Source organism: Monodon monoceros, unplaced genomic scaffold (assembly GCF_005190385.1).
Source record: "Monodon monoceros isolate NGI ecotype Baffin Bay Population unplaced genomic scaffold, NGI_Narwhal_1 Super_Scaffold_4, whole genome shotgun sequence".
Lineage (NCBI taxonomy): Eukaryota > Metazoa > Chordata > Mammalia > Artiodactyla > Monodontidae > Monodon > Monodon monoceros.
In genome coordinates this window covers 21,700,051-21,770,545 of record NW_021703781.1, presented here as the reverse complement: position 1 = coordinate 21,770,545, position 70,495 = coordinate 21,700,051, and the positions used below count along the sequence as shown (strand labels likewise).

Below are 70,495 nucleotides of genomic sequence, written 5' to 3'. Positions count from 1 at the left end.
ATCAGCCCCTGGATGTCCACACTCCAAATGTTGACCCTGCCTACAAGCACAGACCAGGGAGTTCCCAGAAGCCCTGGTTCCTGGAGCTGAGTTCCTGACCAAAGTCCAGCCAGTACATGGGGAGGGTCCCCCATCTCCTCCTAAGGCCACCTCTGGCTTCACAATGGGATTTACCTCTTGGTGATTCATTGCTGTCCTGGTGAATGGATGGTGAATGGATTCATTGCTGTCCTGGTGAATGGCATCCATCCCCTGGAGTTGCACAGTGTGTAGCCTTCAGGGCTTCGTGGCAGCCCTGAAGCTGAAACTGTCAGTAATTAAAAACAAGTGCACTTGGATGTCAATTATGTCTCAATTAAAAAAAGAAAAAGAGGGAAAAAACTTATCTAATGAAGACAACCAGAAAATTAAAAAAAACAAACAAGTGCACTGGGATACAGGCCGTACCAGGCACAGTGGGAGGAAGAAGCCATAGCAGGCAGAATCCCTGCAGCTTTAGAAAATCTTGGAAAGACCTGTAACTCCACCTAAGACAGAGGCCCAACTCTTCCTGAGGCCAATGCTTGGCACACTCTTCCTGAAAAAGCCAAACTGGCGTGGAATTAACCCCAGCTGTTAACACTTACAGACCCAGTGTTGATCTCCCTGAGCCTCAGTTTCTTCATCTGTAACATGTGGGTATGATCCTTGGCCTGCTTACCTTCTCTGGTTGTGTGATAAAGATCTTGAGTCCTCTAGAAACTATCCAGTCCTGTTCAGATGTGTTATTCACATCCCCACCTCACCAAATTCATTCACTTATTCATTACTAAGCACACAGCTAGGCAAAGGGCTGGGGATACAATGGTGAGTGCAACAGGCATCCTCCTTTGACTATACGCCTTAGGGAACAGAGGAGAAAAGATGTGATCCGTACCTGCCCAGGGGCACCGCAGCCTCCCTCTCCTTCCCCTGCCTCCACCTCCTTCTGGGAAGAGAAGTAACCACCAGCACTTATTTAGCATTTACTAGGTGCCCAGCACTCTGCCCAGTGCCTCACAGACACATATCATGTCTTTTCATCCTTTTTAGCAAACTCTGAAAGATTGGCACCATCATCCCCATTGTAAGGATGGGAAAATTGAGGCTCAGAAAATTTTCCCTTTAAGTGGCAAAAGCTGGATTCAAATCCAGATCTGTTTGGCTCTCCAGCGAGTTATTCCTTGAATTATGCTGGGAAATGATCATCATTCCTGAGTGCCTCTGATGTGTCAGGGAACAGGTACTTTATTTACTTCATTTTCCTTACTCCCCACACCAATGCCAGTTAGGTCCACTCATCCAATTTTACAGATGAGGAAACTGAGACTCCAAGAGAATAAAGGAAGCCCTGTGCTTCCTGTACCATCCTGGCTGATGCCTTGGGAGTCAGACAGATTACAGTAATCAGCTAATGCCTGAGTGGGGCTCTGAAGATGCAAAGCCCCTTAGTGAAAGCACTAAGGATGATAATTAAGTCAGAAGGTGGAATTAGCTGCACAGGGGGAGCGGGCTGCAGCCATGAGGAGAGGATTAGTGCCTTGCTGCCCGATTAAGCCGAAGGCAGGTTGAGAGGGAAAGAAACTGAGAGAGTTTTACGGTGTTGCTCACGTCAGAGAGAGTATGTGACTGTGGGCCTCCCAGGCAGCGATCACACCGCAGTGTTGAAGGGATGAAGCCGCATCCACAGAAAACAAGGTGGGTCCCCAGCGTCCTTTGCCTTTCTCCCGTCCATCCGTCCATCCATCCATCCATCCATCCGACAAATACTAAGAGTCTGCTAGCTCTCAGGCACTATGGATACAGCCAAGAACAAGAGAGAAAGCTCTCATGAAGCCCCCAGCCTGGTGGAGGGACACAAACATTTAACAATAATCACATAGCAAGAAATTGTTGCTCATCTTTTTAAGTGTAATAAGGCATTGTGGTTATATTTCATAAAAGAGCCCTAATCATTCAGAGATACCTACCAAAATATTTATGGATGAAATGATATGATGCCTCAAATGAATACAGGGAGGGGGAGTGAGTGCAGGTAGAGGTAAAAAAAAGACCGGCACCGAGTTGGCAATTGTTGAAGCCGGGTGATGGGTTCATGAGGGCTATGTACTATTCTCCTTTCATTCGTAATTGTTCACAATTTTCCATTTTAAAAAAAGTCTAGGGCTTCCCTGGTGGCGCAGTGGTTAAGAATCCGCCTGCCAACACAAGGGACACAGTTTCGAACCCTGGTCCAGGAAGATCCCACATGCCACAGAGCAACTAAGCCTGTGCGCCACAACTACTGAGCCTGTGCTCTAGAACCCACGAGCCACAACTACTGAGCCCGTGTGCCACAACTACTGAAGCCTGTGCACCTAGAGCCTGTGCTCTGCAACAAAAGAAGCCACAACAATGAGAAGCCCGCGCACTGCAATGAAGAGTATCTCTTGCTCACCGCACCTAGAGAAAGCCTGCACGCAGCAACGAAGACCCAACGCAGCCAAAAATAAAATTAAATAAATAAAATTGTTTTTTAAAGTCTAAAAATAGGCAGATAAATAATTATAATTCATGATAACTGCCACAAAGGAAAAACAAATATGTGGTGAGAAATTATTACAGAGGGACCTGATTTCAACTGGAGAGCCGGGTGTCTGTTTTTGGCAGGGTGAGGCATTGAGACATCCTCAAGCTAGTGATTGCCCAAGTAAGACTTTCTGTCTCTTCCACCCTGAAGGGAGGGCTGGCAGTGTCCTGGGGAGAGCTCTACCTTTTGGGCATCACCGGCAGCCTTCTGGCAGACCAGGGCCCTGGAGAACACAAGACCAGCCCCCAGGTCCCTCCTCGTTGTGCTGGAGGGAACAGGAGGCCCCAGGTGCAGACTGCACCCATCACTGCTCATGCCTGTGTCATATGTGTGCATTGCTATCTCCTGTGAGCGTCATTAGAACAACCTCGAGGGAGGGGAAGTGGGCTCCCCACTTTACAGATGAGAAAAACAAGGCTAAAAAAGGGAGTTAAAAAAAGACTCACCCGAAGTCAGCAGCAGAGCCAAAGACTCTGTGCTCTCACCAGCATCCCCCCTTCTGCCCCACACCTGTTAACACAGCCATCGTTCCTGGGCCACAGCTAGAGCGAGTGGAGAGAAATCGTTACTAAGGAAGACAGCTGGGACCTCAGGTGCTGTGGGCCTAGAGAAGGCAAGGCCATTCCTTTTGAGGGTACAAGCCTAGAGGGCTAGGGCAGGTGACGTGGGAGTGAGAGCTGTAGTTTCCTGGAAATGTGCAGAACCAAGCGGCCTAGGGCCTCTAACATCAGAGGATGCAGAGTTCAAGGGTCTGCACACACCCTTCCCCACCGCCCCCACAAGTAGGACCCTCAGCTGCAGAGCTGGCCAGATGTCAGTATCTGTGACAGAAAAGCCTCCAGCTCTGAGTTAAGGGCACATGCTTGGGCACAGCAGTGGGCTGGAGGGCATAGGGACCAGCCTTGGACCCAGGGGACCTCAGCACCAGAGTGAGGGAGCCTCTCCAGCTCTGCCCTCCGTGAGGCCAGTGCACGCATCATCTCAGCGTCCCACAGTGGGCACTCTGGCTGTGCCCAAAGGTCAGAGACTGTAGCAGGTCTAGTGACAAAATTGAACTCCTGACTGCCCTGAGAAAGCAGCAGTGACAGGTGAACATAACGTGGGCTGGCCCTCTACCCTTGTGGGTAAGGAGCTCACTGTTGGGACTCAAGCAGAATTGGGTTCAAATCCTTGGGTTCAAAGCCACTTAAATCCTCCGACCCCAATTTCCTCGTGGAGGGGTGGGGTGGGGAATGAGACAATGAAAGCAAAGCATTTAGCAGAACTTTCAGCCTCCATCCAGTGGGTGCCATCCTCCGCCTCACTGGGCAGTGACACCTCCTCCTGTTCTCACCTGTGCTGGTGTTCCTCTAGAAGCAGACCCGAGACAAGGGTTCAAGTGCAGGTAGTTTATTGGAGATGATCCTAGGAAGTCCCAGTTGAAGAGTGAGAAAATGAGACAAGCAAAGGAAGGAGACAAAAAAAAAGGTGTGTTATTGAGCAGGTTACCATTGTAGACACGGGAGCTCCAGGCCACAGGGAACTCTGGGAAACAATGTGGTAGAACAGTGGTTCTCAAACTTGAGCGTGCATCAGACTCTCTAGGAGGGCTTGTTAAAACACCAACTGCTGGGCCCCACCATCCAGAGTTTCTGATTCAGTAGGTGTAGGGTGCGATCCGAGAGTGTGCATTTCTAACAAGTTAAGCGCTGCAGGGCCACACCCTAAGAACCACTGGTATAAGATTTCTTAGCGTGATCCTACTTGACTGCCGACGGTTACCAGTTCTGGGTCCATCAGTGTTTGAAGGCTGCTTCCAACCAAGGGCGTTAACTCTCTAGCACTTCAGCTTGCTCACTGGGCAGGCCAAGCTTGCTGTCACAGCCAGAAAAGCCCTACTAAGCCCCATTGCCAGGGCCCAGCCAAGGGAGGGCCTGTGGCTGGGATGCAGGGTAGTCAGGGAAAGGGCAGAGAAGACTGCAAGGTAGTTTGACGTCTGAATAAAGGACTTCAGTGGGAGCTAAGGGCCAAGGATGCCTTTGTGTAGGGCCCTAGCAACACATTCACATGGTCAGGTGTTTTTGTAAAATTAGCCAGTGTTTTGTTGTGATTTGTTTACATTCTAAACAAGTTTCTTTTCTACCTGATTTTATATTTGTAATTTGTTATTCTTTTTCCTGAAGAGGGCCCCCCAATTGTCTAAGCTTCAGGACCCAGAAAGTCTGGATTGGCCCCTGCAGGTAGGCCTATAGCAGCTTCTGTTGCTGAATTGAAATGGGTGTCCACTGCTTGACTCGGTAAGAACACAGACCACCTGGGTTCAGGACCACCCGGTTCAAATTCCAGCTTTGCTACTCTCTAGCTGAGTTACTTTGGGCAAGGTGCCTCATCTGTCTAAACCTCCGGTTAATCATTTACAAAATGAGGCCAGTAATTGTACTTTCCCTGCAAGATCAAATGAGATAATCCCTGTAAAGAGCCAGGCCCACAGTACGTGATCCATCAATATGAATATCTTTTTATTATTATTAGTTCCCATGGTTTATTCTTGCTTCTTATCATTTGTCTTGATTAATCTCTTTCCTTCAAGTCCAGGTAGGAGGGAAGGAACTGGGGACTGGAAAAGCAGACTCCTCTGGGATCTGCAGGTCACCTACCTCTCCGGCTTCCACACTTGCTCGCCCAGCCTTACAGGCCTCGCACCCTCGCCTGGGCGCCCCCACCGTTGCCGGGCAACTGCCGCCTGCCTCGCGCGCGGGGATTGGCTGCGCGGACCGACTCCCGGTGTGCCCCGCGGCTCCCGGAAGGCGCGCTTGGGCCTGTGCTTCAAGGGCTGGCATGGGATCGGTTCCCAGCCGAGGTGAGAGCGGCTGGCCGTGGCTGGCCGGTCATCGCTACTTGTCGCTAGGAGAGACGGCCTCGCGGGGCTGAGGATCCGCCGCATCCCGCCTGGCAGGTAACAGCAGTGTGAGTCTCCAGCCAGTCCGAGCCTCAGAAAATGGGTCTGGGTCCTGGAGGCCGCTTGGAGCACCCACCGGGCGGCTTGGGCCCCTGTCCAGCCATGCCACCCCAGCTCTGGGCCCTGAAGCCCGGAGGCCCAAACACTCCTGGACTTGTCCCACCAATTTAGCCAACCTGGTTCAGCTCTGTGACCTTGGGTAGAATGGCTATCAGAAGCTTTGTCTTCCTGGTGCTAGTATCAATAGTGATTAATAATGTGACATTGTTAATAACTGCTTGCTTTCTACCCTTGATAAGCGTACTATTATAGAACCATTCTGATCCTGAGAGATAGGTATATTACTATGCCTATTTTAGAGAGATGAGGAAATTGAGGCTCAGAGAGAGATTTAATTTGCCTTAAGTCACACAGCTCCAAGAGGCCAGTTTTCCAACCCAGAGTGCTGCTCCAGAGGTCAAGGTTTTAACTTAAAGGCTTCTTGTGAGGATGGATGTCACATCTTAGCCAAGTGCCAGACACCTACTAAGTGCTCAAGCAAGGTTAGTGGTCCAATCATCACAGTCATGGTAACAAGTAATAACAGTCATATCGGCATGAAAGGGTGACTTTGGCCAGAGCTTTGTCAGAGACATATTGCTTTGTCCACTTAGGACAGGGACAGTCTGTGAGATGTAGCTGCCCCACTCCAGAGTTTCAGGTCCTTAAAAATGCTGAAGCTGCTGTGTCTTTTACTTTCTACTTAACACTTCTCTCCACTTCTATTTTTATCTCATTCCTCTCCTCCCTACCAGTCACTGCTAGCTACAGGGATGAAGCCCTTTGTCTCCGAAAATGGCCAGGTTTGTGCCCTGAGTTTAAAAGGGACAATCAGTAACTTCAGAAGTTCTCACTTTTATTGGCTAAAATGGAAGTAGTGAAAACACCAGCCATGAAAGGAGTTAATGCAAGCCTGAACTTAGAAGGGGGCCTTACCTAGCCTGTGACCTTCAAGCAGAACACAGTCTATGGTTTTCAGGGAAGATAGATGTCTGCGTCCTTCCTAAATGTTAGAGACACTTACCCATCCTGGGTTCTGGGGACTCCTGCCTGGGTCTCAGTTTCCCTGCCTTTAAAGTAATAAAATTGAATGATGTTTGCCATATCCAAATACTACCTGTATCTTTTAAATTTGATATTCGTTAACTCAGCTGCTTTACTTAAATTTACTTTAAAAAGCAAACTGTATATCGTTACTTCACTGGAAAACCAATAATCACCTGTCATAAATAGAAGGTACGAAGCTCTAAGTAGAAATACAAATAAAAACAAACCATTGTTCTCAATTCTAGCAGGCAAGACCTTGAACTGAGGCCTGATCTCATTTTGTTAAAAAGGAAGAAGAGGGCTTCCCTCGTGGCGCAGTGGTTGAGAGTCCGCCTGCCGATGCAGGGGACATGGGTTCGTGCCCCGGTCCGGGAAGATCCCACATGCCGTGGAGCGGCTGGGCCTGTGAGCCATGGCCGCTGAGCCTGCGCGTCCGGAGCCTGTGCTCTGCAACGGGAGAGGCCACAACAGTGAGAGGCCCGCGTACCGCAAAAAAAAAAAAGCAAGTTTTAGTGAGGTGTTGAAGATACTCACAAATTAAACTGAAAGTTCCTCCTATGGATAATTAGGATTGAAAGAACTGAAAAGGGAAGAACTTCCCCATGCTGAGATTCTGTGTTGTTTAATGCTCCGCTGGATGGCACCTAAATTCACCCAGCACAGTACCAATAGTTCACTCTCAACACTTGGAAAAACAGTGGAGTCCTTGGAGTTGTCTAATAGCCAACATTTGGGCTGATTCTCTCAGGGTCTGTGGGGCAGGTGGGGAGCGGGAGATAGCCCCTAGTGGGTCTGCTGCAAGCCTTGTCTCCCCTTGCCCTTCCTCCTCTACATATAGCCATCTCAGGCACAGGTGAGATAAACAGCCGTTCAGCAGAAGTTGATGTGCACCAAAGGCTGTCTAACTACTGTCTGCATCTTCCCAGGACCACAGAGGGCAAGGGGGAAAGAGCAACTCTTCCTGTCTTACTTTCTGGGTGGGGGAGACAACTCACAGAGGCAAGCAACCCTACTTCCGCATCAGAGTCTCTGCATTGCCAAAGGGTATCTGAATAGGAAAGGGGACATTGGGAAAGGGTTTTATATGGAGCAAAACGTGGATACTGACACCAGCAACAGCAAGCCAAGGAATAGGTAGGGGAACCTGATGGGGCCTCAACTCATGGCATGCAGTTGTCGGCTGCTACCTCTCAGCAACCAACTTTCGCCCCTTCTGTCACCTGAGGACCTGCACCCTTCCAGGATGGAGATGGAGGAGGACCAGGCAGGACCCCTCTTCCTATAGTTGCTCCTTGTACAAAATTCTAGGCTTCTTGGGCCTCCCCCACCCCCCAGGATGGAGCCCATGGCTTTTTTTAGAATCGTCTAGTCCCCATGGTTTAGGGGTTACCATAGTGGCAGCGGCATGGAGCTCTATCTTCATACCCTGAAGAGGTACAGACACCCACTGTCTAGACACTGCTTAGGAGACAAAAAGGAGGCCAGCCATCGACGAGGGGACTCATGTTCCTGCCCACGGTCTGTCCTGTGTGTCTCTAGGGGGTGAGAAGTGGTTTAAGGAAGAGAAGAAAGGGAGCCCCTGGAATCTCGACGAATTTCTACTAGTCCTGGCTACATTTCTAATAAGGCATGGCTTTGAATATTTAGAAAGACAGAGAAGAGGAAATAGGAGGATAGACTCAATGAGGAAAATAAGAGGATGACCTGGCTCAAAGGAAGTGGAATTCAAACTTCTAGTAATAAAAAGGAACATCTGTGGGCCCGGGGCAAGACTACCAATGGAGGCCCATATACCATGTGACTCAATACGTTAGTTATAAATCAGGTAGCAAACTTAAATACAATATATTCTCTCTCCGACCTTGACACATACACCGTTATAACAACCCAGAAGGTTTGAATCTGGAATTCTCTGACTCTGGAATGTGATGGCTCTGTCCCACACCTGGAGAAGTCTCCTATGCACAATGTGGCTACCCCAACCCATATGTCCCAACTCAGCACCACTTGCACACAGCCATCCCTTGAATCTAGAAGTTCCTCGAGCAGTCTGCCCTTGGGGGGATGGACCTAGGAAAGAGCCTGCCCAGGTCCTGGTTGCAGTTTGAGCCCATTTAGGCAAGGGATCCTGGGTACCCAGAGGATGGTCCAGAAGGGGGAAGAGGTGTGACCTCCAGGCTGTCGTGTCCCCTTAGATCTGCAGATTCCTTGCCCCATGGAATGGGGTTACAAATGGACCTACAGGTAGTTTAATAATAACAACAAGAGCTAATATCTTGTATACCTTTGCAGTTTACAGGGCGCTCTGCCCCGATCAGGATTTTGAGATATGCAAGATTAATATCCCCATTTTGCAGGTAAGCACAGTAAGACTCAGGGAGGTTAGTGACTTGCCCAAAGTCCTCTGATTGTGAGCTCTGCACACTGGCTCTCTATTTCAAGAATTGAGCTGGTTAGTCCTTACCCGTCAGGGCAGAGCCCAAAGGTCTGGAGCAGCAAAAAGCAAGGAAAGGGGAATTTCCTGACATCCTCACAATAGGCTATGGATCAGCCATTAAATACCAGCTGGTGTGGCACTAACAGGCTGGCACATTTTGGCATATGACCCTTCCCACCCCTTCTCACAGAACTGTGTGAGCAGAAGGCGAGCCAGAGACAACTACTTTTGAAAGACATCTTTGATAAAGCAAGGCCAGACTTCTGCGTTCTTAGATCACAAAATGTTATTAGAAAATGCAGTCAATTCAGTTTCTGTTTCAAAAAGGGCTGCTGTCTGGTAATGGCTCATTTCCCTTTTTGAGTCTCAGCAAAGACTCGGCAAAATGAAAAACAGTTAATACCACCTCAGCAGCTAATGGGTGCCCGAGAACAGGTAGGAGGCGTGACCGCACCCCTAGCAGGAGGCGGCCCTGCACCCCTGACTTGCAACTCCAAGCAGTGGGCTGGGGCTGACTCAGCCCTCAGGCCCTACCCTTTCTCGCTCCCTCCTCCCTCCTGAATACTGATGGTGAAGGGAGCAGGTGGGAAAGATGCAACCGAGGAGTAAAGCCACGGGGCGCCAACCTTGGGGGCTGGTGGAGAAGATGAGCTTGGCACTTAAACACAGTCTCTGCCCCGATCCGTGATCAGCTTAAGGAACGATGTGCGAGCATCCACAATGCGTTTGCTACTTTAAAGACCTTCCAGTCCTGAGCCCCCGACTGGAACGGGAGCAGACGGAGCCCTTGCTCTCTCTTTGCTCAGGCCAGGTCATCAGCTCCTGACAGCCCCTCATCCGTCTCTGGTGGCCCAGCACCTTTGGTTCTCCAAGTGGGGTTCCTAGACCGGCAGCATCAGCACCACCTGGGAACTTGTTAAAAAATGCGCATTCTCGTGCCCCACCCCAGACCTGTGAAATCGGAATCCCTGCAGGTGGGGGCAGCAGTCTGCAGTCTCTCAAGTGCTCTGGCGATTCTGATGCGAATTGCTGCTGTCAAAATCTTTAGGAGCTGGAGTCCTGGAGTCAGACAGACCTGGCTTTGAATCGCAGTTCTGCCACTTAGCAGCTATGTCTGAATCTTAGTTTTGGCACCGATAAATTGGGGATAATGCTACTTCCTCATAGTGGGATTGAATGGATTAAGATCACGTGTTAACATGCTCGGCTCGTAGTGCTGGATAAACGGTGGCTCTTCTGTTTCTCTGGAAATCAGATTAGACAGGGTGGCCTCAAGGAGGCCATCATGGAGATGCTCACAGGCCAGGGTGTCAGGCCCATTCAGCTGTGTGGCTTCTGACTCATACCTAAAGCCCCCTCCAGCCTCCTGTGTCCTGTGACTGAAACTGTTGGCAGATCCAGTTTATTTCCCAGCTTCCCTAAATGGAGCCCTCCCACCCCTGAGAGCGTCACAGGCCAACTTCCTCTCTGCAGTGACCTCACTGGCTAGCCGGCGGGACCTGCTGCATTTGCAGGCAGAGGCTCTGTTCCTCAGTTACAGTCTCCACTGTTCTTCATCAGAAGAGGGGTGAGGATCACCCTTGACTTGCCGACTTCACGGGGTGATGGGGAGAAGGAATACTTTTAGCACAGATGAAGAGTTTTATGTGGATTAACTCATTTAATCTTCACAACAACCCCATGAGGGCAGGTACCCTGTTTTATAGATAAGGAAACTGAGAGAGGTTACGAAACCTGCCCAAAATCACCAATAAGAGATAGAGTCATGATTCAAAGTCAGGCAGCCTGGCTCCAGAGTCCTGCCCTTTAGCACTGTGCCCAGTACAGGGACACCATAGGATGGGACAGGTCATTGTAGCCAGGCACCCAGGGGCTCTGAAGCCTTGGAACATGGCCCCTTTGACAATCTGATGGAAGCTATGGCTCCTTGGTCCACAGCAAGCACGCCACCTTCCGAATATGATCTCAGGGTTCCGTGAGCCTAGCATTCCATCCAGAGGTCTCCAGTCGAGACCTGGGTAAGAGTCTTAGAAGGAAGTAGGAAGGACTTAGAAGTCCAGGCGCATTAGACGTTCCGCCCTCATTAAACTCCAGAGAGCAGGACTGGGGCCAGAGCAGCAGGGATGGATGCTGTCGGGTGAGACTGCTGGGGAAAAGATCCCGTGTCCTTCTTCTGTCCAGAGTGAAGTGTGCGAGAGGTGTGCTGGGAACATGAGGCTGTTTCCAGAATAAGAGCAGGACTAAGGATGCTCAATCTCCTTGGGGCTCCGTGACTCCATCTGGAAGAATCTGCAGGACAGCACAGGCCTGGTGCCAGCCGGTCTAGAGCAACCCAAGTATCGCCCTGCCAAGAGGCAGGGTGTGGACTCGGTGACCGCAGGGCCCCTCCCAGCTCTGGGTGTGTGTTTAAGTCAGGGATAGGAGGTGTGGTGATCCCAGGACGTCACACTTTGCTCTGTGTCTGGGAAGATGGGCCCCCTGGTTCCTTGGTACCCTGGAGCGGATATACGCAAGGCGTCTGACATGTCAGGTCCACACAGTGAGGCTCCTGCCTCTATCACACCTCCGTAAACCTTGCCTTCAGCTTGGTGAGCTCGTGGTTCAAGTGCCCATGAAGACTGTAGCCTTGGTTACTGAAGACCAGTGACTCCGCACCAAATCCCAGAGAGGCACGGACCATTTAAATTGGCAGTGCCCTCTCAATCTTCTAAGGCAACGGAGTGGAGAGGAGAGAAGACAGGCTTCAGAGCCTCACAGCCCTGGTCTGAATTCCAATTCAGCCTCTCGCCGACTTAACCCCTCTGAGTCCCAGTTTCCCTCTCTGTGAAATGGGATGCCAGCCCCACCTGGCAGGGTTCTTATACATGGCACAGCCTAGCCATTGTAGGTGCTCAGTAATCAGCACCTCCTTTACTGTGATGCAGGCCGTGCCCTGCTCTGCTACAGAAGCCAGGCTTGCTCAGAGGCTCTCAGCCAGGCCAGTGCCTCACAGAGTCTCCCTTAGAGCCGTGGTCTGTGACATCGCCCAGCAGAGAAACACCTTATCCAACGAGTGCTCTTCCAAGGTTAAAGGCACCAAACCCCGCCTGGGGATAACAAAGCAGAGTGTCATCCCATGGGCCAGAAATGCCTTTCCAGCTGCCTCCACCAAAAAGGTGGGCAGGTGAAACAAGTAGGCGACGAGAAAAGGAAAAGAAAGCATCTGTACTTTCCAGACAGAGCCAGTGGACACAGCTGGAATCTTCCCAGAACTCTGCACTTAAGAGACTTAAATGATGCCCTCTTACTCTCATTCACAAACCTGCCTGCATCCTAGAACAGACCCCAGACTCCCAGCCCATCCTCATCTCCTCTTTTCTCTTCCTTCCTCCTCCCTTCCTCCCTTCCCTTCCTTTCTCTTCCTTTTCCCTTTTTAAAAACATCACTGGGTGAGCAGCACCATAAAGCCACATTCCTGGGGAAGCTCCTCCAAGCAGACTATTGGCCCCAACTATGGGCAGCACTCGGTGCAGGGGAGGGGCCAGGAGCTGGGATGCGGAGGCCAGCCCAGCATCCAGTGAGGAGGAGAAACGAGGGCAGTGGGTTAGTACTGACAGTGTGGCGTCAGGTGAACAGGAAGGTCTGAAGACGCAGCCTTCTGGGAGGAGGTGATTAGCACTCATTATGCACCAGGCTCAACTCTAAATGTTTTATGCGCATTCCTAGTTACCATCCAGTGTATACAACCACCAGAGGCGAGGCCGGGACTACAATCACCATGTAGTCGTTTGAGAGAACAGAGTCAGGTTGAACTTTCCCGTGGTCCTGCAGCTAGGAAGTGGTGCGGGCTCAAACCTAGACAGTCCTGACTCCAGGGCGCAGACTCTCGGAACCATTTTGGACACAACCAGATGGCCCTTTCTAAAGGGCATCTGGGTACCTGGCCATGTGTCCACGAGGAAGGCAGGGTAAGTGTTGGGGTGTCTATTTTTTCCAGCTGAGGCTTAGAAAAAAGTGAAGTGGCTTTTGCCCAGAGATCAGAGCAAGGGGCAGAGCTTGGTCTGGGGTCTTGGATTCCCAGCTTTCTGCCTCGTGCACACTGCCTGCCCCAGGTCAGGCATGACCCAGGCAGGGGCCTGGGCATCAAACAGCAGGCATCAGAATTGGAGGTGCTGGCCCAGACAAATGCTGGGCCTGGGGACCAGACAAAGGGTGGGCACTGAGCACGGGGTACAGGGTGCCCGCCACGGGGGAGGCGTTGGGCATCGCAACAGACTGTCCAGGCAGCAGCAAAGAGTGTGAAGAAAACACATTTGTTGAGGATCTGCTATATGCTAGGTACTCTGACCTACAATACTGGGGCATATTTAATCCTTCCAACAGCCTTGAGAGACTTTTCATTTTAGATGTGAGAAGGTGTCAGCGAGACTGGGCCAAAGTGACCCAGCTAGGAGGCGGCAGAACCAGAATCCCAGCCTCTGCCGGGCGTCAGAAGCTATGACTGACTCCCCCATCCCAAGCTGCAGACCCCGATCTCCCTTTAACTTGCAGTCAAGGGCAGGAACTGTTCTCAGTGGGGTGCACAGGGTCAGCTGACTGGACTCTTGTGGGGCACAGAGCACGGCCGTCATCATTGCTCTCCTTTGGAGTCAAGCCCACAGCAGCCTGACGTTGAGGTTGTCCTCTCAGGCTGATGCTGCCTTTCTAACTCCCGCATGGCCAGCTCCTGGGCGGGAGCAGAGGGTCTGCACTGTGCCCTCGAGTCACCTTGTTACAGATGCTGTGAGCTGATGCAGCTCTGCCTGGCCATGAGGTTTGCCTGGGGTAGCTCATTGGCACCGCGGGTAGTCACAACTCCTGGACTTATCACCCACTTTGCAGATGGGGAAACTGGCTCAGGGTGGCTTCGTAACTCACACAGCCAGTGTCTGGCGGGTCCATCCGCAGCAGTCACGCTGGGGTGACCTCAGCACCAGGGGCTGGCGTGGGGGAGATGGGGACATGGGACCAGGAGGGCAGGGGCTGGGGACTGAAATGGACTGGACAGAGCAGGCCTGGAAGCAGCCCAAGATGCCGTGCCTGACAAGGAGTGGTCAGAGTGGTGAGCCTGACGTGGCCCAGGGTCTGCATCCATGGGGGCCCAGTCCAGTACGGGGTCTGGCCAGCTGCAGTAGTCAGATCAACTAGGCCAGGGTTCTGGGCACTGTATCTACTCAGAAGAACACTCCAGCAATCCGTGAGTGAGTAAAAGGGGTGACAGAACCAAGGAGAAGGTGAAGGTTCAATATGGGAATATGAGGGCAGGGTGGGTGAGGACCTCTGAGTTCAGGAAGACCTAGGTTTCTTGTCTAGGGCACTTAGTAGCTGAGTGATCTTGGGTAAGTTACTTAACCTCTCTGAGCCTCACTGTGTTCATCTACAGATGGGGGAATAATGCAGATAAAGCATCTGGCACAGGGAGCATTGGGCCAGGAGTCTGAGCAGCTGATGGAAAGGTTGCCCAGTACCCTGGGTCTGTGGCCAGGTGGCTAGTCCCTGCCTCCGCCGGCTAGTGGGGCTGAAATTCCTTGTGAGATCCTGCCTGGGTCAAAGCTGGATTAGAAACTGGGCTGACCCCAGCCAACGGGTGGAGAGCAGCAGTGACTGAGACCGCAGGCGTAACCGGCACTGACAAAGCTGCCACCAAGGAAGTGATGCTGGTAAAGTAGAAACTAGATACTTTCATTCAGAAAGCACACAGGGTTAAGATGAGCTTGGGCTTAATAGGCACACGAAAAGATGCTCAACGTCGCTAATGATCAGAGAAATGCAAATCACAACTACAATGAGGTACCACTCACACCAGTCAGAATGGCCATCGTTAAAAAGTCGACAAGTCACAAATGCTGGAGAGGGTGTGGAGAAAAAGGAACCCTCTTACACTGTTGGTGGGAATGTAAGTTGGTGCAGCCACTGTGGGAAACAATATGGAGGTTCCGCAGAAAACTAAAAACAGAACTACCATATGATCCAGCAATCCCACTCCTGGGCATATATCCAGACAAAACTATAATCCAAAAAGATACGTGCACCACTATGTTCATAGCAGCACTATTCACAATAGCTAAGACACGGAAACAACCTAAACGTCCGTTGACAGATGAATGGATAAAGAAGATGTGGTACTGGACTTCCCTGGTGGCGCAGTGGTTAAGAATCCGCCTGCCAGTGCTAGGGGACACGGGTTTGAGCCCTGGTCCGGGAAGATCCCACATGCCGCGGAGCAACTAAGCCTGTGCGCCACAACTACTGAGCCTGCGCTCTAGAGCCCATGCGCCACAACTACTGAAGCCCACACGCCTAGAGCCCGTACTGCACAAGAGAGGCCACTGCAATGAGAAGCCCGTGCACCGCAACGAAGAGTAGCCCCCGCTCACCGCCAACTAGAGAAAGACTGCATGCAGCAACGAAGACCCAACTCAGCCAAAAATAAATAAATTTATAAAAAAGAAAAAAAGAGGATGTTGTACATATATACAATGGAATACTACTCAGCCATAAAACAGCACAAAATAATGCCATTTGTAGCAACATGGGTACAACTAGAGATTATCATACTAAGTGAAGTAAGTCAGAAAGAGAAAGACAAATACCATACGATATCACTTCTATGTGGAATCTAAAGTATGACACAAATGAACCTATCTATGGGCTTCCCTGGTGGCGCAGTGGTTGAGGGTCCGCCTTCCGATGCAGGGGACACGGGTTCGTGCCCCGGTCTGGGAGGATCCCACGTGCCGTGGAGCAGCTGGGCCCGTGAGCCATGGCCGCTGGGCCTGCGCATCCGGAGCCTGTGGTCCGCAACGGGAGAGGCCGCAATGGTGAGAGGCCCACGTACCGCAAAAAACAAAGACAAACAAACAAAAAAATGAACCTATCTATGAAACAGAAACAGAACCATGGACCTTGAGAATAGACTGGTGGTTGCCAAGGGGAAGCAGTTGGGGGAGGGATGGAGTGGGAGGTTGGGGTGAGCAGATGTAAGCTTTTATATCTAGAATGGATAAACAACAAGGTCCTACTGTCTAGCACAGAGAACTATATTCAATATTCTATGATAAACCATAATAGAAAAGAATAAAGAATATATATATCTATGTATAACTGAATCACTTTGCTATACAGCAGTAATTATAACATTGTAAATCAACTATAATTCAATTAAAAAAAAAAGGCTTTAAATTTAACCTCCAGTAGAATAAAATCTTTCAACTGACTTTTGGCTTTCTCTCTTCTATCTGAAGTTCTGTAGTAAAGCATGCCATGGTCTCAGAAGCCAGGATCCTGCAGTAACCCCCCTCTCACATCACGTCCAAGCTGATTAGAGGGTCCCGAATGTTCTCAGGAGCACTGGGCTGAAGACAGCAGAATGAATGGGCTTTGCTAATAATACCCACACCTGGCTCAAGCCTCCTCATGTCCCCATGCATGTAGGAACCCACTAGTTAAAGAGTCAATTGGCTGCCTCTAGCTTTCTTTGTTGAATGAAAGGAGGAAAATGAAGATGTGTATGGCATGGAAATACACAAGGGCATGCACTAAAAACTGCCACTTGGGATTAAATCAGAGTACTACCAGACAAAGGCAACCTCTCAGGGATTCTCCTCCACCTCTTTCACTGAAAAATCCCCTTCTCTTTAGCAAGTTTTGTTCACGCCCCAAAACACGTAAGCTAGTTCCACAAGCCTCCTGGGGTCACATGAGACTTGAGACCCAGAGCAGACAAGCCCCATGAGCTGCTATTACAATAAATGGGCGACAAGGGTGACTGAACTCCACTGTCTGTCCCTCTACTTGGAGATGTATTTTTATTTACCTTCCTCCCTGAGAAGGAATGATCCTTTGCAAAATGCCCACTAAAGTGAGCAACAAAGAAAAGTGGGCAAAAGCCCGGATAACCCTCCCACCAGCCAAGCAGCCGGCCCCTCTTCCGGCAGCGGCCGCAGCAGCACAGCTGGCACAGCGAGCCCGTCATCTCCTCAGCTCCCCTCAACACTGCATCATCACGCTGGCCGCCCTCTTCCCCATTCACTCCATGCTGATTCCAAATCAACTCACTAACGGGAAAGCTACCCCCCTTCAACAGAGCATGCGAGGCCCCCACCCCTCCTCCTCTGTTAGCTCCAGGGTGGTCCCTGCCCCTGAGCTCAGACTGCTGTTGTACCTTAAAACAGACATGCTCCCCATTGATAAGATACCTGAGGTTGAGATGCGTCACCTCACCTCCCAGACAGATGCCCCAAGTGATCAACAGCATTGAAGTCAGTGGAAAAAAACCAAGGGGGAGATTTCAACTTCCTGCAAGGGGAGGGGAGAATTTATTTTTAAAATAAAAAAAAAAATTTTTTCCAAGTATCAAGTTTCAGAAAACCTTTCAAGGGTGTCCTTTGCAATTCTCTGGCCAAAGAGAGGGAGCGTGTACCAGCCGAGTCGGTGGGGAACATCAACTGCTGACACTGGGTGGGTCACTGGCTGCTTCCGGCTCTGTCAGCTGTCCACAGGACACCTCGGACCCGGTGCGCTTCAGAGCAGGAGCGCTGATTCACGGCTTTCAGGGTTTTGCCACTTCTCGGGGCAAGCTCTGTGCTTCCTGCACAGCTCTTGAGAAAACTCCTGGTCTGATCTAGTTCCTTCCTCTCTCGGATTCCCATGTCAGCCTGCTCCCCCAAGGAACAGCCTTGCGGGAGCCTTCAAGGAACCTGAAAAAATATAGATTACTACTCATGTCAGGCAATCAGAAGTGTGTGCAGGCCTCAGAACCTGAGGGGTTGCCTTTTGAAACAACAGCTACGAAATATACGACTGTGTCCAGAAAAAACCAGGACAAAGCAACACCTAATTCTGTTGACTAAAGCTTCAGAGCTCAGCTGATGTTCATAATAAACCAAACTAGGAAGGTGAAGGGGCTACTGGCCCCCTCTGGACACCCTCTGCCCCTCCAGTCCAGCCTCCATCTTCCGCCTGCTCCTTGGCTGTGACTCAGTCCACAGGGGCACGGAGGAGATGGACGGGAGGAGGGGACACGCCTCCTGTGGGTCACAGCAGGCTGGACGTGTCCCTCCCTTCAGGCCTGGGGTAGAGCAGCCTTACTATTGGGTTGGCCAACGTCTTACGGAGAAACCCGAAAGCACTTTTTGGCCAGCCCAGTACTTCTGGGATATAATGCATAACCCCTTAGGGTTCCTACACCCACTCTTCAAATATCCTTAACTTACTCAATTTGAGTATGCTGTTTCCTGCCAAGACCCTAAAACAGCCACCAATAAGGCTTTCATTAAATACCCAGGTATTTATTAGGCCCTTGAACCAATGGCCTTGACATGCTGTAAACATGGACACTAAACCCTGCCCTGACCCAGGCCATAGACCACTTTAGGCATCCCTGTTTGAAATCCAGGCCTGACATGCTTGGTCCTGGGTACAGCAGGGAGGCCCTCTGGAGCCCATGTCCAGGGAAGGAAGGGCTCCTGGAAGGCCTGTCTTCCCGGGGTTCCCAGTCTGGTTGGTGGAAAGTGGAGGTCTGCACAGGCTTGGGTCTTAGGCCTGAGGACTGGGCACCCCAGGGGGACCTCCTCCGGGTAGGGAGGGCTAAGGAGTCTCGCATCTTGCCATCAGCTGGAAGGAGCGAGGCTGGGAGAAGGCAAAGGGCCTGTAGACGGTCTTGGCACTCACCCTGTAACAACTCAAGAGCCGAACACTGGCAACACCTTCTCCAAGAGGGAATAACAACAGGCAGAAAGTACCCATCGGCCAGGAGCTTTCTGTGTAACTTGTAACTGTGTCTTATTCAGGTGTCTTTGGTCCTCAAAACATCTCAGGACATCTGTCAAAGTATCTGGAATGTCTACCCGGTCCCGGCGACAGCACTGGTCCCAGCTCCCTGGCAGCAACGAGGCCCGGGTGTGATCTGTGCTCTGCAGAGCCCAACTCCAGCCCTTCCTGCTCGCCGCCTGGGCCCTCCTGGCACTTCCTGCCCATCTTGCTGAGGCTCGCAGGCATCGTACAGCACTGAGGTCTAGCCACCGTCCCTCCTAGATGAGGTGCACGAGCAGGGCAGAGCACGCTGAGCCAAGCACCAGGCCCAAGCACATGTAAAAGGACATCACCACCCCAGTGGCCTCGGCCAGCTCCCTGGGCACGATCTTGGGCCCATAGATGAGAGCCAGGGTGCTGAGGTAGCCGTTGCTGAGCCCCAGCAGAGAGGTGAAGAGCACCGGGTACATGTCAGACTGGAAGACCACCGTGTGCAGGTGGACACGGGGCTGGTAGTTGCAGAACACAAAGAGGGGGACGAGACAGGTCCGGAGGAGCACAAGCCCGGGGAGCACCTTGCTCCTGGGCCCTGGCACCTGGATCCAGGCTGTGATCTGCCGGCCGCACAGGTCAGCAAAGTTGTACAGGAGGAAGGTGGTGAGGGGGACAAAGAACTTGGTGCTCCACGGCGAGCCCGAGCCCTTGCTGAGGGACTCGATGTTGCTGAGGATGGCGGGGAAGACGAGGCTGGTGATGAAGAGGAGGTAGATGATGCAGAAGCCCAGGCCGGCAGTCTTCTTCAAGATGGGGCGGAGGGGTGGTGTCTGGGAGTCGCTGGATCCAGGGGCCACCAAAGGGGGATTGGGGAAGTCCTGGGGCAGCTGCTCTTCACCAGAAAACACAGCCGGCCAGACAGGCCTCATATAGTACCTGCAGGAGAGAGGCTAGTGGTAAGAGGGGCTGGAAAGCAGGGTCACTCGGGATTTTCAGAGACAAGGCCAGGGACGGTCTTTAGGCCCAGCATGTAAAGCCTAAGCCCCAGGATGCCCTCAGATGACACGTGTGCTGCGGGGTGGCCAGAGGGAGACCTGCACAATCCCCAGCCTTCCTGTCCGGAGCTGCCTGTAAGGCTGGACTCCAGTCCATCGTTCCGTGGTGCCGGCCGTGCCATGAGCAGGGAGAGAGGAAACCAGCACTGACCACTGCATGGTGAGCCTGGGATCCAGTCTTCACTCACTTATTTTTGTTTGGTTTTGGGGGTGGGGAGAGGTGGAGCTAAAGTAGCATTTATTCTTCAAATGTAAAAGTAATTTAAAATCTTAAATTATAAAAGTAACACATGCTTGATGCAATAAACCCAAATAATACATAAGAGGAATGACACAGTAGAACAAGAACTCTCACCTCCCACCTCTAGTCTCACTCCTTAGAGATACAGATCATTAAAAGTCTGGTGTATATTGTTCCATGCACATGCAAACACCACACACACACAGCTATGTTTCTTAAGCAAAAGTGGGATCAAACTATACATACTGTAAAACTTTTTGCAACAGTATAACTAACGTAATATAAATACATTATATAACTGTCTACATGCATAACTATTATACATAAATGTATACACACAATTGCCTAAAGAAGAGTATCTTGTGGCCATCCCTTCACACAGGGACAGACGGCTCTGTCTCTGTTGCTGCAGAGTATTTCACTGTATGGATAGACAATTTAACTGCTCCCCTAATGCTGGACATTTAGGTTAGCTCTAGTTTTTCTCTACTACAAATAATGGTGCAATGAATGTCACTATACATAAATCCTTGCACATATATACTAGTATTTCAGTAGAGCAAATTTCTAGAAGAAGAACTGCTGGATCACAAGGTTTGTATCTTTAAAATTTTGATAGATATTGATAAACTGCTCTCCAGATAGGGAGAACCAATTTATCTCTGCTTTGTACCACCTACCTACCCTAACTAAAGTAACCTAACACTTCAATCTCCATGAGAGCACCTGTTTCTCTAAAAAGAACTGACCACAATTTATAATCATTGTGTTGGTTTACTGGTTTATCATCTGTCTCCTTCAGTAGAAGACAGCTCTCTGGGGCAAAGACACATTTGGCTGTTCCCAGCTAAATCTCTGGGCACACAATAACCCTTCAAAACATAATTGTTGAAAGAACTGATAAGCCTATAAAAGTATCTTTTCCTGCATATACTCAACACTGAATATGATCAATTTTTTCAATTTCTGCTACTCTGACCAGAGTAGAAAAGGCTTGGGTCTCTTTGCATTGCGGTGTGACCTTTCCTGAGTCACTCAACCGCTCTGGGCCTTGGATGCCTAAAAACCAGGAGACATGGGCTGATTGTATTAATATATCTCAAACAGAAGAACTGGTGTGGTGCCGGGGAGAACAGCAGGTTGGTGATAGCGGGGTTCTGGTTTCAGCACTACTTCTGCCTCCCCACCGTGACCTTAGGCCAGGTACTCCCCTCTCGGGGCCTCAGTTTCCTCCTCTGTAAAATGGAGGGGCTCTGTAGCTGTAGTTTCTGAGATCCCTGCCAGCCTTCCCATCCTAAGAGCCTACATACTGTCCATAAGCGAGTCACTGGGAGGACTCCTCCCCAGAATCACTTTTCCATGTAATGCTGAGCTGAGCACTTTGGTCTTAAACCTTGTCTTGTTTCCCAATCACTATTTAGAGAAAGGACTATTCTTACTTCTGCTTCTACTCAGCATCAAGTCCTTGCCTTAGTCTGCTCTGAGGAAGCTGCCCACCAAGTTCTTCTGGTCAAAGCTCTTATTCATAAGTTCGTCCAAATCTAACTGCACCCTACCGCAGTCAGCAGCTCCCACCACTGCGTGAGGCTCAGTTCCTCCTGAGTGGGATGGGGCAGCCTAGCCCAGCCCTCCTGGGTGCAGCACCTATGGGCTCCCTTTTAAGTAAGATTTAGTTTGAGCAGCCCTGGGAGCACACCTCTAAAGCTCCATCCTCAGATGGGTTTCTGTAAACCCAGAAGCCTTGACCCAAGTGTTAATATGCAAAGAAATAGAAACTTCCATGGGCTGGCATAGCCCTGGGTTGTTCTCTTGTCTCACATGCTCAGCTGGAAAGGATTTTGGCTTGCTTAAGTGAGACTGAAAACTAGGGTGACCACCTGTCCTGGTTTGCCCGAGACTATCCTGGTTTTAGCACTGAAAGCTCCCAGTCCTGGGAACCCCTGGGACTTCAGTCCCAGGCAAACAAGGAAGGTTGGCCACCCCGGTGTAAACAGCCCACGCGAGGCTCCCTGAAACAGGACACAGGGAAACAGCAGGAGTAGTGGGAACCTCCTGCCTTCTGTTCATTGACTCAAAATAATTTAGTCAGCAGCAACAAGGTGTCAGGCAGTATATGAGGGGCTGGGGGACAGCGAGCCAGTCAGACCCCAGGAATCACAGGGGCATCATCGTGGAGCACAGCTGGATAACTTTTGATGACAGCCCTGAAGGGGCAGGCAGGGGGTGGACAGACTCAGGTCTGTAGCCACCTGGGGTACATGGTGTCATCACTCAGTCCCCTTTTATCCTCCTGAGGCCACGGAGGCCAGCTGAAGTTACAACAATCCTCTAACTGGGGACAGCAACCTGCCCCGGCAGATTCAGGATTCTGGTGAAGGCAGGGGGCTCTGGGGATTAACGAGGCGACTCTCACAGGGACAGGAGGAGTCAGTGGTGAGGAAGGACCTCGCCGTCACAAGCCAGGGGTGCAGCAGGATGCAGTGGTAATGGTGCAGCCGGGAAACGGCTCCAGGTTCCAATGCCCACCTACGGCTCACCAGGTAAGAAACCTGGGCATGTCTGTTAACTCTCCAAAGCCTCAGTTTCCTCATTGGTAAAATGGGAAAATACAGTAAAAACTGCACGAGGCTGTCATATATCCTAAGGGGAAAAAATGGACTGCTTAGCTCAGTGCCCCCCACACCAAATCGGTTCCCGTGGATCCGGCAGAGCCAGGACCTGCGCTCTTGCCCAGCTCTGCGGCTCACACGCTGTGGGACCACAGGCCAAGCACCTGGCCTTCTCTGTCTCCGTCTAGTCACCTGTATAATGGGGAATGTAATTCCTGCCATTCCTATATCAAATACGACAATGGTTATGAAAATGCATTGAAAAGAATAAAAAGCAAGAAAAAGTCACGGGTCATTTTTTAAAGAGCAGCAGGAAGCAAAAAAGGAAAAGGAGGAAGGAGAGAGAGAGCAAGAGAGACTAAGGCGAGGAAAGCGGTCCCGCAGGGTCGAGAGGCCCCGAGAGACGGGGGTTAGAATCAGAGGTTTGGAGTTGGGCTCCAATGCTGGTTTTGCTGCCGACGGGCTGTGGGACTCAGGCAAGTAATTCAGCCTCTCTGAGCCTGGTTTTCTCATGTGTGAACGGGCGCAATTACGATAAGTCACAGTGCTGCCCCCATGAGAAGCGGGTGTGTGAGCTTTAAGAAGCCCCGTGAGGCCGGGCTGAGCACAGAGCAGGAGCAGGGGAGGTGCGCAGCCCAAGGAGCTACTCTTCATCATTATCCTTGCTCAGGTCCCACTTCCGCCGCCTGCCCTCTCTGACGGAAAACACGCAGACTCCGGGGGTTGTCTACGCAAAGCCAACTTCTCACGTCCAACGGCCCAGCCAATTTACTGAGCAACGACTACGAGCCAGGCACAGCTCGAGGCATGGGATACAGCAGAGAGCAAAACCCACTCTATTTCTGCCCTCAGGGGAGGTCACACTCCAGCGGGGAGACAGGCAGTAAACCAGGAAACGAACATGGGCTCTAGCTAGAGGACAGAAGAACTCAAGCAGACAGGATAAAGGTATAAGCATATATGAGAGAAGGATGCCGCAGAGAGCTAGCGCGGGCCTCACCTGGCGTAGTCCAGCCGCGGCAGCAGCAGGTAGAGCCCGATGCAGAGCACCAGGAAGACGTCCGCCGTCAGGAAGAAGGCCAGGGTGCTGTCCGTCACGTCACTGGCCCCCGCCAGGTCCACCAGCGAGGCCACGGCACTGAGGGTGCCCCCCATGGCTCCTCCTGCAGAGAGCGTGGGACCCCCCATGGATGGTCAGGGCAGGCCCGTCCTCCCTGCCTCTCGGGCCGCCCGCGCTCCACTCCAGCTCCACGCTGTCCCTGCTGAGAAGAACGCTGCTGTTCTCACAGCACGGCGAGGCCTTGGCAGACCCGGAGGGTCCTGCAGCCGTGAGCTTTCTGACTCTGGGAGGGTATCCCCAGCCCAGCTCTTCTCCAAGGGGCATGGAAGAGGCTCCGGCCTGTCCGAGCACAGGCTCCCCGCTGCCTCGAGCGAGGCCAGCCGATCTGGGGAGTCCTTACCGGTTAGAAAGCCACCCAGGAGCTCATGGAGCTTACCTTGTACCCCACGGCAGCTGTGCACCATACATGTGTGAACACGCATGCACGCTCGCTAACACACACACAATCACATACACATACATAGGCTACCACAAGCTCTCACACACACACACACACCGACACACAGTCTCAAACCACACTGTCACACACACACACACTCAGTAACACACTCCTATATACTCACACACCATGCTACCCCAAACTCATACACACACTCGCATGCACGCAACTGCCCCACCACATGGAATGTGCTCTCCTGCCGAGGGCTTCGGCACGTGGCCCAGGTGACCACGTGGCACCACATCTTTCTCTGCTACCTAACAGAAGAGGCAGCACAACCTAGCCGAGGGGACTCATGGGTCCAGGAGCCAAACAGATGTACATCTGACCCTTGACTCTGCCACTTGCTCGCTGTGACCTGGGGGCAACATGACTTCTTGGGACCAGAGTTTGCTCATCTGTAAAATGGGGACAACGACACCTGCCTTGCAGAGCAAGGCCTGAATCAGATGATGTTTAGAAAGAGCCCAGCACACGGCAGGCTTTCTGCAAATGTCAGTCCCCTTCCTCACCACAATCACAGTCACTTCTGGGAGGCAGGCCATGTGTCTTTCTTCTCTGTTGAACCCTCACAACCGTGGGTGGTCAACTGGTGCTGGCCACGAGTCAGAGCTTATACATGGTCACAGCCTGTTTATTTGCCTGGAAGATGGGACTCACACTTGTCCTGTCCCCTCCCATGAGACTACAGTGGGATGGAAATGGAAACAGTGAATGGGAAAAACAATGAATACATGGGCGCGTCCAATAGGATCAACACAGTAAGTGCCTGTGAATACAGGACTGCCTGGCTGCACGGATGGATTTGCCTGCGTTAGAGGATCAGGATACTGAGTCTCAAGGAGGCAAGAGGGCCACTGACTGCAAACAGCCAGCTGGTCCGTGTGGGCACGAGCTGCTTTGTCATTACTCGGCAGGTCTGACCAGGCACCACTTCACTGCCCATTGTTGCACAGAGCAGAGGTGGGAGAGCGACAGCTGGGCCCTCGTCCACCACAATGCCCATCCTCGCTGCCTCACCCACACTCTGACTGACACCTCTGTGGCTCTTTTTCTCCCCAACCTTCTCAATATGAGTTCTATTAGCCTGGGTGGGGCCAGAGGTTGGGATCTGAGAGGAGGGCAAAGAAATGAAAGTTAGCATAGTGATGTTTTAATTCTAGCACAGACTCTAGAATCAAAACATCTGAGTCCAACCCTGGCTCTACCACTTCTACGTGTGTGACCTTCAGCAAGTCACTTAACTTCTCTGTGCCTCCGTTTCCTTATCTGTAAAATGGGGATGTTAAAACCCACCTCTTAGGGCTGTTACGAAGATTAAGAGGATCATTACATGTAAAGCAGGACAGTGTCTGGTACTGAGAGGTGCCATATAAATCCTCTCAGATTCCCAATTAGGTGTTTCGTTATTTCTGTCCTTCCTACATCAAAACAGCAACAACAGGGTAAACTCTTTGCCAAGAGGGTGCCAACTTCTGAGAAGCTGTAATCCCCACCTGGGTGATTTGTAAGAACTGGAGTTAAACTCCGTAAGACATTCCCTAGCTGCCCTGAGGAAGAGATCTTAACATCACTGCCTATTGATTTTCCTCTCTCTCTTCCCAACTTGTAGAGAATTTATAATATTATCATCAACAACAAACCAGGCCTCCGGGAGCTCATCCTTCATGACTCCCTACTTTTATCTCATCAGTTATGGAAATACATGCAAACGAGGGACTTAAAAAAACACCAGTACAAAACAAATGAATTGTTCCTCAGATGCCAACACATACAGAATTCACAAATGGGCTCCTCTGGACAAAAAACAACGGGGGCTGGTGAGTGGCACTGAGGCCTCTGGAAGATCGGGACACCTCACATCTTCCAGGGTGATGGGTGCCCACTGGGAACTGCACACAGTGGTGACAACGGCTTAGGGCCCAGGGTAATTAATACTGAAGTGTGAGTACTAGATTTCTCTACTTTTTCAAAAATGGACTTCCTTAAAAATGCACAGGAGAGTCTCCTTCTCTGGAAGGTTTGCAGGTGGCCAGATGAACCTGAAGGGCGCCTTGCCAACATATCGGTGTGTTTGGTCACTGGCTCCTGGAGAGAGAGCCAGCAAGGTTGTTATATTGAAAAATCCTCTAGCAGTATGGAGGGAGATGAGGGGACAAGAGACCAGGATGACAAAAGGGATTAAATCCAGTGTTCAGTGGCCACTTGCCTCAGCTTAGGCATGCCCTTCTTGAAGCACTGCTAGGGGCATATTGATTGTACTCAGGAAACTTAGCGATGGGTCCACTTTTATTTTACTTTACGCCCAAGGGTTTCTCTGAGGATACAGCCAGAAGCCTAATCTTACATCAAAAATGGCAAACAGATTTGAGCTCTGATCTGTTGACAGTAAGTGTCTCCAGTGCTATGCTGAGAAGGATTTAGACACTTAGGAGGAAAGATACAGATCGATTAGTGATGTCTGGCACTGGTGTGGGAACAGGGAGGAGATATACACGTGTCCAGGTATTTGTCATCCCTGTCACATACTACTTGGCATTATCGATTAATGGGCACAGAGAAGATTCTTCGCAAGATGCTTCTCAAGTGGGCAAATGCTTACTGCACCTCTTCACACAACATGGACGTACAGAGACACTGAACAGAGCAGCTGAGCTCCCAATCTTGCTTTAAGGGATGGTGGTCTCCTGGGAAAGCACAGATTCTTCCTGACCCAGCTCCTTTTTATCTTGTTGAGACATTTGGGTGAGAGAACAGAACTGCTGAGGTCTAGGCAACAGGCTTAGGTTAGGATCAAAATTTTAGTTAAAGGGGTCAGCCCAAGTCATGTCAGCAGCCCCATAAAATGCCAAAGTTCAGGGTAACAGAGGAGTTTATTACTAGGCTATCAGCTCCTGGGAGGCTGAGTCCTGTTCATCTTTGAATCCCTGGCACATAGTAGGTCTTCTACAAAATTACAGAGGAAGGAAATACAGATAGAGGGGGGGAAAAGATGGAGAAAAGAAGGGGGAAAAGGTAGGGGAAAGGAAAAATAACGAGAAGGAAAGGGGACAGGAGAAGGGAAAGGAGGAGAGGAGGGAGGGAAAGAAAGGAACGCTGGTTCAGGAAATGCACTTGGTAGGCAGACTGTATTTTCCAAAAGGAGCTGCAACTATGTCTCCCCTCCCATTACACTATGATTTTCATACTCACCCACTGAGATATGTGGGTCTGTGTTTTCTCCCCGTGAATCCAGGTAGGCTTATGGCTATAGTGGAAGTGCCCCTAAATGTCTTTCAAGGCTAAGTCATAAAAGGAAATAATGCTTCTGCCTGGGCCTCTTGGGATGCTTGTTCTTGCAACCCAGAGGCCACGCTACAGGGAAGCCCAGGCAGCCGTGGTGAGGACCACAGGGAGAGAAACCCTGGCCCCAGCCCCAGCCCCAGCTGAGCTTCCAGCTAACAGCCAGCACCACCACACCAGCTGGGTGAGCACACCATCTTGAAAGTGGATCCTCCAGCTCCAGGCGAGCTATCCTGGCTGATGCCACGTGGAGCAGAGGAGGAAAGCTGTCCCTGCGAACTTCTACCCAAACTGCAGACACACGGGCCAAAGAAATGATTCTTACTGTTCTAAGGCACTAAGAAGTTTTCACGTGCTTTGTTAACACAATAATAGATCATGGAAACACAACTAACATTCATTTCTTTTTCTGGAAGGGCTACCACATGCTCACCTCTGGCTCCTTCAAATAACCCCCAAGTAGACTGACCTGCTCAGCCGTCTGGACCCCCGCTCTCACCTGATATCAGCGCCTGGGAATTCCTCATGGGGAAGGAACCAGTCATGCCGAAGACGCTGCTATTGAAGATGGTGGAGGTGCCGCTGAGGATCGCCATGCAGACGATGGTGACGGCGAAGAAGCTGTGAGTCCAGGAGGAGGTGTCCACCTTTACCAGCACGGTCATCACCACAAAGATGGCCAGCATGACAGTCAGCGAGGCCAGCACGCGGACATGAATCGGAACCCTAAGGTGAGGATACCAGAAGCGGTTAGAGACCCCCTCGGGCCTCCCATGCCAGGCTGGGCTTGGTGAACATTCTTAAGGGAAGCAGGTGTGCTCAGTGGCTGGGACTGTGCACTCCGCAGTCAGGAGGCCTGGGTCTGAATCCTGCCTTCCTGGCTCACAGTCCTGTGTGGACTTGGATTAGTGACTCTATCATTCCGGTTTCAGCTTCTGCGTCTGTACAAAAGAAAGGAGAATCAATCTACCTGAAGGTGTGGTTGTGAGGATCTCTGGCGGGGAGTGTACAGAGTCAGGCAGCAGTACCCAGCTCAGGGCAAATGTTCTCAGATGCTGCTTCTTTTCATCTTGCTGTGAGGTTAAAGGACAGGAGATGAGGGCTCTTGAGGCAAGACCCCCGTTCCTCCTGCCACGGGGATGAGCTCCCGCTGGCTTTGTCTAGTGCTTAAACAGAACAACCACCCACTGGATTCCTTCCCCCAAAACTTAGCAGTGGCAGGGAGAGAAGGGAGAAGAGAAGAAAATCATCACCATCACTGTCGTCATCAAAGCAAACACTGAGATAGTACTTCATTTGTGCTAGGTACTCTTCTAAGTGGTTTCTAAATGCTAACTTGTTGAATTCTCACACCAGCTCCACAAAACAGGTATTCTTACCTACCCCACATATACAGATAAGGAAACCGAGGTCACAGAGGCTAAGCAACTTGCCCAAGGTCAGTCAGCTGCTCCCACCTGTGCTCTCAGAACGACACTCTACTGCCTCCCTGGGAATGAAGGGAATATGGGTGGCCCAGAACAGGTGGCCAGGGCAGAAGGAGGCTCCTGTGATGGGCTCAGTTGTCATGGGCAGCAGCTGACGCCAAGCTAGAGCCAGCTACCCCCATCCAACCCCACTCCTGTATGTAAGCCTTACGCCTCTCCCAGACTCCAATCTGCCCAGACACCGTCCTGCAGGGAGAAGCAGGGAAGCCTAGCTCTCTGTGAAACTGCATTTTTATTGCAGGGAGAGAGAATATCATCTAAAGAGGCTGTTTAAATCATCAGATTAGACTAAGCTTTAAACCAGATTGGATGTTTAGTTAATTTTCCTGCTAACCAGTGGGTGGCAGCTGGGAGAAAACCCAGATTAGTTATATACAAATTTCTTTTGGATAAAAAAAGAAAGACATGAAAGGTAGAAAAAAATATATACATACATAAAGAGGTGTGAAATGATGAGCATGAAAAGCAAGAAAGGATTTTTTCAAGGTGCTTTTGTGGCCCCAGGCTAATTTGAGTTTCCTTCCTATCCTTGGCTGAAGGGAGAGCAGGTGCTGCCTGGGCTGTGTCAGGGGCAGAAGGAAGCCTGAGGAAGTGAAGGGACAGTTCAAGGTTGTGGTGTGAGGAGCTAGGATGAGGACCCAGGTCTGCTGAGCCCCAGCCCATGGCTGTCTTGCTAAGTCGCGTCCTCTCTGGTGTGTTCATTCCACAGATAACACTGGCCAACTACTGTGTGTCCAGCGCTGGGCTGGATGCCCGGGACACAGGACAGACAAGGGACAGGCATTTTGCTCCAGTGTGCAAAGTGCTCCATCAGCAGGGCCATAGGGCATCCTGGGCACGTCTGAGGGGCACGACACCCACTCTGAGCATCTCATAGGTTTTTTGGAGGCGATACCTAAGCTGGAGCGTAAGGTACGTCTGGATGTGAGTGCACATATCTTGTGAGAGAGAGCGTAGCACACTCAGGGAATTAAAATGGACTCTGGCTGCAGGTGACACTGGGAGCAGAGGATACCAGACAGACATGGAGCCCCACCCTGGAGGGCCTGGTCCAACTGATAAGTGCCAAGACTTGCTCCTCAGAGTGGGGCGTGGAGTGGGCATGCAGGCTTTGTCTGCCAGCATCCCTCCCACCAAGAGCACTCCTTCCATGCCAAGTTGTCCTGCGGAGGTGGACGGTCAAACTGTCCACACCAACCCATCCACAAATGAGGGCACACGACCTGGTCTGGGGTGATCAGGGTGTCCCACCCATACCTCTGGCCACTGGATTGGGTTAGGGGTTAGCATGTGACCTAGGCAGGGCCAGTCAGTCATCGCTGGGACTCAAAGGTAGAAGCTGGGTCTCTGCCAGGACTGTGTCGGGGGCTGCTGGTTCCTATCTCCCAGCATGGGGAGAGGCCACATCTGAGATGAAGCCAAGTAGGCACACACAGAGCTCAGGGCCGGCGGATGAGAAGGACGTTTATACTCCCCTAGATCCAGCAGTGGAGGCAGCCCTGACTTTAATTTTCTAAGGAAAGAATGAGAAAATCCTTTTTGTGTCTCTTTCCTTTGTTACCAAGAGTGCCAACCAACACGTAGAGGCACATCAGGGTTTCCAGTTGGGGAGCGACAGAGAGACTCCACCCCTGAGCAATGGGTGCCCTGCCCTCCTGCCCTCCCCTCTTACCAGGAAGCAGGTTGCAAGTGACAGGTGATTGATTAACACCTCCCAAGAACAGCCTTCAGCCAATGATGGGGAAGTGGGTGGATAAATACCCCAGCTCCCACCCCCTCAGGTGTGTTCCACACTGGCTGCCAGAGTTCTGAGCAGCCGAAGCTCGGTCACCTTCTATGGGAGCTGGCTTGATAAGGCTTCCTTTACTGGCTGCCAGCCCTTCCCAGTCTCCCCCCTTCTCCTATTGTGGCCCCCCAAATAAACTACCTGCACTTGAATCCTTTTTCCAGGGTCTGCTTCTGAGAAACTCCACATCAAGACACATCTTCCCAGGGTCTGCAGGGGACTTGGCCTGGGCAGGAGCTGGTGGGCAGTCAGGTGAGCACCTGGACCCCAGGGGCCCCTTAGTACCTATTTTAAATGCATACCAGGTGCCCTGAAGGCTGGTGGTCAGGCCTTACTCTGATGCTCAGGGTGATGCTACACACTCAACCCTGTCACACAAACCCCCCAGCCCAACTCTCTCCCAGGAGCTGCAGCTTCCCCACCCACCCCAAAGATAAGAGCCACAGGGGCACAGAGCCTGAGTCCAGAGACAGAAACCCTGCCAACTCTGCCACCAATTCACTGTGTGACCCCAGGCAAATATTCAACCTTTCTGGGCCTCAGTTTCCTTGAAAAAGAAGAGGTGGGACAAGAAAAAGTTCAGGTTTCTTCCAGTTTATGCTTCTAAATCTGAAAAAATTCAAGTGGAGAGAAAGGCTGGGGACCAATGCCCCAAAGTTTTAGCAGTTCCTTGGGGCAAGAAGGCGGCGAAGGACAGACTAGAAGACGTGAGAAGCGGCACAGGGACAGGGCCCCGTCTCGTTCTCACCCCCAGGGCTGGCATAGGGCCTGGCAGGCACCTGGTAAACACCTGCTGGATGCACAGATTGATAACTAAGGGGTCCCAGCAGTGCACGCTGGGCCTCAAGCTCCCCTTCACGCTCTGCTTTTTGACCCCCCCAGCATGGCAGGGAGACAGCTGGAAACAGCAGCAGCGATCCCAGCCAGCTTTGGGAATGGCCTCTGTCTCCAACCACCTCCTCCCAGATGCAACGCAGGAAAGGTCCCCCCCAGGAATGCTGCTGGCACCCCAGAAGCTCTCTGTGCCTGTCAAAACAAGGTTAAGTAGTTGCCTGAACAGGAAAGTTGCTTTGGAGAGAGCTGGGGGACTTCTTACCCAGGCACCCCCAGGGCAGGGAGAGGAGGGCAGAGTGAGAGAGGAGGAGGTAAACACCAAGTGCATCACAAAAGCAACGCAGCTCCCAGCTATGCCCCCCCCTCCGCCCCGGGTCACATCCCTGACCTGCACAGGTCTCCTCCTCGCCAGCTAGTTGCCAGCTGCAGAACCCACTCTCAGCTGGAGCTTCCCTGCAGGGGCTCCAAGCCCTCAGGGGTCTTGCCTGGGGCTATTGTCAATGCTTGTAAAGCTTTATAAAATGTGCCCGTGCAAGTCCACCCCATATCCACTAGTGGGGGGCACACTGCCTTACTCTCTGCTTCTTCCACCTGGACAGCGGCCCAGGGGGTGGTAACACTGTTGGGATTTTAGGGAAAGTCTAGACAAGTGCTGCCCTAGGCTTGGTGGCTCTGCTCTGGCACAGGGGATGTCTGAAGTGACAGCTCCAGCCCTGGGACCCTGGGGCAGGTCATAGTGATATGAGATTCTTGGAGAGGGCTGCCAGATGTACCCAGGCTGCCAGCTTCCCTCCCTTGCTCACGAGGGCTCAGGACCCCAGGGGACTGATTTCTTCATAAGTCTCCAAAATGTAAATCCTCCTCATAAGTATTTATGATGCTACAGATTTAACATAATAAAACACTTGGCGATTATGGATGAGCCGCTTAGATAAAGCCAGGGTTCTCCAGGAGGGGAGAAAAGGGGACATTTCAATCTCGCACATTAAATAGAAAACAGCTTAGCTCCAAACCATCTTCCCACAATCCAGAAACAGACAGAGGCTGGGAGCATTTTCCACATGGCCCTCACCCCTCTCCTGGAGCCGGGAAAGGGCACAGGCAGGCCCTGGCGTGGGCAGGACCCTTCTGGAGGACGCCCTGTAACACTGAGCCCTCAGAGCCAGCTCCCAGCCATGCTCGGGAGGGCAGTGCCCACTGCAGACAGACCCAGACCTTCTTCACCACCTCTTTCCCTCCAGTAGCCTGAAGCCAGGGCAGAAACGGGCTCCCGCTTATAAAGCCTGAGATGCAGCTCTGGCTGCAGGGAGGGGTCCCGCGAAGCTGGAGAACTAGGCGGCAGGGGGCCCAGAGGTTCCACGCACAGATGTGGGGGGAGAAGGGTCCCAGTTCAATCCTGCCTCCAACCTCTTGATGGCCACATGACCTTGGGCAGGTCACCTCTGTCAGCCTGTTTGCCCATCTGTAAAACAGGGGAATAAATCTGCCGCTCTTGGCCACTGCAGATTAAAGCAGAGAATGCCTCCGAGGGCTCTGAGTGCTGGGAATGCTAACTGCGATGATCAGAGATTATTCGCCCAGGGCCCTGAGGCTGGGCCTTCCCCGCTGCCGCTGATCCCCAGTCCCGGCTGGCTTCCGGCCTGCTGGACCTCACGACCACAGAGCGGGCAGTGCCAGGTAAGACGCCAGCTCAGGCCAGCCCTTCCTGGCACTGTGGTCCTGCGCGCATCTCCTGACCTCCACTTTGGACAGAGGATCACGATAGCGGCCTGGAAAGGAGACAGGGCGGCGAGAGGCCGAGGGACTGCCCACCGCCATGGCTCCGTCACCTCTTCCTTGTCGTCCTCTTCTTGCATGCCCTTCCTTTCCTCATACCTTCTCTTCTGAGTCACTGCCAGGGACCCAGCTCTACCCGGCTCATAACTCCATCCCCTGCCTCCTTCTGGGCGTGATCTCTGGAGGCTGCGTTCCTCCTGCCAGGACACTGACCGTAGCCCCGTGTGCCAGGGACAGGCAAGAGCAGGCAGGTTAGGGGCCAGCTGGCTTTCGGCCCCCAGGCCGTCTCAGACCATCCTCCCTCTTGCTCGTCCAGCCTTCACTTTGGTTTTAAGAGGCGTGCAAAATTCTTTGACATTCCTTCCATTGAAAGGTGCGGTCCCTGGTCCCTTAAAACTGAGTGGGCAGAAGGGACAGTATGTGACTGCAGAGACTAGGTTACCAAAACCATGCAGCGTCTGCCTTGCTCTCTTGGGGCGCCTGCTCTTCAGCCACAACATGAAAAGTCCTGCTACCTGCGAGAGACCGAGGGGAGGGACAGAGACAGACGGAGAGAGAGGTGCCCCGCGGAGGCCCCAGCTGCCTACAGCCACATGAGAGAGGGCCAACCAGAGCTGCCAGGTGAGCCTGCTGACTCCCAGAACCACGAGAGACAGTGGTAGTGTTTTCAGCCACCATGCTCTGGGATCATTTTTCTGCAACAACAGATTATTGGAATAACCCCACAACGTAATATGTTTGGAAAGACTGGTCTCTTCAGGCTTAGCACACCTGAGGCACATGCGCTGCCCTGTCTCCTCCTGGACTCAGAACAGACATCAATAATCAATCACAGCACACTCCCTGAGGAGTGTCAGACCTGCCGTAGAATCCTGTTCAAGCAGAGATCCAGGTAGTCACTACAAACTGAGCAGAGTTGGGTAAAACAGGTTTGCCACCAGCGACCTAAGGTTGCAGTAGGCCGTGCCCAAGAGATGCCCAAGTTTCTGAATCACAACGTAGCTACCTTTATCAGCTAATGATAGCTTAGGGGAAATGCAGGCAAAGTAGCTCAGGCTGTTACCCCTGTAAACCTAAATGGAGAACGGATGGCACCAGTCACCCAGTGGGGTGAAAGGGCCACGGGCTATCTCCTAAATCATTCCTTCTTCCACAGTGCATCCCACCCTTCACAAATGCTGTGTCAGAAGTCGCCCACTGACCTCCCCCATAGGCGGTCGACTCATGAGCTGCTGTTACCAGCTTGGCACTGAGCACTGAGTGACCCGTTCCCATATAGTGAGAGCCAGGGTGGTGGGGTGCCAGACTCTTAACTTCTAGCTCTGATGTTTTTGTTCTTTTTTTTGACCGCTCCACGTGGCATGTGGGATCTTAGTTCCCTGACAGAACGGGGATCGAATCCGTGGCCCCTGCGTTGGAAGCACAGAGTCCTAACCATTGGACCACCAGGGAAGTCCCCAGGCTCTTAACTTTCGATGGCTCTCAGAAAGGCTTGGAAGACCAGCCTCCACAAACCTTGCTCCCCGGGCCCCACCCACCATCTGTGGTGTCCCTGCGGCCCAGGCAGCTGTTGACAGTCAGCTCTGACCCCATGTGGCAGCGTGTGGCTCCCTGACCGGGCATTCCATAGGCAGGGCCCCAGGTAACCGATCTCTCAGTCTTCATGGAGGAGTCTGAACTGCCTGCTTCCTACTTTAGTGGACACATGTAAGCCAGGAGAAGAGAAGCAACTGTGGACCAAAGGGGAGTGGATGAGGCTGGAGGTGAAGGTCAGGGGCCTCGGAGAGGGAGGAAAGTGGCCTACCTGTTGACAAGCAGGAAATTCACCAGGAGGCACAGCACGGAGGGTACAGTGGAGGCAACGGCCAGGTAGCTCTCAAAGTAGTTCTGCAATCACAGAAGTGAGGAGTCCGCTGAGGTCACTCAGGATGGAGGGGAGGGGCCCCACCTGAGAGCATGGACAGGGCCCCTCTTGGTGGGTCTTCTACCCACTGTCTTTAGACACCTACGAGTGATGGGTAAGTCCACCCCGAGATGGCATGGTCTTGCCCCATCTCTAACCTAAGACCACTCACTCGGTCACACAACAGATACCATCAATGAGCTATGCTAAGTGCTGGGGACATAAGGAAGGGTAGGACTTTGTCCCTGCACTAACGCTCTGCAGCCCATGCTCCCACCCATCCTACCTGTTCCACCCACGTCTGAGGCAATGGAGACAGGACTTGTATGTACGTTTGTTTAAAGAAAAATTTTATCCTATCAGTCATCTTAGCCCATTGTCAAATTTCAGAGATATCCAGATGGGTTTTGTTGTGACTCATCCCCATTCTCACATTCTCGCAACCAAGTGAGGCCTGTTAGAAATACATGGGGCCCTGATCCTTGCAGAGAAACTCTGTTCCGACTCTGGATTTGCTCCTTCAACAGAGCTGCTACCCAAGGTCAAAGCCGCTTTGGGAAGTGGCTCTTAGTCTGGCCAAGATGAGGAAAAAGGGCATTTTCCTGGAAGTAGCCCGACAGTGTTATAGACAAAGAGTGCATGAGACCACAGAAAAGACGAAGACTCCTGATCAACATGTGCTGCAACTTTCAGCTGAGGAAGCTGAGTGGCAACTTCATGCATTTTTCAAAGCTCAGGGAATTGTCCACTCACTAGGGTAGGTTTTACTGAGTGTACCTCACCCCTCAATATACGTGTCGAACAAAAAGCCAAAACACTGGAAAGGCTGACACATCTTGGCTTTGGTCCTTTTATGTCAAACCATGACATGTCAAGTCATGACAATGGGTTCTAAGCCGTGAAAACAGCTTCCATGTATTAAGCATATCGTGTGCAAGTACAAGGGCTTTATACGAATGATATTCTTTACCCTAAAAAATAAAAGAGCTGTGAGTACTCTGGAAAGTTTACAAAATTGAACTTAACTGGGGAACTATTTTGAGTACAAATGTGCCAAGTACCAAGAACAATGTGTGCAAAAATCTTGCCAATGGGCAAACAGCTCGGGCAATTGTAGGATCTCTGCAGAGTTTAAGACATGCTTCTTCCCTGTTAAGAACGGGGTGTCCTATTGGGAGTGTAAGATAGAGTGTGAGGTTTTTTAATGTCTCAGAACACCGCAGGGAGAGCTGTCAGAATTCTGTGGGGGGTTGTTGTCAAATCAGTGGTAGGAGCAGTGAGTTCTAAGGGAGTTCTGGGTAGGGAAGTAGGACGAGGGGGCTGAGTCCTGGAGAGAATGGCAATGAATATGGTTTGGGGAAAAGATCCCAGAGGAGGTGGGATTTGTGTCAGACCTTAACAGGGAGGGTAAGATCTTTCCTTTCTGGGAGAGTCTGACTGCAATGTGGAGGCCAAGAAAGAAAGATGTCATAATGGGCCACTTCTAGTCTGAAGCACAGACCGTCTCCACAGTCTGTTTTTAAGGCTGCAGAGTGCTTTGTGGCCTCTGATAGCCACACCCTGAATATAAGATTGTGATGGCCTTGCAATTAAAATGATAATCACAGCTACTGTGGTCCATCAACCATGAGCCTTAGAAATAGCCTTCCTCCTTTGAGGGGCCACTGCATTGTCCTAGCCTGATGGGTTCAGTGGAGCCTGGACTGGTCCGAGGCACTCAGTCAATTACTCCTTGACATAGTGGCTGGGCGTAGGTGAGGCCAGGCAGGCGATGGGCAGCTGGAAGCAAAGGAAAAGGGCCCCAAGGAAGAGACAGCTGCAGGTGGGGGCCAGGACTGCCGCAAATCTGAGTTCCTCATGACAGCCTTCCTTCAGTGGCTGTTCATTTTGTGGCAACTCTATAAACCGTCATCACGTGGGATGCAGAAGCTCTGTCTTTGTTTTTTCAAGCAGGCTCAGGTTACTTGAACATTTTAGGAATGGGGATTTTCTAGGTAATTGAATGTTCTGGTTTGTTGATATTTAAGCAGAAGAAGTTCCTTTTAATGTTGGAAAAGCTTTTTAAATATTGACAACTGGGTAAGGCTAGGAGCCCCCTTTCTGTTGATTGAGCCCATTTCTCTGCTTTACAAAGGGCACGTGGTCGGGGGGCAGGGTGGGGCGCAGAGGCAGGGGAAGAACGGACTTGACCCTGGGTCATCTTTCTACTGGTTCAGATCCGGGAGCTGTGGTTAGTGACACAGGTGGAATCAGCACATACCACAGAGCTTTTTTTTTTAAACTTAATTCCTGATACAAACATGTGGTGGTTTTGACTTATTTGCTGCTTTTGCTTATAAGCAGAGTTCTAGCAAAATGAGGTGTGGTGGGCAGGCTCTTAGGGTGGCCCCCATGATCCCAGCCTCCTGTGTTCATGCCCTTGTATCATCCCCTCTGCTGAGTGTGGCTGGGACCTGCCTGGACTTGCTTCTAACTGACAGAACATGGCAAAGGTGACAGGTATACACAATTATGTGGATGGGATTATGTTACATGAGATGGTGGTACCCATCTTGCTGGACTCTTTTTTTCCTCCCTTGACGGCTTGGAGAAGGCAGGGGGCCAGGCTAAGGAAACCCACGTGGCAACGACTGCAGGTGACCCCTAGTCGCTGAGAGTGGTTTCTGGCCAATACCCAGCAAGAAACTGAAGCTCTCAGTCCTACAACCACAAGGAACTGAGTTCTGCCAACAACCCAAGTAAGCCTGGAAGTGATCCTTCTCCAGCTGAGCCTCCAGTGAGACTGCAGCCTTGGCTACCCCTTACTGCAGCCAGTGAGACCCTGAGCAGAAGCCTGGGTTAGGCTGTGCCCAGACTCCTGGCCTACAGATACTGTGAGATAACAAACGTGTGTTGCTGTAAGCTGCTACGTTGGTAGTTTTCTGTTCTGCAGCAGTAGGTTCCTATTTAGTGAGGGTTTGGGATAGCTGAGTTCCTAGTAATGGGTTTTTTCTGAATATCGCAGCCTTCCTGTTGCAATTTAAATTCAGTTCCTTGATGAAGGCAGAGAGAGCTGACCATGATTTTATTCAACTTCTTGCCAGACATGAGGACCGACGTGCCTGCCCACGAGGGGAACGAAGGTTATGCTTGCCGACCACATCAGTCCCCCTAGCCTTTCCTCTCCAAATCCTTGGCTAAAATTAGGATCATTTTTGCAAGCAGCATGCACTGATTTCAAGAAACTGGACTTAGTTTACGTGCCACCCCAGATCTGCTCACCTCACCCGCCCCTTAGGCCATTTGCCTTGCTACTTGGTCCCACGTGGTCATAAAGCCACTGCCGCCACCAGCAGGGGGGCCAGCTGCCAAGGAGAGACCCCTGAGCCTGCGTACTGCTTGGGCTGTGCTCGCAGAGGCTCTTGCTCCCTGGGTGGCTCTGGGAGGGGCCGGGTGACCCTCTCTGAAGGGTGGGGGAGGCAAAGCCCCACCCACAAGGTAGGCTTCAACCATTGAGAGGAGATGGGAAGGAGACTAGAGACACATTGCTTGTCTTTCCTTCCTCACCCCCCTCCACCACATGTGTTCTAAAATGTGGTGGCTCCACGTGGCTCCTCGGGAGACATCCCGTGTGCCTGAGCAAGCAGCTGTGTTTAGTTGCAAAGCTGTGGCCAGCACAGTGATACCACAGCCTCTATCTGTTCTCTTCCATCCCTGCCTCACTTCCCTTTCCCTCACTCTTACTTCCCTAGGACTGCACTCCCCACGGAGTATCACAGGTAAGGTGCTGCCTCAGGCTCCTTTCTAAAAACATCCAACAGCAAAGGCCCTATGTTCAATTCCCGATCCCACACATTGCAGACTTGCAGCTGGTACTCACTTCCTGGGTTCGTCTCATTTGCTTCCAAGGCCTGTTGAGGTTACCTTCTCCCAGTTTACTCAAGGAAATGTGAAGACGTCGGAATACTGGTTCAAACGCATCGCAGTCAGAATGGTAACAGTGCTGCCCCCTCCGAAGAAATCTGAAATCTCCATCCCACAGGGTGATTTTACGTAATGCAATGTTTGGGGATAATTCACACCATGATTCACCTCCACTTGGGACCGATTCCTGAGAGTTCCCTCAGAAGGCTCTGTTGTTATTTATCCCACCAGGCACCCTGCAACAAGTCTGCAGCCTCTACCTCCAGAGGTAAACCCAAGGACACCAAGGACTCCGATCTCGGAGGAGTGGAGGAAGGCAATGGCACTGGGCCCCCTCCTGTGACAGTGGAGGCTGTGCTGTGCACAACCCCAGGGGGACCAGTCACGTGGACGGCGACATGAATGGAGCTCCGCAGAGCTGTGCAGCACGGCAGCCCTGCTTACACAGCTCATGGGGGTCAGTTTGGGCCTGACATAATTGCAGGTGGGAGACCGTATCTGATTCAGGAAGAAGGCAGGGCTGGAAGGTGGGTGGGTGTAGCAGGGCAGGACTTTATGAGATGATGAAAGGTCCCCAAGCAGGTCTGCCTGCCCCAGGAGGCGGGAGACCCAGAGGCTGGTAATCCCACAGCCCTCAGCCTGGCTGAGTGGCCACTGTCCATCCACATCAGCATCCCTTCCTGTTCTACCCACTCCTCTGTTCACTGTGTGCCCAACATCGTGCTGGTGGTTTGGCGTATAAAACAGACAGGAAAGGGCGCCTGATGCCCTTAGGCAGCACGTAGTCTGGTGCAATCCTGCAGCTGTAGAACAGTGGATACAAGGGAGGGGAGGGGAGGGAAGGAGGGAGTTTGCGGGGGTGGGTGGGGCTTCCCATAGGAGGCCATCTTGGACTGTAGCCTGAAAGATGGGGGGAAGTTTGCCAGACAGATATGGGGAGGTGTTGCTGGTGGAGAGAGAAATGGCATTCCAAGAGGCGGGAAGAGCACCTGCAAAGGCGGGGATGGATGCTTCTTTGCCACTCAGGACTCTAACCCCAGCTCGTTTGTCGGAACAGACCACCCTGAGGCTTTCCTCAGCACCCACAGGAATCTACTGCACTGAGACAGAAAGGCACCCTGTGATCCATTCAATCCAAACACAGGGCAGAGAGGCAGGAATGTAGCCCCAGCACCTGCCCCTGCCCCTCGGGGTGCTGAGGAGAGAGCGCGGCCCCACCATTCGGAATTCTCCAACTCAATGTGAGGCGAGCCCAGCTCTGAGGAACAAAGAGGGAAACTTCTGCTCCTTGAATGTCTAGTCTAATCCCCCTGCCCTCCAGTATCTCCCCTGCACTCTGCAATTACCTAGGGCTCGGCATCTGGCAAAGGTAACATCAAAGGTCCTCTTTGGCACTTGCCAGGTAATCCAATGGACACGGAAGCCCTGCACAGTACCAGGTTATTGACATTTGAACAAAACTGCTCACATGTGGCCTGCACAGACCCCAGTCCATTTGCTCTTAACTCAGCGTGTAAGAGCAAGTCAGAACTGGGATTGCTCCCATTTCACAGACAAGAAGCTTGAAGTTAACAGAGGTGGATGAATTGCACAGAGGTGCACACTTGGAGAGTGCTGGTGGCAGGATTTTCTGATGCAGGGCAGGGGTGGGATGGGGAGATCGTTATCATCGCTCCACAAACGTAAGAGCCGCCGTAGCTGAGGCCGCCTGCCTCACAGTCACACAAACCCAAACACCATCACTGGGATTACAGCATGTCACTGGCTGCCCCAGAGGCCGGGACTGGCAGCCCACATGCCTTCCCAGCAGTGAGCTGGGACCAGCCCGCGGGATCAAAGGGTCCATCAGGGTGGCGTCTTCCCTCTGCCCCAGCCAGAAATGATGGGGCTTGAGTTCTCCCCTCTGCCTGTTAACTCTCTCTTTTCCTTAAACCCCACCATCCATTCCCTTCTGCATTTCCTCAGGCCTGTAGATCGGAGTAGCAGTAAACATCACACACAAAAAAATAAAGATCGAGAGAAAAGCCCCCACTCCTGCCAGCCGCCGAAATGGACGGACACGGCCTGCTGATAAGCACACGCCATGTGAAGGAGGACACTGTAGTTGGGAAGCACTGCGCAGGCTTCCAGCTTCTCTCCTGACCACGCAAACCCCAGCAGAACGCCCCAGGACGGGTGGGGGCGGGGATCAAAACCCAGAGCGTGGACAGAGCCCGCCCGGGGGCGCTAGGTGCCAGCGGCCCCCAGGCGGCAGGTCGGTGTGGAGCAGCCCTGTGGCTGCGACACAGGGCATTGATCCACTTGCAGTGGAGAGGAAGGAACCATTTCCGTCCGTGACCCTCTAGCCTATCTTGTGAACACCAGGAAGGGGGAGAGATGCTCTTCAAACACAATCTAAAAACCCAGCAGAGCCAGCTGGCCAGATGTGAGGCGCATTTTACGTCGGGGAGCATTTCCTCTCCTCCACGCTGAGAGCCTCCGTGCTAAGCATCTCTTCTGGAAGAATTTAATTCTGAGCTCAGAGTCCAGGGAAGGAGGTTTCTTCAGGCAGGGAGGCCCCGAAATGAGCCCGTTTATCTCTGGCAGGCCCTGGGTAAGCTTCCTCTGCCCCGAATGCCATTTGCGCACTTTGAAATAAGTGCAGCAAATTAGTCACGAGCCGCGGCCACCTAGCTTGGGGCCGGCTGCCCAGCGGCTTGAGAGGCAGCTTTGCGTGGCCCCCACCTCAAGAGCACAGCGGAGGCAGCTGGGCTCCTGCGGGGCGAGAAAAAGCGATTCAAGCCTGGGGAGTGGCAGCTCGAGGCAGCAAAGCATTACCTGGATCACAGGAGCATGAAATTAGCAGCAGCGAGCAGGCTGGAGCCAAGAATAGCTTTTGCCATTGCAAACTTGCTGCCTTCGGACAGCCCAGAGCTGAGTTCTGTGCCCGGGATGCTGCAGGGGAAGCGCCTCCACCCTGGCACTGGTCACAGTCACTCCTGGGCAGGCCAAGAAGTGAGCAGAGGGCCGGTGTCCCCGCGAGGGGTGCAGGTGGCGTCCTGTCTGTGGCTTCTAAGGCCCCCTGTTTGGGGCACCGGCCTCAGAAAACTAAGGGGTTTGTGGCTGGGGGCCTGGATGAGCAGGGAGGGGCAATGCCTGTTCCAGGGCTCAGAGAGGTGAGGGAAACAGGAGCCCAGATCCACCGAGGTGTGACGGGGTAGCCAGGGGCCCAAGGGCACAGCAAAGCTGGGGTCAGAGCCAGACAGGTAAGGCCCGGAAAGATGACCCAGCCACTCCAAGGAGAGAAGGCCCCATGAGACCTTTGCATGCTGTTCTAACATCAGCCCTGATGCTTGGCCTGAGCATGGACTCTCAGGCCTTCTCCAGGCCCAGACTCCCCGGGGCCACTATAAATCTTGCTCTTCAGTAGCTTGGAAGCCCTCCTCAGCCTGTGATCTTCTTTCACACCTCCTTTGGAACTCCTGCCAGAGGATAAGCAAAGTTCCTGAGGTTTTCTGGAATGAGCCCCCCTGCCCTCCCTCCCCTCTGTGTAAAGCTTTCCAGGGCAAGAAGGTGCTCTTCCTCCACCACGAATCCTCACCTTCCCCACCCACATTTCCTCTCTCGCTCCCTCACTGCTGCTCCCTCCTACTCTTCTGCCTAAGAGGCTCACTCAGGTCTCCCTTGGGCTAAGAAAATAAACCTCTCTGACTTCACAGTCTTTGGCCACCAGGCCCCTCCATCCTTTCACTCCAAACTCCCTAAAATGCAGCCTCCGCCCTCACTGTGAACGCCTTACCCGCTCCTGGGTGGCTCCGGAGAAAGAGTCCTTCAAGGAGTCCTCTTTGCAGCCCACCCATAACCACCGCCTGGTCTGAGCCCTCAGGCCCCTGTCACCACATGCCATCCACTATAATGGGCTGAACTGTGTCCCCCCCAAATTCACGTCAACACAGAATCTCAAATGCGACCTGATTTGGAAATAGGGTCTTTGCAGATATAATTAGTTAAGACGAGGTCACACTGGATCAGAGTGAGCCCTAAATCCAAGGACCAGTGTCCTTACAAGAAGGAGAGGGCACAGAGACAGACACACAGGGAGGGCGCCCAGTGAACGCAGAGGCCGAGACTGGAGTTGTGCTGCCGCACGCCAAGGGAAGCCAAGGCTCGCTGGGAGCCCCTGGAACCTGGAGGAGGCAAGATTCTTCCCAGAGTCTTTGTAGGGGGTAGAGGGGGAGCACGGTCCTGCTGGAGCCTTGCTTTTGGACTTCTAGCCTCCAGAACTGTGAGAATAAAATTTCTGCTGCTCTACACCACGTGGGTTGTGGTAGCTTGTTAATGGAGCAGCCACGGGAAACCGCTGGACCTTCCCTCCAGCGCCCCCTCCTGGACTGACGGGCCACCTCCAGGCCCCCTCCTCGGCGGCTCAGTCCCCTGCGCTCTCTGCTATCGGAGGGGCCTCATTAGCTCCCTCCTTCCGGTGCTACAGCCCTGCCCTGGGAGTTCATCCCCCGGCTCTGACGGCGCCCCACGCCTGCCTGCGTCACTCCCTGACTCCAGAACGCTTTCCGCTGCCGGCGGGCCATTCCGCCTGGGTGGCCTGCTGAGCCCAAGCTCCAAGCTCCCAAATCAGAAGCCTTCAAGAGAACCCCCAAGACCCGAGGCCGCATGGTTCCTCCCTCCTTTTCTCAGTGTCCTCCCTTCAAAGTTTCCTCGGTTTCCCTTTTACCCTCACCCCAGCTCCATGATTTGCCGCCACACCCCCCCACCGCGTCCCCATCACCTGACTGCAGCTCACGTCCACTCCCCCGGGTCCCAGCTCTCCCCTCGCCTTTGCTCAGCTCCCTCCTCCGCCCACAGCCCCTCACCCACAGGCCAAGCCCATCTGTCCTGTGCTTGTCTGCCTAGAAGGGCCGAGCAGCGACACCCCCTCCGCCAGTAGCCTGGCCTCCTGGCCCCTCGGAGCTTTTTGGCCCTTTCTCAAGCTCCAGTTTGGTTAAATGATGGGGCACGTGGGGGTGAGGGAGGCTAACGGGTGCTCCCATGTAGCAGGCTGAAGAGGGGTGTTTACTCCAGACGGTACTAGGGAGCTATGGAAGGCCTCTGAGCAGCAAAACCATATGACCAGTGCCAGGTCTAGCAGGTCGCCTGGCAGGAGGGGATGGGATGAACGGAAGGGGAGGGGCGGGTGGCAGGGGCTATGCATTTATCCACTCATTCATTCATTCAAGAAATGTTAAAGGTAGTTGATCCCCAAAGCTCACTCACTTACTCAACAAGTAATGGCCGAGCCCCTGCTATCTGCCCAACGTGTGCTGGAGCTGGGGTGCTCTAGTGAGGGAGGCAAAAAATGAGGCAGCAACAAGTTTTAAAAAAAGACTGCAAGTTATAACAAATGGGATAAAAAGGAAAACCAAATAAGGGGGTAAAATAGAGCCTCGTGGGGGATTGATGTTAGAGAGGGTAGTGAGATGGTAATGTGTGAACAGAGACCCAAGGATAAGCTGTGTGACGGGTGAGGAGAAAAGCTTTCTGGACAGAGGGAACAGCAGACAGCTGGCTCTGCGGCATGAAGGAGCTTGGTGTGTTCAAGCAACTGAAAAACCAGGGTGATTTTGGAATCCTGGGAGTGAGGGAGAGAGGAGGGGACCAGGCTGGGGGCATGGGCAGGGCCTGGGTGTCCAGGCTGGGGTTGGAGTTTGGAGGTGGGATTCTAAACAGCTGAGAAACGTGGTACCAGCACCCATTCACCAAGCCCCCACCACGCGGTGCCGTTCCGCGTGTTCATCACGTCTTTGCTCCCTCTATGTTGCAGAGGAGGACGCTGAGGCTCAGAGAGGTCGGGTACTTGCCCAAAGTCACACAGCCCAGACCCAGTCCTCTGTCCCCTTACTTGGCGCAGTGGACAGCTTCTCTGTTTTGTCTTCAAGACCGCTTCTGCAGCCTCCACGGAGAATCGACTGAAGGGGGCGCCCTGGGGGCCAGCGAGGCTGAGACCGTGGAGGGGAGAACTGGAGGGATTGAGACGTTTCAGAGGTAGAATTGACAAGACTTGCTGATGGGCTGAAGGTGGGGGTGGAAAGACAGAGGGAAATAAAGGTAACGCCTCAGTTTCGGGCTTGAGCAACTCGACTGGTCAGGGGCAGGGAAGGAAGTCTGCTCCGGTGTAGTCTGAGCGTGCGGGTAAAGTAATGACCCCACAGTGAGATTCCACCCCCCTGAATATGGGGCCACGGCGTCTAATCCTGGGACGACGGTCTTCCTCCCGTGCCCCTCCCTGCCAGCAGTCCAGCCCTGACACGTGACTGGCCCTCTGCGAATGCTTATTGATTAACTCATCACTCTGCTCATACTTATTGAGCCCCATAGCTATTCACAGGGGATTCAGTCCAAGTTCCTGCTTTCGTGGAACTGATGCTCTGGTCAAGCAGACAGCTGGCTAATGCATAAACAGACAATATGTCAGGCAGTGATAAGTGTTATGAAGAGAAATTAAGCCAGGTGGGCACCTCTATGACGGATCTCACAACGCTCGTAGGAGGAGAACCACAAGGGAGCGGCTAGTCCTGGCAAAGGGCTGGCCTGGGGACAAATCTGCCCACCCTCTTTTTTTGTAAATACTGGACAATAGTTGCACCCCTTTGTTTACGAATTATCCACAGTGGCTTTCACTCTACAAGGGCAGAGCTGAGCACCTGTTAAACAGGGATCCTGTGGCCCGCAAAACCTAAAGCATTTACCCTCTGGCCCTTTAGAAAAAGTCTGCCAGCCTCAATCTAGTTTCTTAAATAAGGTAATGGAGCCCTAAGTTGCCCCGCAAATTTGACAAAGAGTCAGAAACAATCCAGCTCTCCTGAGCCCCAGGTTTTTCCACCACGCAGGGTGAGCACGGAAAATGGCAGCATCACTTCCGTCGACCTTCCACCCCACCCTCGCCAGGTCCCTGAGGGGCAAGCAGGCCTTGGATCTGCATCTTTATGTGCCCCCTACGCACCCTCAGGCTGGAACCTTAGTAGGCAGGGAGATGGCTCAGAAACAGGTAGAGGGAAAGGTCAGAGAAACAGGGAGCCTGTAAGTCCACACACAACCTCTGAGGAGTGAGAGCTGATTCAGGGCTCGGTCCCTGCTGACGCTCGGCCAGCCTGTCCTTCCTCTTCTGCAGCCTGATCATGTGGCCAGGGCAAGGAGGAAGAGGCCTTCCAAGGAAATTCCCCACCTCCCCTCAGCTTCTGCAGCCCCCTGAGGGCTGACACATATCAGCAACCCAGGGCTGATGGCTAGGGACAGGGACCAGGCCCTGTGGCATGTGCCTAAAGAGGAAGCGGTAGACAAAAAACAAAAACAAAAAAAATGAGGTGGCCTGGCGGTGCTCCAGCTGCTCTCTGTAGAAGGAAACCCAGGAGAACAACCGGGAAGAGGCAGTCCTGAGCAGACCCAGCTGCACTTCCTCACCCAACATGCCCTCTCCTCTACAGGGAGGCTGTTTTTCTTTGGGGGTTCATGTGGGCAGAAACCACAGGCTGCTACAGGCCTCAGATGCATGCGTGCGTGCGTGTGTGTGCACACACATGGGACTCCCAAGATGGCCTCCCAGGTCGCTGCTGCCACCACGGATCCCTCCCAGAAGATGGCCCTGTAATGAAGGCGCCCGGCAAAGACTACAATTTGGTTCTGCTCTCCGGGTACTCGAGACGATCAATCACGTCAAGGAGACTCTGGAGCATGTAAGGCCCAGGCCGCGTTCTAATTTGTCGAGGAAATCACCTCTAGATTCTAAGGATGTGTGCAGGAAGAAATAAAACCGAAGGCAGAGGGGGAGTGATCGAGAGCCTGGGAGGGCCAGGGAGCAGGGCGCAGCTGTGGACAGGGGCCCTGAGCACACAGGGAGAAAATAAAAAAAGAAGTCGAGGCCACTGAAGGCACGACTGACAGCGTTTCAGGTCGGGCTTTTTCTCTCCCTCTGCAGGACACAGCAAGAGCTAAAAACAGAAGAAAAAGCCATCACAGGTGTATTTACTGGGAATAGCATGCTGGCTGGGTCTGCAGTTAGAATCAGAGGGTGGACAAGGGAATTAAAAAAAAATGACTCACTTTAGTTCTAATTTTTAAAAATGGTTTAGAGCAGCCATCCATGCTAGCCCAGGCCACTGGGCAGCTGGGAGGAGGGACCTGCCCTCTCTGCCTGGTGGCCACTCACCCATGCCCTGCTCAGGAAGCCTACAGCCCCATCCTAACCTGCCTGACCCCCAGACCGCCCCCAACCTCTCCTTTCCTGGGATGACAGGGCTCAGGCAAAATCCCACCTTAAAATGCTTTCATGGTGTAAGGAAGGGTGTTTCCCTCACTTAGCACTATTCTTCAGAATTCTGCTCTTAAGAAGTAGATTGCCAAATGGAATCTAGGCACCTTTTCCATTCGGAGAGGTCTGAGTTGCACTAGGAGTGGACTGCAGGAGCGTCACGATCCATCTACACCCAGAATGGTGCTTCTCAAGGAACAGCATGTGGACAGAGGAGACCTGGATACCTGCTACCCTGCCAGCTGGCCATGTCGGAAGCACCTGGCAACAGTGCCCAGGCCCACCCCAGGGAGGAGGAGCCAGCACAGCGGAGCCTGGGAATCTGGGTGTCTGCCAAGTGCCCGAGGAAACCTGATACAGACTCAGATACCCCTGGGTTACGGCCCCCACTCTTGTCTTCATAGCCCTGTGGCTGTGGCATCAGCAAGTCACTAATTGCTTCACTCTCCTCCTCTGTGGGCAAAATGCATCCTTATGGCTGGATGTGAGGTGACAGGCAAATGGGTGGAGCAGGGCTTTTCAAATGACAGGTTGCAACCCTGTTCATAAAGGATATGAAATCCACTTAACGGGTCACAACCAGAATTTTATTTCATTTTCACTTTTGCTGCCTTCTTTCCTGTTCCTCAGGATGCATCATCTGTGTGCTTTTCCAGGACCCCCTCCACTGTGCCCCGAGCCCAGGCCCTGTCTGCTCGCAGACTGCACTCAGCTGTGTTTCCTCCTCTTCCTCAGTACCCACAGTCCCCTCTCCACTGGACCATTCACATGAGCACACAAACTACCTGCTATTTCTCCTGTGTTAAAAATACAACAAACTGGGCTTCCCTGGTGGCGCAGTGGTTGAGAGTCCATCTGCCGATGCAGGGGACACGGGTTCGTGCCCCGGTCTGGGAGGATCCCACATGCCGCGGAGCGGCTGGGCCCGTGAGCCGTGGCCACTGAGCCTGCGCGTCCAGAGCATGTGCTCCGCAACGGGAGAGGCCACGGCAGTGAGAGGCCCGCATACCGCCAAGAAAAAAAAAAAAAAAATACAACCCAGAAAATCCATACCCTCTTGACCACACATCCCCTGTAACTCCCGCTCCAATCCTCCAGAAGGAAAGAGTTGCAGAGCAAAACTCCTAGAGGTATTTCCCAGGTTTGCGGTCTCCCCAGTCCCTCCCCCATCCTCTCCCTCACGGCCTCGGGTCCAGCTTCTGCCCCTACCCCCATGTCGCTGCTCCCCAAGGACACCAAGGGCCCACACGAGGTTAAATCCAAAGGCAAACTCTCCATCCTCCTCAGCCTGGGTGGCTTATAAGCCATTTATAAGATCAGCACAGATGATCACTTGCTCCTCCTTGAAAACTACAATCAGAGAGTTTTTTAAAGTGTAGATGCTGCTTCATGAAACTGCTGTTTCCATTACAGACATGTACGTTCTGCCAGATGAAATGTGTAGTCTGAAAACATCTGGAAAGGCTGATATGGAGCCCAGGGTTAAGGGCATGGACAATGTGGGTTCAGATGGCCCGGCCTGAGTCACTGACTTTGTGCCTGGGAACAAATAACCTGTATTTTTTGAGCTTTGGTTCCCTTCTCTGTAAAATGGGTATAATAATACCTATCCCTGAGGGCTGTAGTAAGGAGCAAAAGAGATAAGGAAAAGAAAGCTTCTGGCACACAGTAGGTTGCTTAATAAATATCGTGTAATTAATAAACAAATCAGAGCCCTCAGTACAGTGCTGGCACAGGGCGAGGGTTTGGTCAAGGCGGTGAACGTTAGGAGGATTCGGCCCATCCCTCACACCACAGTTACCGTGTAGGAGATGTGCAGTAAATACCAGACTTCCCTCCCGGCGACATCTGGGGCGCTCTGTACATGCTGCGGATGCTCCATGGCGGGTCTGTGTTCAGAGCACCCAGGGGCCATGAAGCCTGGCCCCAAGCCACACAGCGGGGGAGGGCACCGCTGGGACTGGGGCTAAAGGAAGTCCTTCTGTCACCCTCTGGGCTGCTCCCAGCTACCCTGCAGTCCCACGAGACAGACAGACCCAGTTTCCTCCCAGGTACAGAGCTTTTGCAAAATCAACTACCCAGGGCTCTTAAAACTCCAGGAGCAGGTCACAGTCCACTCCCTCATCCAGCACAGAGAGGGTACTGGCTGGTCCTGGCAGTGACAGCAGCCCAGGAGAGCAGAGGCCAGGACTGTCTCCATTTCCCTGTCCTCTGTTCTCACGGCTTCACTTGCTCTGGCCTGTGTTACCCTAGGTGCTAGGACATTCACTTCGGGGCCCAGTCGGCCCTACTGCTCCTTTTTCAGGAAGCTGGCAAACAAGGAAGGTGGCTATGGAACCCCTCAGCTCACACTGAGCGTGTGCCCAGAGGAAGGGCTGAAGTCTCTTTCCAGGCTGTCAGGCATCAGGGGACAGCAGAGTCACGTTGAGGAATTAAGCCCAAAGCATTTAGGTCAAGTGAGCACCAGACCCTCCATCCAGTCAAACAGAGCAGGACCCTATGGGGCTCCCGGGCACAGAAGCCCTTCTGTACCCCCTTTTTTGTAGGGAACAGACTCCAGCCTCCATGACCTTCCCTGAGTTCCAAAGGGCAGTTGCTAATCAGGGAAGGCAGGAGAGGCAAAGACAAGGGAGGGGCAGGGTCCTGGCCTCAAGGGATACACACAACAGTGTTTTTAAGCTCTTTATAGAATTAAAACCCAACAAATGGAAGATGTCAGCATTCTTCATACCATAGAAGCTCATCAAGAAGACTACCTGAGGGCTTCCCTGGTGGCGCAGTGGTTGGGAGTCCGCCTGCCGATGAAGGGGACACGGGTTCGTGCCCCGGTCCGGGAAGATCCCACATGCCGTGGAGCGGCTGGGCCCGTGAGCCATGGCCACTGAGCCTGCGCGTCGGAGCCTGCGCGTCCGGAGCCTGCGCTCCGCAACGGGAGAGGCCACAACAATAAGAGGCCCGCGTACCGGGGGGGAAAAAAAAAAAAGAGGATTACCTGAGACCGGATTAGAGGAGTGCAGGCCCTGCACACACCCTGATCTTATCAGCAACCCCACCCTTGAATTGTTTCTATAAAACTCCTCACCAAATCCTCCAGGTTGGGACACACAGCTTTTCAGGGCAGGAGCCCACTGTGTCCCCCTTTGCCTGGCAAAGCAATAAAGCTCTTCTTTTCTACATTACCCAAAACTCTGTCTCTGAGATTTGATTTGGCACCGGTGCAAAAAAGGCTGGGCTTTTGGCATCACCACCTCCATTTGTAAGGGTCCCAGAGTGCACCCCACACTCTCTGAAGACCAGGTTAAGGAAAACCATTCCTCGGACTTCCAGTAGGGAGCCTGCTCTCATTCTCCCCTCCACTGCCAGCTTTGACCACTTGCACTGCAGGAAGTCCTTCTAGAGGGCTCACCTAAGTCTCTCATGATGTAGCCTAAGCCCATTCAATGGACGCTCTGGTAGAGGCAGAGGACAGCTATTCATTACCCCCACCTGCTAACCTTTCTCTTGGATCTTGGGGCTGCATGTTAGCCTCACCTTAAGGCTTAAGAATGCTTCTTCCCAGAGCTTAAAAATGCTTCTGCCCAGGCCCCTCCTTCCATGTCACCAGAATCAGGTGGGTGGGGCAGGCGGGTAGGTTTTCACAACTCTCCCAGGTGATTCTACCGTACAGCCAGAGCGGAGGATGCTAGGGGAGATGGAGAGGCCAGAGTATGCCGGTTACCAGCACAGGCTCCGCTGACCTCCAGACTGGTCCACAGCCCAGTTCTGTCACTTGCTTGTCAGTGACCTTGGGTCACTGTCTCCAAATCTGTGAGGCTCAGTTTCTCCATCTGAAAACTGGGGCTACAGCACCTAACTCACCAGGTCATCCTGCAGATGAAGTAAGATGGTGGGTCCAAGGGCAGCAGGTACAGGCTATGTGGCGGGGACTTTGTAAAATCAACAGGTCGTTACCAAGACCTCTGATAATCTGTCCTTCTCAAAACTAGTTCATCCTGGTTGCTTTTAGCCCTTCTCCTTGAATTGGGATGTCTGCCCTTAGTCGTAAGAATAGCTCCCAAGTCATGCTATCCTGTTTCTTTGCGGGGCTGAGGGGTTAGGCCAGGACAAAGGTGCCATAAATGAGAAGATGCTCAGAGACCTTCTGAACCAGATCAACCTGGATCCCTTCCCTATGCAGGAATCCCACTTCATGTCTCTGCTAACCCACCTGAACCGTCAGAACTCCTCTGGTGGTGGCCACTGTGACCCCCAGATCTTCTGCTCCCTTGTAAAACCATGCCATCCCTATCTTGGATTGGGGTGATGGGGCTTTCTTCCCCAGCCATATAATAACTAAAGCAACAAATATTTATCATGTGCGACTCTGTGCTGGGGGCCCAGGCGTGTAGAGTAAGAGAACTGTATTCACTATTCCAAAGGAGCAAACGGTGTGGCGGGGGAGGCATTCTCATCTTTGAAAAGGGTACCGTCACCACGGATAACAGCAGTTCCTGCCTCACAGGGTGCTGGGGGTTAAATTAGTTAATGCAGGCGAAGTGCTGAGAGTGTTGCTACCCCAAAATAAGTCCTCAGGACCAGGAGTTGTGGGGTGAGGACCTGATGGGGAGGTACGCCAGGCTCTGGGGACCCAGGTGAGGAGCCCGTAGTTCAGAAGGGTGGAGGCAGGGGGGGTTCGCAGGAGTAACAGACACACCTACCTCCTGCCCCACTCCCTGGTCTGAGCCCCTGGAGCGCCTCTGGTCAGGGGATGGACGGGATGGCAACAGATGGCCAGGCGTGGGTCCTGGCCCCGCTGACACCAAGTCGGACTGTGGGTCCCACCCACGACCTGGCCATGTCCCGCAGCCCCCTCAGAGAGGAGCCCTGGGCAGGCCAAGGCGAATGGGAAGAATGCGTGGGCAGGGGCCGTGGAGGCCTCGTGGCAGGGGATGACCGGGAGAAGGTGTCATCACCACCTTCTCTGGGGCAGAAAGGGGGTGTGTGTCCGCCTTATAGTCCCTGGCCCAGCAGCAGCACTACAGGCTTGCAGGAGAGGCCAAGGAGGCCCCCCACAGGATCAGGGATGGTTTACGAACCCCAGAGCCAGGGGAGGACTGGGGTTGGGGGCAGGGGGATGTGGTAGAGGTGGTGCGGGGAAGGGATCAGGGATGCTGACAGCTTGGAAGCTGCGTCCAGAATCCAAGGGTACAGCTAAGGCACCTGGGCTTCCAGGGTGGAAAAGGAGGCCAGACCAGGGTCAGGCTCTCCACAGGAAGAAAGATAATAGGGTTTGGCCACATCAGGGTGTGGGGTGGCCTCTGTCTCCAGGACAGTCCCCTCTGCACTACCCTCCGAGCAGAACAAATTCTGCAGTCATCTATCCACCTAAATTCTCCGTAAAACTGTTTACAGCCCTTCCTAGCTATGTGATTAGGGGCAGGCTATCGAACCTCTCTGAGCCTCTGGCTTTTTGCCTGAAAAAACCCCCCAAAAACAGGGTTAATGAGAGACAGTGTGTTTAACACCCTTGCCAGCATGGTGGCCCAGAGTCAGGCTCAGAAGATGGCTCCCCAAAGCACCATCTTTTCCTATCAATTCTTCCTCTTTTATGCTCTCATTTTTTTGGCTCTGGGCCCACAGTCTTGTGGTGAGTTTATTCAAAGTTCTTATTTCAGAGAACGGAGACAAGGGGGCAGGCGAGCCTGAGAATGCTTTCTAAACCACCCCAAGGGTGTTCCAGGCAGAAGAAAATGATCTTGAGAAGGGGGGTGACCTTGAAAGTGACATAACCGGGGAGGGGGTCTGTGCAAACACCCCTACGGAGTCAAATTCCCCACCCAATGGTATCCGTCCCTGGGAAATATAAAAAGGAAGTACGGAGAACAACCAACATCCAGACCCACAGCTAACTGAGCTGCAGGTGCTGGCTGGAGACAGGCCCATTTGACTCTCCCCCGCTCGCTCCCCCCAGAGTAGCCCTCAGGTGACAGCACAGGCCAGCCGCCTCTCGCAACAGCACAGGCCAGCCGCCTCTCGCAGGGAAATCAGGAAGAGAGGGGGAAGAGCTGGGGAGGCGGGTGGCAGGAATGAGGAATTAGGCAAAGAAAAATGGCGCACAAAATGCAGAAACACCCCAGCATGCTTGCTTCCCAAACCTGGCCCATGAATCGAGGGGTGACAGGTCGCTCATCTCCGATGCCAAGAGCCAGGAGCTCCGGGCAGCCACAGGTACTACATCTGCACCTGCCAGCACTTGGAAAGAGGCAATAAAGCATAGCAGCAGGGCCTGGAATGCTAAGTGCCTGCAGCTGGGAAGGGACTGCCTTGCAGCAAGAGCCGCTCACGGCACACCTCCACTGGGCGAGGGCCACTCCCAGGGACTGGACCGCACATCCTCGCCTGCCCTGGGCAGCCCGCTGCTGGGGCCAGGGCAGCGGGCAGAAGAGGAGACAGGACAGGTGCACATGGAATGTAGCCCTGGGGGCCACCCAAGGCCGGGTGCTGGCCCAGACAGACAGGGATCTTCTGGATGAAGCCCAAGTGAGCTGGCTGATTTACGGAGGCTGGCAGAAAGCTGGGACGCTTGAGTCACTGGTAAATGAGAGTGGATCATAAAGCACCCTGGCTAAGCCAGACGTCTGGAAATACACCAGGGCCACATGCAGCTCACAGTGTGGCCCCATTCCTCGAAGGATAATAACAATAATAATGTTTATACAGAACTCGCAGTAGTGGTGCCAGACCCTGTTCTAAGTGCTTTGTATGCCTATTAATTTACTTACCCCTCACAACAACCCTGAGAAGTTGGTGGGTGCATTATCCTCCTGTTATATGCCTGCAAGGTGAGGCAGCACCGAGAGGCCAGGGAGCTAAGCACAGAGGCAGGGTTTGAACCCATGCAGTCTGTTTCCAAAAGCCCTGCCCTAGCCAGTGCTTCCCAAACTCTACCATGCCTGCCAGTCACCAGGGTGGCGTGTTGGCAGCTCCTGACTCAGTCAGTCTGGGGGCCTGAGACTCTGCATCACTAACACACTCCCAGGGATGCCTGGTCCCAAGACCACGCCTTGAGTAGGGCGCTCTAAATTACTATACTAGGTTCCGTGACAGCCCTTCACTGCAGAAATGAGTTTATACGCACTGCTCTGGCCTCTGGAGGCGAGTGTGAATTCCTCAGTTAACAGGGAGAGGCCCTCACAGGGTGTCAGCATCAAGGGGCTGGGGCTGGAGGAGGGAGTGTGAAGTCTTAAAATGCCCATGTCCACACCTCACCTCGGCCTTATTCAATCAGAATCTCTGGGGTAGGGCCCAGACTGGAATTTTTAAAAAGCTCCCTGGGTGATTCCACTGCGTAGCCATGGTAGAGCCCTTCCAGACAGACAATAGGGATGCCTCAGTCAATGCGTCAGACTCATTGAAAGTTCCGTGGGGTTAGGTCAGGGATTTCAAAGGTGCTCTCAGAAAAGGGGTGGCGAGCCAACTCCTAGGCCAGTTGATGGGTATGGCTAGGGTCTGCTAGGGTATCCTCTTCTTGTCCCCTGGGGCACCCCTGGAGGAGAGGGGCAGCTGGCAACCCCCAGCCTGGGATGCCTTTAGAGCACCCCGCTTCCCCCATCCATGAGCTTTCAAGAGAGAGCAGACCTTGCCCTAGATCAGCTGCGGAAACTGAGGCTCCTGACAAAGAGTAACCACACTGAACCCTCTTCTCCACTAAACCTGGACCTTAGCCCCCGTCCTATCTCCACCTGCCAGCTCAGTCTTAGCAAGAATCCTTCGAAGTCAGTTTATGGAGAATCCCCCCACCCTTGATATCTTATCACCCTCGAGATCTGATCAAGTTCTTCATCCCCCACCCTTGGTGTCTACGTCATTGGCCTGCCTTTAGCAAGAATCCCCCTACCCTTCATTGTAAATTAACTATACTTCAACATTAAAAAAAGAAATAATTCTCAAATGCGATGGCTACTTTCCAAGTAAGGTTAGTGACAATTTTTATACTAAACCAAATTATAATGAAACCTTAATTTAGGAGGAAAAAAAATCCCTCTACCCTGATGATTCCTCTTAGTAACGTTCCAACCACTGACCCCCTCACTTTGCTCCTTAGCTATACATCTCCACTTGTCCTTGCAGTATTTGGAGCTGAGCCCAATCTCTCTCCCTTACTGCAACAGTCTTGAGTAAAGGTTTCCTTACCACTTTAACAAGTGGCAGAATAATTTTTTCTTTAACACTCTCCCTGCCCGTGGGAAAAGTCACCCCACAAAATGAGCAGCCCCAGGTGGAGAGAGAGGGCTTGATGCCACTGCCAACCAAACTGAGACTCCTCACCTTGACATTCAAGGCCCAAGCAAAGTCTTCAAGGCCCAGGAAATTATCTCAAGCCTTATTTCTCTCTTATGTGCACCCCACATATAGCAAAACCAGATGCTTCACTGTTCCTAATAGACATCTGAACTTTCCTCCCAACCTGCCATAGCTCAGAGTTTTCCTTCCACCTGGAATGTCTCCTCCCCATTCTTCTAAGTTGCAGAGATCTCTCCCCTAATAACAAGACTACTTACGCCCAGTCTTCAATTCCCCATCTTCCATAACTACACAAACTCTTATCTGAGCTGGGTACATGGTTCTCCAGGATAAAGACAACACTTAAAGACTACACTTCCCAGCCTCCTTTGCAGTGCTTGTGGTCACATGACTGACCAATGCAATATGAGCAAAAGCAATGTGTTTTACTTCCCAGAGTGTTTATGTTCTTATAACTGTCCTTTTCCTCTTCCTATTTGATGTAATGGCTAGAACTCCAACAGCCATTTTAGACTATGAAGTGATCCTGAACATGGAAGCTACACATGGTGGAGTAACTAGGTTCCTGCACACATGGAACATCACACTAGCATTGGGCTGGCCCCCTCCAGACTTGCACACGAGAGAAAAATGACCTTCTATCTTGTGGTAGCCACTGCTCTTATGGAATTTTCTGCAACTCACTGCTGAACTTAGCACTGTTATATCCACTCTTTCAAACTCCTGGAGGCATGGACTCTGAATTCTTGGTTACCATATACCACGCGGCACAGAATCATCATTTGCGTCTCCTCCCCAAGTTAAATACTAAGCAATGTGAAGGCTGGGGCTGTGTCTTATCCATTTCCATCTTCCCCTGCCACCTGAAGCGTGAGGCCTCATATACAACACAGAGCATGTTTTAGGGCTGAAGTGAATTCCATCTACGTACTATACTCCACACAGCTTCCCAATTTGCATCCATACTCTTAGGACGCTGCAAGCCTCCCTGGAAGGGTGCACCCAAATGAAGTCGCCCTTCACCGCCTCCCAGGAGGAACACGCCTTACCAGGATGTCCGAGCCCTTAGGCTCCTCCACTGTGGCTGGGCTGGAACGGTTGCTGAGTTTGAATATCCAGTACTCCTGGGCCGTGACAAAGAAGTTCCACGGCAGCAGGCCACCGATGCCCAAGCCGAAGAAGATGATGTAGGTACCACTGAAGCGGTCCTTGGGCCTCTGCAGGCCGGGCGGCGGGCGGTCCAGCAGCTTCTCAAGCAGTGCTTCTTGGTCAGCTCGGAGAGAGCTGCTTGCAGTTCTGTAGGTGGAGTTGGAGCTTTGATGAAAGTCATCCTCTGAGACGATGGCCACTGTTGGAGCAGAGAGAGAAGCAGAGATGGGGCAGGTGATCAGAAGCTGAGGCCGGGACTCACCCATCCTACAGAGCCGACTATGTCCCCGCTCTGAGGTCTACAGGGTCACCAAGGCGTGGTTCGAGAGCTTCAGGTTTAAAGATTAGGGAGAAGGACAAGATGTCACACTGTAAGTGACCTCAGGTTCCCCCCACCCGGTCCATACAAGGGCAACAGAGTAGCAAATAATTGTGGGGCAGCTGGGAGTAAGGCAATGCGGCATGGTGGGGCCTGTGGCAATCAATCTGCAAGGGCAGATCTGGTCTCAAGGCATCGAACTTTCTAAGCAGCCACAACAAAAGGAATGAGGACCCCTGATGAGCGCACAGTGCTCTCTAAACGCTTCAACTTTATGTGAGAAAAGTAAGGAGCAGGAAAAGTGTGCAGAATATGGTACTATTTGTGCAAAAAAGCAGGGATGGGGTAGATGGGAAGGAGAAAATACACACATATGTACGTATCCTCTGGAAGGACGCAAAAAATCTCAAACAGTGGTTGTCTCTGAGGTGGGAGGATAGGGATGGGGAGGGTGGGGACTTCACTGCATGCTCTTCTGCACCTCTCGAATTCTGAACTTTGTGAATGTATTATCTGTTCAAAAATAAAATTATAAATAAAAATAAAGGCATTCAAATTAAATAATATTAAAAAAAAAACCAAACAAACAAATTCATGGTGTCTAGCACTGCCCCCAGAAGCTGGTTTGAAACATCTAATAGTCCACTCTCTCATTTCATTTGTGGGGAAACCGAGGTCCAAAGAACAGGTCACAAACCAGGCCAATGGCCAAGCCTGAGCCTGCAGCTCCAGCCTGGGTCCCCACCTCTGTTCATCACATCCCACCATGAGACAGCAACTCCCCATTTGTGGTAGCAGCTAAGACAAACTGAAGATTCCAGGTTGCCAGTAACAATTGTGTACATGGCCTTGGGCAAGTCACCATGCTCTGAGCCTCACCTTCCCCATCCCCACCCGCAAACCCAGGGAAGCCTTTTTCCAATGGTTTTTGTAAACTGCGACTGGCTGGCAATGCTGACAAACGTCAGCATCTTCCCTGCCATCCTGGGCTTGTCACCTGGCCGGCTGGCTGCGGAGTTTGGCTGCAAGGTAGCACGCCTGCTTCTATGCCCTATATAGGCCATGACAGCAGCTTGATAAATGGGAAATACTTCCATAAAGCTGAGGATGGGATACTCTGTAGTCCCTTCTGCAATAAACAAACCAATGCATCTCGGCTCACGTAGCAGTCTGAGCCTTAACTCAGAGCATCAAGCCAGGCCAGGTGAGATGGGAACACTGTGTCACAGAGGTACAGAGCCTTATCAGGCTCTGCTACTATTTCGGGAGAGCCTCACAACATTTCCCGGAATTAGGCAGGACAGAAATTATTGTCTCCTTTTTATCAGAAGCAAAGGATGAGGACTTAAGTCACTTGATTTGTCCCACATTCAAACAGTAAGAATTCCCGATAGTTAAAATTAAATCCAGTACTCATGCATGTCAAGGTCTCTACCTAGCACTTGAGGCTGACAACAGCTCAGTATAGTAGGTAGTACTCTAAGACCCATTTCACAGGTGAAGAGTGAGCCTCAAAGAGGTTGAGTAATTTGCCCAAAGTCACACAGTAAGAGTAAGGTTACATAGCCAAGCAGTCTGAGCCCATGTGGACTCCATGGTGTCCCTGGGAGGCAGGTGGCTGGCAACGTGCACCCTTGTCTGCTGGCTCTTGGCCAGTGAGTTGTGAGCAGCGGTGAAGGCAGCACTGCAGGGCACCCTCATCAATGTTTGCTGAATGAATGGACTCTGGAATGAATGGAATGAATGGGGGCAGCCAGGATGTTTTCCCCTGCTGGGGCAGCATATACCCTGCAGCAGGCAGGCAAGAGGATGCCGGATACTCAGAGCATCCGAGTCAGCAAGTCTATTTTAAACTCCCCTGGTTGAGCAGAGCCCTTTCCCAGCTTTGCTCACAGGGAGCTCAGCACTAACCAGACAGTGTGGTCACACATGCACATGCGTGCGCGCACACACACACACACACACACACACACACCATTTCTAAATTAGTGTTTAAAATGTAAAAATTATGACCCACGTAGGACAACAGACAAAGACCAAGTGGTTCCTTCCAGATGCTCCAGCTCCAAGTGTGGGTGCAGGGGCCAACAGCTCGGTCACCCAGGCCACAGTCTGCCAGAGTCCATTCTCAGCTCCAGGTATCTATTTGTCCAGGACCATTCAGCCTTGACAAAGCTTCTGAAGGAGCCTGGAATTTCCTCTCACCCAGGTCACAGGCCAAGGCACTGGAGTGAGCAAAGTCTTATTACTCTTGATGAAAACGAGCTGCTGGCTTTTGGATTAAAAAGAAAGGTAAGGAAGAGCCTCGGCTGGTGGGCTGGCTGTGGCCTGGAGTGTGTTCCTCAGGCACCTGCAGGAGCTGGTTGGGCTCAGCCCTGCTCCCGTCCTGGGTGACCTGGGGCAAGGGGCAGCCGCTGCACAAAGCAGCAGAAACTCGCGGGGCCTGGAGTCATTGCAGGCCATCCTCCAGGTCTGGGTGCTGGTTTCCAGGAAGTTTCTTACTGACTCTGGCAATCCCGCCTCTGCGTCTCTATTTCCTCACCTATGAAATGGGGGCAGGGGGGCTGGTGAAGCTAACCGATGGGAAAGCACTGCTGGGAAACACACGGTGCCGCCCAGAGGCCATGGCAGAATCTGCCTTGGGGTTGTGGACACCCCCAGCCTCAGGCTTCCCAGTTTGGACAGTCAGCCACCTTTTGGATACTCTGGGCTGACCTGTCCATACCCAGGCCCCCCATATCCAGGCGGTGAGGTCCAGTCTCAGGAAATCCATGGGGAGGAGGGCAGAGAATCTGGGGGAGAAAGAAGAGACCCAGAAAGAGGGAAAGTGAGAGGAAAGTAGGGGGAGGAGGAGAGAGCAGAGAGGGAGGGGAGGGACGCTGGGGAGAGGGGTCACAGCGAGAGGCGCCAAGACAGAGGCCGGAGTCCTGAGGCTCCCTGGAGCACCCCAGGAAGGCCGCGGCGGGAGGCCGCCGACCGCGCAAGCCCAGTGGGCGACCGAGGGCCTGAAGAGCTGGGCGGGGGCCAGACCCGCGCCCGACAGCCGGCCCGCACTTACTGTCGCCGCCGCGTCGCCGCCGCCGCCGCCGCCGCCTCTCCGCTTACGTCGGCCACTACGACGACTCCGGGCTCCGCGGGGCCGCAGGCCGGGCTCCGCCTCCAGGCGCCGCCCCACCCACCACCGCCCGCGCTTCCCGGTTTGCAAACCTTTCTCCTTCCGGCGCTCCCTGCGCTGCTACCCCATTTCACAGATGGAGAGAGTGAGGCGCCGGGCCGCCAGGTTCCCTGCGCAGGCGGGCGTGCGAGCGCTCCGTGAGCCGGCTCTCGGTGCTGCCGCAGCTGCTTCTCCACCGTGGAGCCCGACCCCATCATTTCCCAGAGCCCTGCTCCCCAGAACCCGGAAGAGCTCTCCACCTGCCCCCAGACTCCTGCAGAGTCTCACACGCTCTTCCCTGTTCCCCTGCTGTTCCCCGCACCCCACCCCCGCGCCGCCTGACGGACCCTCCTGTGTGCCAACACCTTCCAGAGGCTCGTTGTCTGGCTGAGGCAGGGGCGTAGTTGGGCCGGCAGCACGCGGTCCTCAGGACCATCCCGGCCCCACGAGGCCCTCCCACCAGCCGCCAGACCTTCCTGTCTAAATTACAGGCCAAGGCAGCCACCTTTATCCTACCCTCTCTCTGCTGTGCCCCTGACATCCACTGTCTCATTATTGTCACATGCCCTGAGGGGCCGGCGTCGCCTTGTGCCCCTATTACGGAGGGACCTGAGAAATCTGGGCTTGTGGGAAGCCCAGATGGAGCTGGGATGTAACACCAGCTCTGTCTGGGTCTAAAACCCCTGCGGAGATGCCCCTGACCCCACAGGGGTGAGCTCAGTGCTGGCTGCTCTCGGAGCCGGGGGAGGTGGCAGCCTTGTTTCATGGTGAGGCTCACAGAACACTGTACTTCCTTCATTAAGCAGACCTACTCTGTGCTCTGCCCTGCAATGGGGTCCCATGATATTGTGTTAGAATCAGGAATATATATTTGGTCTGTTCCCTTGTTCTGGACTCGACTGTCTAAAACCCATAGAATTTGCTGAGTGATGGGGGTGATGGGAGAGTCTTTTGTTGTTCATAAGGAGCCCCTTTCAACCTTACCTGAATTTATGCTAATGACGTGGGCTTGGTGGGCTCCAGATAGCTTCTGGATGAGGGCTGGTGGCACCAGAAGAACCCACCCAGGGATTAGAGGCTTGGAACTTTCAGCTCCACGCCCCCCCTCCAGGAAGGGGAGTGGGGCTGGAGATGACATAATCACCCATGACCAATGAGTTAATTAATCATTCCCACGTGATGAACCTCCAGAAAAACCCCTAAATGATGGGGGTTCAGAGAGCTGCTGGGTTGGCAAACACATCCGCCTGCAGGGAGGGTGGCACACCCCAACTGCATGGGGACAGAAGCTCTGGACCTGGTACCCTGTTCATTTGTATTCTTTATAATAAACCAGTGATAGTAAGTTAGCTCTTTCCCTGAGTGCCATAGGCCGTTCTAGCAAATTATTGGAAGTGAAGGGGATGTGTGGGAACCCTCGATTTTGTCACCAAGTTGAACAGCAGATTGGGCACGCTGGGTACCCCATACTTGTGACTGGAGTCTGAAGTGGGGGCAACCTTGTGGGACTGAGCCCTCAACCTGTGGGGTCTGAGGCTCCATGGAGTTGGTGTCAGAATTGAACTGAATTGTAGGACACCTAGCTGGTTTCCAGAGAGTTGGAGAATTTGTTGTTGGTATGTATATCAGAGAAAAGAAACCCACCACATTTGTTGTCGGAAGTGTTGAGAGTAAAAACAGTGCAAAGACCCAAAGGTGCCAAGGGCTGGGGCCTTGCTTTGGAGGAACTTGTGCTCTCCCTGGGGGGACAGGCTGCCAGGGGCAGAGGATACAGGAAACCCTGAGGCTGCAGCCAACTCTGAGAGCAGACCAATTCCAGGACCAGGGAGGGGATGGGAACGGCTGGGCAAGTGGGCAGGCCCCAGTGATTGGTGGGATCCGCTCCCTTGGCCCGTGTTGTTGTGGGCTGGCTGTGGAGGCCTCTTCTGATAAGGCCTAGGAATGGAGTAGCAACACTTTCCTGCCTGGAGGGCCGTCTCCTCTGTGTCTGGGGTGGGGATGAGGCATAGAGGCATTGCAAGTGGGCGGAGTTGATGCCTGCTTGCAGGCATTGCCAGAGCATGTCAGGGAAATATTTGGAAACAGTACACTGCTGCACAGCCACTGGGCATCCTCATTGTTCTGAAATGCACGTGAAGAAGAAAAAGAAGGGGGGAGAGGAAGGAGGAGGTGAGGGAGAAGAAGGAGGGCCGGGGAAGAGAAGGGAGGGAGGAAGAAAGGAGAAGGAAGGAAGGAAAACTCAAAACATCCAAGGTGCTCTCCACTGGGTTGATACTTTACAACTCGGCGCTATGAGAAAGCATCCCGTCACTCCTAGGCTTGGAAATACCCTGAAAGTTCCGAGTGCTGGACAGAAGCCATCTCACTATTACAAAGGGACTTGCTCCTGGCCCCAGGGAGCTGGGATGCGATGCTATGGACTGGCTGGGGAGGCCACCTGGTGTGGTGGACAGAACTGGAGCCAGATGGCCCTGGGCTTGGATGCCATTTAGGCATCCCTAGGAAGACAAATCTGGGTTCCCTCCTCTGATCATCCCAACCTAACAGCCTTCTATGAGGCCCAGAGGGGGGCCCTGCAAGTAGTAACAACTGCTCTCAAAAAGCTCTGGCTGCCCTCCCCCTCCCCCTAGCAACCATCTCCTTGAGCCTAACACACAACCCCAGGGGTTCCATGAAAGGAGGTTGGGAGTGGGGACGGGGGGAGGCTCACATAAACTCCTCATTTCACCCAAAGCCTTAAAACCTGTAGGCGATTAAGCAATAAGAAGAGCCTGCGCAGCAGGAAGGCCACCAGGGGGAGGCTGAGGCTTCATCAGGCTGGTGCTGCCATCTCGTGGCCTTTCCCCGTCACTGCCATGCTCCCAGGCTGGGCTGGCTCCGTGCATTTCCTGCTTTCTAGGATTTCCTGGGCCCCCAAGTAGGGCACGTGGCTCCTGAGAGATAAGGGATCGTCCGTAACTGCTGACCCATAACTCTCTGCTCCCACATCACTGGTTCAAGTCCTTACCACCTCTCTGGCTCAAACCACCTCTCCTCTGCTTTGCTCAACTGCTCCCTCTGGGGAATGTTCTGGACCTCCTGGAGGCTCCAGCCCCCAACCCCATCTGTCTCCCCTCCCTGCATTGGGCATTTTCCTTCCAGCCAGAGCCAGCTTAGATCCAATGGTCCATCATTTCGGTAACATCTTGGCAATACCCTCAACTCCCATGCCCCTCATCTCCCAGTGGCACTGCCGGTCAAACCCCAGGTGAACCCACCTACACCTGAGCGGAAGAGCCTTGCTGGAGAAAGTCCCCAGCAGGTCAGTGGCTCCACTCTAAATTCATGTCACCAACCTGGGATGGGCCTCCAGGATACCGGCAGTCCCACTACACGTCTTCGTTCCTGCTCTCCGCAGGAGGGCTGCCACCTTCCTTCTCCACTCACCTCAAACACCTGGACACACCCCATCCTGAGATGGCCTTGCCTCCTGCCTCCTACTTGGCAGAGAAAACAGAAGCCACCAGGGAGGACCTTCCTCATTTCTCAGCACCAAATATGCTCCCATCTGCTCCTGCTTTTCTGTCTATCTTTCCAGTTACAACAGGAAAGTTGCCCTCTCTGTCCTGGGTCTGCTCCCCCTCCGGCTCCAGATCCCAACCCCTCCCCTCCCACCAGCTCAGGAGCCTTTCAGGATCCATCGATCCTTCTCTTTCTTACACCTTCAACCTCACACTCCTGAATGCATTCTTTCCACTGTTTCTTTTGTTTTTCTTGTTCGACGTTTTCTGACGGAAGTATAACCTACATATCGCCTGGTGTACAAAGCATAAGTGTAGCGTTTATGAATGATTACACAATGGATGCATCCATGCCACCAGCACCCGGGTTAAGAAATGGGACATTACTAGTGACACGAGCTGGAACCTGGGACCTTTGCTGTAGTGGATGGGGGAGAAATGACTCCAGGGTGGACCATGAGAGCTGTTTTCAAATATTTGATAAGCTTTCAGGGACTAGAAGCCTTAGACTTACTCCTGTTGGTTCCTAAAATCAGCCCCTACAGTGAAAACAAGTAAGCACTCAAATGTCAGCTGTTATTATTACTGTTAATAAGTGATGAGTTCCCTAACTCTGCAAGTATTCAAGCAGAGATTGGTCAAGCCCATGTGTGGGCCGTTGTGAAGGGAATTCTGGCATCAGGTGAGGGTGGATTAGATAATGGCCAAGGACCCCCACCTCTGCCATCCTAGAAGTCTGTGAAATGGATCCCAATGAGCCCCTGTAGTTCTCAGGGGCTGCCCTGCCCAGTGTAACCCCCTTGGGTTATCACAGCATTTACCGGTGTGAGTGCAGGGCATCTGTCCCTGAGCTCCTGGTTATAGGGGAATCGCTGGGACCTGAGGGCTGGCAGCTTAGCCCTGCCCTGGGTTTCATCAGGCAGAGGAGAGGCTCCCGGGAAAAGGACCAGCCGAGGCTGCCATCCCATGGAGGGACGCAGGAGGGGGGCTGGGGCAGGTGCCACTGTCCTTGTGATGCAGCTCGGGGAAAGCAACGCCCAGACAGGGGCCTCTCGGCAGTCTGCAGAGAGGGCCAGGGGCTCGGGACCCTGTCCCAGGCAGCAGAGCCCTGAACCAGAGCAGTTCTGAGCCTGACCCTCCTCTGCTTCAAAACCCCTCCGCAGCTCCCACTACCTAGCAGGTCACAGACTGGGTGGGCCTTGTTTGGCCTACCCAGTATTTAAAGAAATTTGAGCCCAGAATTACAAATGGAATGATTTCCCATACAAATCCTAATCCTGGTTTCTGGTTTCTAAGAGCAGGAGCTTGGAGCAGCCCTGGGTACTCACTCCTGCCTGGCAGCCACCGTTTGAGCCAGTAGTGAGGGCCTCCCTTTCGGGTGGGCTGTGGGGTCTTGGGGGAGCCACAGTCGCCACTTCCCCCATCACCTCCCTGTTGCGCTGAGGCCCAATGAGAGAGGCCACTTAACAGAACACTTAGCCTCCTGCTTCCTTGAGACCCGTGCTGCTAACAACAGTGGAAAGTGGGCAGTATGCTGGGGCAGCCTGTGTTTCAAGAAACAGCCGAGAGGGCACATCTCTTTGTGAAGTGTTAATAAGGCCGCTTCTCTTGTTCACGTGACCGGGCAGCATGGATCCTGGAGACGTTTCTTTTTGACCCCTGGCCTCAGGGAGCAGATCCGTGGATGAACCTCGAGTGGGTGGCCTTATGGGGAGCCATGCCCCTGTGGCAGGTGGGTCAGCCCGGCCCCTCTGTCCTTCCCAGACTGACCCTGCCCCTTCTCTGATTCCACGAGCCCTTTGCTCCACTATGGGCTTTCTCACCTCCGTACTTGTCATCACGCCTTTCCTGCCACCTGGTGGTCCCTTGGATCCAGCATTCCACCCCATCTCCACCTGCCTAGATTCCACACATTTCAAGGCGGGCCAGTGGGGGGACCCCTCCCGTCCTCAAGCTCCCTCGTGCTCCGTTGGTGTCCCTCTCAGGCTGGCTGCTGCTCAGTCCTGGTGTACCCACTACGAGAATTCACTTTTTATTCCGCCGAGTGGCTTGAGGGCTGAGTCCAGGTCTGATTCGCTTCCCGCTGCACTCCCTGTGCTGTGCAGGTCTATGGACTAGATCAATAAATATTGACTGAATTTCCAGTTATCCAGACCCTCTCCTTGAGGAAGCTTCTTAGGCCGAGGAACTGGAATGGGCAGATTCAAATCACCCACAGTGAGGCCTGGGCTGGGCCAGCCCCTCGGGGGCTGCTGGAATAGCACAGACTTGCTGGTGCCACCCCCGTCCCTGCACCCACCCCTCCATCTCCCAGGTTAGGGTCATTAAGAGGACACCAGCACACGCCCCTCACACTCATACACGCACCCAAATAGGGCCCTGAGGCCACTTCAGCACCTCCGGCAGACAGCAGCCTTCATATCTGGCCCACCAGCTGCTGAAAGGACAACAGCATCTTCTCTTTGTAAGAAGTTTCATGAAAGAAAATTGCTGCTGACTTTTGCCTAAAAGCATCTTCCACAAAACGCATAATTGCAAAACTGTCTGAGGGAAACCAGCCCCAGCATTCTAAAACATCTTAGTTCCAGAAAGTCTTTGTGGACCCCAGGCTTAGTTGGAGGCTCTCTGAGCTTCCGTGGTCCCCTTGCCCATTGGTTTCCCCGTCTCCCCCTAGGCCGTGGCTCCAAGAGCAGTGTGTGCTGCTCGGGCCTGGCACCCAGCAGTGACGGGCACTGTGCCGAGTGAGATGGGCAGCAGCACGGGGGCCGCTCCCTGCCCCGCCAGTTTGTGTTTTGAAATATCAGGGCCTGGCGGTTCCTAATCTCAAGTGCCTCCTGTCCCTGCAATGTTGATCCAGGGCAGGGATTATGGTTAGAAACGGCAACCTGTTGAGAACAGTCCCTAAACGCTCCAAGAGCCCAGTTCAGAGAAGGCCAGGGCCTTGGTGTGAGATGCTTGTACCTGGTGGTGCAGGAGGCGACAGCTTGCTTGAGGGCAGCTTTTCTGACGAAGTGACGAGGGAGGAGGTCGGGAGGGCGAAAGACATCCCGCTGTTGGGAGCAGGGAATTGTTGGCTGAGGCAGTGAATGGGGGTGCAAGGGGAGGTCAAGGGGGAGGCGTGGAGAACAGGCAGCGCAGCCCCCAGTGGCCTGTAGAGGGCGCTAGCAGGGCCTTCGTTAAAGATGAGGTTGGAGTTCCAAGATGGACGGGTGGAGCCTTAGCAACAAAAATGAATCTGTCTTAACAACAGCAAGGGAGAGAAAAGTTAGGGACCTCCATGGAGACATCATTAAGGGAGGCTGCTATCCAGCGGGGAAAGATGGTGTCAACAAAATGAGTATCTGAGCAGTTATTGGAAAAATAAAACTATTTTATGTTTATACCTTAAGGGCTTGAGACTCCTGAATCAAACCCATTCTATTTAAATATTTACATGAACAAATGTACGTTTGTATATGCATAGATCTTCCTGAGGCAATATATAAGCAAAGTAGCAATTGCGTCCATGGGGGAGGACTTGGGACTGGGGAGGGCGGGAGGGGAGGGGGTGAGACAGGAGGAAGAGGATCTACTTTTCCCCTATTGTTTTGTACTTTAATTTTTAAACCATAAGCATTATCATATTTTGAATTAAAATGGGCAAAATTTTGAAAATTTGCTAAACGGCAGTGGATGAGGTCTTCCTGAGTCTGATCTCAAGGCGTTGGCTGGGGTTGGAATGGAGTTTTTCTCCTTCTGGCCCCTAGTGGAGGAAGGGGCAGCCCGTGGCCCGTCCACACCCAGCAACCCTTCAGGGGCAACAGCGGGTGGCCTGAAGATTGCAGGCTGTCCCAGGCTGGCTGGCATGTGTGGCAGTCTTGTCACCTCACTGCTCTGCTCTAGGGCATCTCACTGGGCAGCTACCCGGTCACAGGGGTGGAACTAGCCCATCTTCTGCCTGCTCCTGGTTTTCCATCATCCACCCTGGGACAGTGACAGAGGAGGGTCCAACGCGTGGGGCTGTCACACCCCTGCCTAGAACGAGGACCCCCAGCCTCAAATTACAGCACTACAGCAGCCAGAGAAAACTTACAGAGCAGCAGGTCGAAGGCCTCCATTTCATGGATGGGGAAACTGAGGCTTGGCGAGGGATAGTGACCCCCACAGCATCAGGACTAGAGCCCAGGTCTCCTGCTTCCCAGGCTGGAACTCTTTGCACCTCACCAAGGAGCAGGTGGCAAACAAGGCCCTCCTGCTTAGGTGGTGGGCAGAGGGTGAGGAGTTTTAAATGGGTACCCTTGACTGCTGGGGGTACCCTAGATAATCTACCTGCCTATGGGGGCTACCTGTACGAAATAACTTCCCTCTACCTGACCTTGCCCACCCCCTCCCTGGGCTGCTGCCCCACCTCAGGCTATTACCCCTTTCCTTTCCTACATACAGACACACACACACACACACACACTCACGAAATGTGATGGCTCCAGGTACTCTGGGTCCCCAGAAAATGATGACAATCTTAGTGGTGGGTCTGTGTGCACGTATGTGTATGTGCCTTGCCTCCCCCGCCTCCCCCACTAGGCCATAAACTTGCAGAGGACCCAGCCCACAGGTGCTCCCTACCCACAGTGGGACAGCCAGGCCATCCTTGGCATACACCCTAGAGCCACAGGTCCCTGGAAGTCAGAGCTGGCAGGGCCCTTCAGGGCATGAAAAGTTTAAAAAAGGATCCCATAATAGATAACTAATAAGGACCTACTGTATAGCTCAGGGAATTCTACTCAATAATCTGTAATGGCCTATATGGTAAAGAATCTAAAAAAGAGTGGATATATGTATATGTATAATTGATTCACTTTGCTGTACACCTGAAACTAACACAACATTGTAAATCAACTATACTCCAATAAAAATTTTAAAAATAAAAAAGGGTCCCATGGCCAAATACATGTGGGACGCCCTGGATTATGAGACCAGCTTCTTCACGCAGGCCTTCTCAGAGCCTTTAATGTGCTGTGACTCTCTACTAAGAAGCCAGAGGGTGCTCTTACCCCAAACTTTAGAGATCACAAAATTTACCCACAGAGCAGGCAATGAATGCTGGACAAGGCTGGGACCAGACTCAACTCACACAGGGAGACCTGAGGTCTACAGGGTAGAGGGGACCAGGGCCACTGCCAGCCGTATGACACCTTTGTGCAAATTAGAAAAAAAAAAATCCCCTCAAAACATTTCCAGGACTTGCCTGGTGGCTCAGTGGTTAAGAATCCGCCTGCCAATGCAAGGGACATGGGTTTGAGCCCTGGTCCAGGAAGATCCCACATGCTGTAGAACAACTAAGCCCGAGTGCCACAACTACTGAGCCTGCGCTCTAGAGCTCATGAGCCACAACTACTGAACCTGTGTGCTACAACTACTGAAGCCTGCATGCCTAGAGCCTGTGTTCTGCAACAAGAGAATCCACCACAAGGAGAAGCCCGCACACCGCAACAAAGAGTAGCCCCCGCTCGCTGCAACTAGAGGAAGCCCATGGGCAGCAGTGAAGACCCAATGCAGCCAAAAATAAATAATAAATAAATAAATAAAGACATTTCCATCTATAGGAAAATTAAAACCAGTGTGTTGTTATTAGAACAAGACCTTTTACTGCCATCTGCTGGAAATATCTCACAGTAAATACATAAATGTACAATCTGTGTAGAATAGCACCACCCTCCCCCTTAGATATGGCATTCTTGTCCAGTGATTAAGCCCAACCATGCAAGACAGCCTTGGGTCTAAAGTCACACAGTCCCAGCCCTCCCATCATTCCCTTTCTGCTGGCATGATCTTCTTATGTCTCAGGTGAGTGCTCTCAACTGACCTCAGCCTCAGCCCCAGCTGGGAAACACCCTTCTGAACTCAGAGGCAGACAGGGACGCTGAGGGCTTCACATCTGTTGTTCCTCCCACCCATCACCTAGCCCATGACAGGCTCAAATGACTGACTCCTGAACATGTCCCATGAATGCTTACACACTGAGAGCACTGGCTGAGGAGCAGGGACTGGGATCCAGAGGTAGCATGGGCTCTGACTTGCTGTGTGACCATGGGGAAGTTCTTATCCGTCTCTGGGCCAGTTTTCCCTTCTGTAAAATTAGGCAGTTGAACTTGATCATTTCCAGGAGCTCAGAGAGCTCTGGCAATGACCTCCTGGCCCCTAACTTGTGGAATTTTGAGAAAAGCAGGAAGGTCATTCCCAATTGCTGACAGAAAAACATTCAAGAAGACAGCTGATGGGAGTTCCCTGGCAGTCCAGTGGGTAAGACTTCGCCTACCAATTCAGTGGGTGCGGGTTAAATTCCTGGTCAGGGAGCTAAGAGCCCACATGCCTCAAGCCCAAAAAACCAAAACATAAAACAGAAGCAATATTGCAACAAATTCAATAAAGACTTTAAAAATTTTCCAAACCACTAAATAGACATTTCTCCAAGATATACAGATTGCCAACAAACACATGAGAGGATGCTCAACATCACTAATCACTAGAGAAATGCAAATCAAAACCACAGTGGGAAAGGAAATAGTCAATCAAGTCCAGGAAGCG

At 52.6% G+C, this 70,495-nt stretch overlaps 2 protein-coding genes across 6 annotated transcripts in view; both read right to left on the bottom strand.

Moving 5' to 3' along the window:
- CDH23 (cadherin related 23) overlaps positions 1-686 on the bottom strand; it is a 443,685-nt gene extending 442,999 nt beyond the window's left edge. Inside the window, exon 1 of the mRNA XM_029245124.1 lies at positions 175-686. The gene's annotated coding sequence lies outside the window, so the exon portion shown is untranslated. The remainder of the gene's footprint in view (positions 1-174) is intronic.
- A 16,376-nt stretch (positions 687-17,062) lies between these two features.
- SLC29A3 (solute carrier family 29 member 3) lies at positions 17,063-60,405 on the bottom strand. Of its 5 annotated transcripts, none has more exons than XR_003797019.1 (7): positions 60,336-60,405; positions 56,859-57,157; positions 35,247-35,329; positions 28,059-28,285; positions 23,719-23,881; positions 18,739-19,749; positions 17,063-17,765 (listed from the first exon to the last, which is right to left on the bottom strand). XR_003797019.1 is itself a non-coding variant. In XM_029245125.1 (6 exons), coding segments are annotated over exons 1-6 (1,425 nt in total). In that variant the 5' UTR covers positions 60,337-60,405; the 3' UTR covers positions 18,341-19,097. The 5 variants fall into 5 exon arrangements, 2 of the variants coding, with proteins under 2 accessions (XP_029100958.1, XP_029100959.1); XR_003797017.1 differs by lacking the exon at positions 60,336-60,405 and adding an exon at positions 57,649-58,343; XR_003797018.1 differs by lacking the exon at positions 60,336-60,405 and having other exon boundaries at positions 56,859-57,607.
- Positions 60,406-70,495: the final 10,090 nt, after the last annotated feature.

Coding starts and splice junctions, on each gene's coding strand:
- SLC29A3 (XM_029245125.1), bottom strand. Junction 28,286..35,246: donor AATTTCCTGCTTGTCAACAG/GTAGGCCACTTT, acceptor TCCTCACCTTAG/GGTTCCGATTCATGTCCGCG. Junction 19,750..23,718: donor CCGCGGCTGGACTACGCCAG/GTGAGGCCCGCG, acceptor TCTCTCCTGCAG/GTACTATATGAGGCCTGTCT.